This window comes from Homo sapiens, chromosome 11 (genome assembly GCF_000001405.40).
Source record: "Homo sapiens chromosome 11, GRCh38.p14 Primary Assembly".
NCBI lineage: Eukaryota > Metazoa > Chordata > Mammalia > Primates > Hominidae > Homo > Homo sapiens.
Genome location: NC_000011.10, coordinates 18,831,478 through 18,903,566, shown reverse-complemented (window position 1 = coordinate 18,903,566; position 72,089 = coordinate 18,831,478). Strand labels below are relative to the sequence as shown.

General features: G+C 40.3%; 4 pseudogenes, besides 4 other annotated features; 3 read left to right on the top strand and 1 right to left on the bottom strand.

Moving 5' to 3' along the window:
• Positions 2,773-3,278: an enhancer, noted in NCBI's record as "NANOG hESC enhancer chr11:18921836-18922341 (GRCh37/hg19 assembly coordinates)". NCBI's record gives its function as "activates a minimal SCP1, AML or CMV promoter by ChIP-STARR-seq in naive H9 embryonic stem cells {active_cell/tissue: H9 hESC(naive)}" and the evidence as "EXISTENCE:reporter gene assay evidence [ECO:0000049][PMID:30033119]".
• Positions 15,431-16,643, top strand: MRGPRX6P (MAS related GPR family member X6, pseudogene; annotated as a pseudogene).
• Positions 30,102-32,780, top strand: LOC645397 (methylenetetrahydrofolate dehydrogenase (NADP+ dependent) 1 like pseudogene; annotated as a pseudogene).
• Positions 37,171-37,721: an enhancer, noted in NCBI's record as "OCT4-NANOG hESC enhancer chr11:18887393-18887943 (GRCh37/hg19 assembly coordinates)". NCBI's record gives its function as "activates a minimal SCP1, AML or CMV promoter by ChIP-STARR-seq in primed H9 embryonic stem cells {active_cell/tissue: H9 hESC(primed)}" and the evidence as "EXISTENCE:reporter gene assay evidence [ECO:0000049][PMID:30033119]".
• MRGPRX7P (MAS related GPR family member X7, pseudogene) lies at positions 38,843-40,021 on the top strand (annotated as a pseudogene).
• Positions 49,935-49,984: an enhancer, noted in NCBI's record as "active region_4514". NCBI's record gives its function as "activates an Ori minimal core promoter by ATAC-STARR-seq in GM12878 lymphoblastoid cells {active_cell/tissue: GM12878}" and the evidence as "EXISTENCE:reporter gene assay evidence [ECO:0000049][PMID:35858748]".
• Positions 50,205-50,334: an enhancer, noted in NCBI's record as "active region_4513". NCBI's record gives its function as "activates an Ori minimal core promoter by ATAC-STARR-seq in GM12878 lymphoblastoid cells {active_cell/tissue: GM12878}" and the evidence as "EXISTENCE:reporter gene assay evidence [ECO:0000049][PMID:35858748]".
• Positions 66,483-67,362, bottom strand: MRGPRX8P (MAS related GPR family member X8, pseudogene; annotated as a pseudogene).

Below are 72,089 nucleotides of genomic sequence, written 5' to 3'. Positions count from 1 at the left end.
GCAGAACGTACAGGTTTCTTACATAGGTATACATGTGCCATGGTGATTTTCTGCACCTATCAACTCATCATCTATGTTTTAAGCCTCACATGCATTAGGTATTTGTCATAATGCTCTCTTTCCCCTTGCCCCCCACCCCCGACAGGCCCTCATGTGTGATGTTCCTCTCCCTGTTGCATGTTTTCTCATTGTTCAACTCCCACTTATGAGTGAGAACATGCAGTGTTTGGTTTTCTATTCCTGTGTTAGTTTGCTGAGAATGATGGCTTCCAGCTTCATCCATGTCCCTCCAAAGGACTGAACTCGTTCTCTTTTATGGCTGCATAGTATTCCATAGTGTATATGTGTCACATTTTCTTTATCCAGTCTATCATTGATGGGCATTTGGGTTGGTTCCAAGTCTTTGCTATTGTAAATACTGCTGCAATAAACATGTGTGTGCATGTGTCTTTATAGTAGAATGATTTATAATCCTTTGGGTATATACCCAGTAATGGGATTGCTGGGTCAAATGATATTTCCGGTTCTAGATCCTTGAGAAATCTCCACACTGTCTTCCACAATGGTTGAACTAATTTACACTCCCACCAACAGTGTAAAAGCGTTCCCATTTCTCCACAGTCTCACCAGCATCTGTTGGTCCCTGACTTTTTAATAATCTTCACTGTGGCTGGTGTGAGATGGTGTCTCATTGTTTTTATATGTATTTCTAATGATCAGTGATGATGAGCTTTTTTTCATATTTTTTTGCTACAAAAAATGTCTTCTTTTGAGAAGTGTCTGTTTATATATATCCTTTGCCCACTTTTTGATGAGGTTGTTTGTTTTTTTCTTATAAATTTGTTTAACTTTGGCCAGGTGTGTTGGCTCATGCTTGTAATCCCAGTACTTTGGGAGGCCGAGGCGGGTGGATCACCTGAGGTCAGAAGTTTGAGACCAGCCTGGCCAACATGGTGAAACCCCATCTCTACTAAAAATAAAAAAATTAGCCAGGCATGGTGATAGGCGCCTGTAATCCCAGCTACTCAGGAGGCTGAGGCAGGAGAATTGCTTGAACCCAGGAGGCGGAGGTTCAAGTGACCTAAGATTGTGCCACTGCACTCCAGTCTGGGCAAGAGAGTGAGACTCCATCTCAAATTAAAAAAAAAAAAAAAATTTGTTTAACTTCCTTGTAGATTCTGGATATTAGACCTTTGTTAGATGAGATCGCAAAAATTTTCTGCTATCCCGTAGGACATCTGTTCAATCTGATGATAGTTTCCTTTGCTGTGCAGAAGCTCTTTAGTTTAATTAGATCTCATTTGTCAATTTTGGCTTTTGTTGCCATTGCTTTTGCTGTTCCAGTCATGAAGTCATTGCCCATGCCTATGTCCTAAATGGTATTGCCTAGGTTTTCTTCCAGGGTTTTTATCGTTTTCAGTTTTACATTTAAGTCTTTAATCATTCTCGAGTTAATTTTTGTATAAGGTGTGAGGAAGGGGTCCAGTTTCTGTTTTCTGCATTTGGCTAGCCAGTTTCCCAGCACCATTCACTAAATAGGGAATTCTTTCCCCATTGCTTGTTTTTGTCAGGTTTCTCAAAGATCAGATGATTGTACCTGTGTGGTGTTATTTCTGAGGACTCTGTTCTGTTTCATTGGTCTATACCTGGTGCTGTTATTTCTGAGGACTCTGTTCTGTTTCATTGGTCTACATATCACTTTTGTTACCACTACCATGCTGTTTTGGTTACTGTAGCCTCGTAGTATAGTTTGAAGTCAGGCAGGGTGATCCCTCAAGCTTTGTCCTCTTTGCTTAGGATTGCCTTGGCTATATGGGCTCTTTTTGGGTTCTACATGAAATTTAAAGTAGTTTTTTTTTTTTAAATTCTGTGAAGAAAGTCAATGGTAGCTTTATGGGAATAGCATTGAGTCTATAAATTACTTTGGGCAGTATGGCCATTTTCACGATATTGATTCTTCCTATCCATGAGCATGAAACTTTTTTCTTTTGTTTGTGTCGTTTTTTATTTCCTTGATGTTGTATTCCTAGGAATTTTATTCTCTTTGTAGAAATTGTGAACAGTAGTTCATCATGATTCGTCTCTCTGCTTAACTATTATTGATGCATAGGAATGCTGGTGATTATTGCACATTGATTTTCTATGCTGAGACTTTGCTGAAGTTGCTTATCAGCTTAAGGAATTTTGAGACTGAGAGGATGGGATTTTCTAAATATACAATATTGTCATCTGCAAATAGAGACAATTTGACTTCCTCTCTTCCTATTTGAATACTCTTAATTGTTTTGTATTGGCTGATTTCCCTGGCCAGAACTTTCAATACTGTGATGAATAGCAGTGGCAGAAGAGGACATCCTTGTCTTGTGCCACTGTTCAAAGGGAGTGCTTCCAGCTTTCACCCATTCAGTATGATATTGGCTATGGGTTTGTCATGAATAGCTCTTATTATTTTGAGATACGTTCCATCAATATCTAGTTTATTGAGAGTTTTGAAGGGGGCCAGCCCCTCCACACCTGTGGGAGTTTCTCTCAGGTGGGACGAGGGACTGAGAAAAGAAATAAGACACAGAGACAAAGTATAGAGAAAGAACAGTGGGCCCAGGGGACAGGCACTCAGCATACAGAGGACCCGTGCCGGCACTGATCTCTGAGTTCCCTCAGTATTTATTGATCACTATCTCTACTACCTCGGTGAGGGGGATGTGGCAAGACAATAGGGTAATAGTGGGGAGAGGGTCAGCAGGAAAACATGTGAGCAAAGGTCACTGTGTCATAAATAAGTTTAAGGAAAGGTCCTGTGCTTTGCTGTGCACGTACACAAACATCTCGGTGCATTAAAGAGCAGTATTGCCACCAGCATGTCTCACCACCAGCCTTAAGGTGGTTTTCTCCTATCTCAGTAAATAGAACATACAATCAGCTTTTACACTGAGACATTCCATTCCCAGGGACGAGCAGGAGACAGATGCCTTCCTCTTATCTCAATTGCAAAGAGGGCTTTCTCTTTCACTAATCCTCCTCAGCACAGACCCTTTATGGGTGTCGGCTGGGGGATGGTCAGGTCTTTCCCTTCCCACGAGGCCATATCTCAGGCTATCACTTGGGGAGAAACCTTGGACAATACCTGGCTTTCCTGGGCAGAGGTCCTTGCGGACTTCCACAGTGTATTGTGTCCCTGGGTACTTGAGATTAGAGAGTGGCGATGACTTTTACCAAGCATACTGCCTTCAAGCACTTTTTTAACAAAGCACATCCTGCACAGCCCTAAATCCATTAAACCTTGAGTCAACACAGGACATGTCTCTGCAAGCACAGGGTTGGGGCTAGGGTTACAGATTAACAGCATCTCAAGGCAGAAGAATTTCTCTTAGTACAGAACAAAATGGAGTTTCTTATGTCTACTTCTTTCTACATAGACACAGTAACAGTCTGATCTCTCTTTTCCCCACAAGTTTTTAGCATGAAGGGATGTTGAATTTTACCGAAGGCCTTTTCTGGATCTATTGAGATAATCGGGTGGTTTTTGTCATCAGTTCTGTTTATGTGATGGGTTACATTTACTGATTTGCGTATGTTGAGCCAGCCTTGCATCCCAGGGATGAAGCCGACTTGATCGTGGTGGATAAGACTTCCATGTGCTGCTGGATTCAGTTTGCCAGTATTTTATTGAGGATTTTTGCATTGATGTTCATCAGGGATATTGGCCTGAAGTTTTCTTTTTTTGTTTTGTCTCTGCTTGGTTTGGTATCAGAATGATGCTGGCCTCATGAAATGAGTTAGGGAGAAGTCCCTCCTTTTCAGTGGTTTGAAATGGTTTCAGAAGGAATGGTACCAGCTCCTCTTTGTACCTCTGGTAGAATTTGGCTGTGAATCCGTCTGGTCCTGGGCTTTTTTTGGTAGGCTATGAATTACTGCCTCAATTTCAGAACTTGTTATTGGTCTACCCAGGGATTTGACTTCTTCCTGGTTTAGTCTTGGGAATGTATATGTGTTCAGGAATTTATCCATTTCTTCTAGATTTTCTAGTTTATTTGCGTAGAGGTGTTTATAGTATTCTCTGGTGGTAGTTTGCATTTCTGTAGGTTCCCTGGTGATATCCCCTTTATCATTTTTCATTTTATCTATTTGATTCTTCTTCCTTTTTTTCTTTATTAGTCTAGCTAGTGGTCTATCTGTTCTGTTAATCTTTCCAAAAAGCCAGCTCCTGAATTCATTGATTTTCTGAAGAGTTTTTCATGTCTCTATCTTTTTCAGTTCTGTTCTGATCTTAGTTATTTCTTATCTTCTCCTAGATTTTGAACTTGAATTAAAAGACAAAGTCTGTGTCTTTTAATTGGTCTTGCTTCTCTAGTTCTTTAATTGTGATGTCAGGGTGTTGATATTAGATCTTTCCTGCTTTCTCCTGTGGGCATTTAGTACTATACATTTCCCTCTAAACATTGCTTAACTGTGTCCCAGAGATTCTGGTAAATTGTCTGTTTGTTCTCATTGGTTTCAAAGAACTTTTTTATTACTGCCTTAATTTCATTATTTATCCAGTAGTCATTCAGGAGCAGGTTGTTTAGTTTCCTTGTGGTTGTGTAGTTTTGAGTGAGTTTCTTAATCCTGAGTTCTAATTTGATTGCACTGTGGTCTGAGAGACTGCTTGTTATGATTTCCATTATTTTGCATTTGCTGAGGAGTGTTTTACTTCCAATTATGTGGCTGATTTTAGAATAAGTGCTATGTGGCACTAAGAAGAAAGTATATGCTGTTGATTTGGGGTGGAGAGTTCTGTCAGTTTCTATTAGGTCCACTTGGTCCAGAGCTGAGTTCAAATCCTGAATATTCTTGTTAATTTTCTTTCTTGTTGATCTAATATTGACAGTGGGGTGTAAAATTCTCCTGCTATTATTGTGTGGGAGTCTAAGTCTCTTTGTAGGTCTCTAAGAACTTGCTTTATGAATCTGGGTGCTCCTGTATTGGGTGCATATATATTTAGGATAGTTAGCCCCTTCTTGTTTCATTGATCCCTTTACCACTATGTAATGCCCTTCTTTGTCTTTTTTGATCTTTGTTGGTTGAAAGTCTGTTTTATCAGAGACTAGAATTGCAACCCCTGCTTTTTTTTTTCTTTCCATTTGATTGGTAAATCTTCCTTTATCCCTTTATTTTGAGCCTATGTGTGTCTTTGCATATGAGATGGGTCTCCTGAATACAGCACACCTATGGGTCTTGACACTTTATTCAATTTGCCAGTCTGTGTCTTTTAATTGGGGCATTTAGCCCATTCACATTTAAAGTTAATATTGTTATGTGTGAATTTGATCCTGTCCTTATGATGCTAGCTGGTTATTTTGCACATTAGTTGATTCAGTTTCTTCATAGTGTCATAGGTCTTTATATTTTGGTGTGTTTTTGCAGTGGGTGGTACCGGTTTTTTGTTTCCATATTTAGTGCTTCCTTCAGGAGCTCTTGTAAAGCAGGCCTAGTGGTGACAAAATCCCTCAGCATTTGCCTGTCAGGGAATTATTTTATTTCTCCTTTGCTTATGGAGCTTAGTTTGGCTGAATATGAAATTATGGTTGGGGTGGCTGGCAAGATGGACAAATAGGAACAGCTCCAGTCTGCAGTTCCCAGCAAGATCAATGCAGAAGGCAAGCGATTTCTGCCTTTCCAACTGAGGTACCTGGATCATCTCACTGGCACTTGTTAGACAGCGGGTGCAGGTCATGGAGGACAAGCCAAAGCAGGGTGGGGTGTCACCACACCCTGGAAGCACAAGGGGTGAGGGAAATCCCTCCCCTAGCCAAGGGAAGCCGTGAGGGACCATGCCATGAGGAACAGTGCTCTCAGCCCAGATACTATGCTTTTCCCACAGTCTTTGCAACCTGCAGACCAGGAGATTCACTTGGGTGCCTACACCACCGGGTCCCTGGGTTTCGAGCACAAAACTGGGCGGCCATTTAGGCAGAAACTGAGCTAGCTTCAGGAGGTTTTTTTTGTACCCTAGTGGCGTCTGGAATGCTAGTGAGGCAGAAGCATTCACTCCCCTGAGAAGGGGGCTGAAGCCAGGGAGCCAGGTGGTCTAGCTCAGTGGATACCACCCCCATGGAGCCCAGCAAGCTAAGATCCACTAGCATCCACCATTACTGGGTCTTGAGTAGGTGGTTTTCCCTTCACAGTGTAAACAAAGCCACCTGGAAGTTCTGACTGGGTAGAGCCCACCACAGCTCAGCACACCCACTGTAGCAAAACTGCCTCTCTAGATTCCTCCTCTCTCAGAAGGGCATCTCTGAAAGAAAGGCAGCAGCCACAGTCAGGGGCTTATAGATAAAATTCCCATCTCCCTGGGACAGAGCACCTGTGGAAAGGGGTGGCTGTGGGCATTGCTTCAGTAGACTTAAACGCTCCTGCCTGCCGGCTCTGAAGAGATCAGCAGATCTCACTGCACAGCACTCGAGCTCTGCTAAGGGACAGACTGCCTCCTCAAGTGGACCCCTGACTCCTGTGCCTCCTGACTGAGAGACACCTCCCAGCAGCGGTAGACAGACACCTCATAAAGAGAGTTCTGGATGGCATCTAGTGGGTACTTTTTTGGGAAGAAGCTTCCAGAGGAAGGAACAGACAGCAATCTTTTCTATTCTGCAGCCTCCACTGGTGATACCCAGGAAAACAGGCTCTGGAGTGGACCTCCAGCAAACTACAGCAGACCTGCAGTAGAGGGGCCTGACTGTTAGAAGAAAAACTAAACTACAGAAATAAATCACATCAACATCAACAAAAAGGATGTCCACACAGAAACCCCATCTGAAGATCACCAACATCAAAGACCAAAGGTAGATCAATCCATGAAGATGAGGAAAAACCAGTGCAAAAACGCTGAAAATTCCAAAATCCAGAACACGTCTTTGCCTCCAAAGGATCACAACTCCTCGCCAGCAAGGGAACAAAACTGGACAATGAGTTTGACGAATTGGCAGAAGTAGGCTTCAGAAGGTGGGTAATAAACTCCTCTGAGCTAAAGGAGCATGTTCTAACCCAATGCAAGGAAGCTAAGAACTTTGAAAGAAAAAAAAAGTTAGAGGAATTGCTAACTAGAATAACCAGTTTAGAGAAGAACATAAATGAACTGATGGAGCTGAAAAACACAGCAGGAGAACTTCGTGAAGCATACACAAGTATCAATAGCTGAATTGATCAAGCAAAAGAAAGGATATCAGAGATTGAAGATCAATTTTATGAAATAAAGCATGAAGACAAGATTAGAGAAAAAAGGATAAAAAGGAATGAACAAAGCCTCCAAGAAATATAGGACTATGTGAAAAGACCAAACCGACATTTGATTGGTGTACCTGAAAGTGACAGGGAGAATGGAACCAAGTTGGAAAACACTCTTCAGGATATTATCCAGGAGAACTTCCCCAACCTAGCAAGACAGGCCAACATTCAAATTCAGGAAATACAGAGAACACCACAAAGATACTCCTCGAGAAGAGCAACTCCAAGACACATAATTGTCAGATTCACCAAGGTTGAAATGAAGGAAAAAATGTTAAGGGCAGCCAGAGACAAAGGTAGGGTTATCCACAAAGGGAAGTCCATCAGACTAACAGTAGATCTCTCTGCAGAAACCCTACAAGCCAGAAGAGAGTGGGGGCCAATATTCAACATTCTTAAGAAAAGAATTTTCAATCCAGAATTTCATATCCAGCCAAACTAAGCTTCATAAGCGAAAAAGAAATAAAATCCTTTACAGACAAGCAAATGCTTGCTGAGAGATTTTGTTACAACCAGGCCTGCCTTACAAGAGCTCCTAAAGGAAGCACTAAATATGGAAAGGAACGACTGGTACCAGCCACCGCAAAAACATAACAAATTGTAAAGACCATTGACACTATGAAGAAACTGCATCAACTATGGGCAAAATAACCAGCCAGCATCATAATAACAGGATCAAATTCACACATAACAATATTAACCTTAAATGTAAATGGGCTAAATACCCCAACTAAAAGACACAGACTGGCAAGTTAGCTAAAGAACCCAGACCCATAGGTGTACTGTGTTCAGGAGACCCATCTCACGTGCAAAGACACACATAGGCTCAAAATAAAGGGATAAAGAAAGATTTACCAAGCAAATGGAAAAAAAAAAAAAAAAAAAAGCAGGGGTTGCAATTCTAGTCTCTGATAAAACAGACTTTCAACCAACAAAGATCAAAAAAGACAAAGAAGGGCAATACCTAATGGTAAAAGGATGAGTGCAACAAAAAGAGATAACTATCCTAAATATATATGCACCCAACACAGGAGCACCCAGATTCATAAAGCAAGTTCTTAGAGACCTACAAAGAGACTTAGATTTCCACACAATAATAGTGGGAGACTTTAACACCCCACTGTCAATATTAGACAGATCAACGAGAAAGAAAATTAACAAGAATATTCAGGACTTGAACTCACCTCTGTCCCAAGTGGACCTAATAGACATCTGCAGAACTCTCCATTACAAATCAACAGAATATACATTCTTCCCAGCACCAAAACACACTTGTTCTAAAATTAACCAAATAATTGGAAGTAAAACAATCCTTAGCAAATGCAAAAGAACAGAAATAATAACAGTCTCTCAGACCACAGTGCAATCAAATTAGAACTCAGGATTAAAAAACTCACTCAAAACCCCACAACTACATGGAAACTGAACAACCTGCTCCTGAATGACTACTGGGTAAATAACAAAATTAAGGCACATATAAATAAGTTCTTTGAAAACAATGAGAACAAAGACACAATGTACCAGAATCTCTGGGTCACAGCTAAAGCCGTGTTTAGAGGAAAATGTATACCACTAAATGCCCACAGGAGAAAGCAGGAAAGATCTAAAATCAACACCCTAACATCACAGTTAAAAGAACTAGAGAAGCAAGATCAAACAAATTCAAAAGCTGGCAGAAGACAAAAAAAAAAATAAGATCAGAGCAGAACTGAAGGAGATCGAGACACAAAAAACCCTTCAGAAAATCAATGAATCCAGGAGGTGTTTTTTTGAAATGATTACCAAAATAGACAGACCACTAGTTGGACTAATAAAGAAGAAAAAAGAGAAGAATCAAATAGACAAAATAAAAAATGAAAAAGGGGTATTACCACCGATCCCACAGAAATACAAACTACCATCAGATAATACTAAAAACACCACTATGAAAATAGACTAGAAAATCTAAAAGAAATTGATAAATTCTTGGACACATACACCCTCCCAAGACTAAACCAGGAAGAAGTCAAATCTCTGAATAGACCAATGACAAGTTCTGAAATTCAGGCAGTAATTAACAGCCTACCAACCAAAAAAGCTCAGGACCAGACAGATTCACAGCTGAATTCTACCAGAGGTACAAAGAGGAGTTGGTACCATTCCTTCTGAAACTATTCCAAACAAGAGAAAAAGAGGGAATCCTCCCTAACTCATTTCATGAGGCCAGCATCATCCTGATACCAAAACCTGGCAGAGACACAACAAAAAAAGAACATTTCAGGCCAATATCCCAGATGAACATCAGTGCGAAAATCCTCAAGAAAATACTGGCAAATCGAATCCAGCAGCACATGAAAAACCTTATCCACCACAATCAAGTCAGCTTCATCCCTGGGATGCAATGCTGACTCAACATTCCCAAATCAATAAACGTAATCCATCACATAAATATAACCAATGACAAAAACTACATGATTATCTCAACAGATGGAGAGAATGTCTTCGATAAAATTCAACACCCCTTCATGCTAGCAACTCTCAATAAACTAGGTATTGATGGAATGTATCAAAAAATAATAAGAGCTATTTATGACAAACCCACAGCCAATATCATACTGAATGGGCAAAAGATGGAAGCATTCTTTCTGAAAACCAGCACGAGACACAGATGTCCTGTCTCACCTCTCCTATTCAGCATAGCATTGGAAGTTCTGTCCAGGGCAATAAGGCAAAAAGTGTATTCAAATAGGAAGAAGAAAAGTCAAATTGTCTTTGTTTGCAGATGACATGATTGTATACTTAAAAAATCCCATTGTCTTAGCTCAAAATCTCCTTAAGCTGATAAGCAACTTCAGCAAAATCTCAGGATACAAGATCAATGTGCAAAAATCACAAGCATTCCTATACATCAATAATAGACAAACAGAGAGCCAATTCATGAGTGAACTCCCATTCACAATTTCCACAAAGAGAATAAAATATCTAGGAATACAACGTACAAGGGAGAATTTGTACATTCTCCCTTCAAGGAGAACTCTTCAAAGAGAACTGCAAACCACTGCTTAAGGAAATAAGAGAGGACACAAACAAATGGAAAAGCATTCCATGCTCATGGATAGGAAGAATCAATATTGTGAAAATGGCCATACTGCCCAAAGTAATTTACAGATGCAATGCTATCCCCATCAAGCTACCATTGACTTTCTTCACTGAATTAGAAAAAAACTCCTTTAAATTTCATTTGGAAACAAAAAAGAACCTGTATAGCCAAGACAATCCTAAGCAAAAAGAACAAAGCTGGAGACATCACACCACCTGACTTCAAACTATACTATAAGGCTACAGTAACCAAAACAACATGGTACTGGTACCAAAACAGATATATAGACCAATGGAACAGAACAGAGGCCTCAGAAATAATGCCACACATCTACTACCATCTGATCTTTGACAAACCTGACAAAAACAAGCAATGAAGAAAGGATTCCCTATTTAATAAATGATGTTGGGAAAACTGGCTATCCATATGCAGAAAACAGAAACTGGACCCCTTCCTTACATCTTATACAAAAATTAACTCAAGATGGATTAAAGACTTAAACATAAGTCTTTTTACATTAAAACTGTAAAAACCCTGGAAGAAAACCTAGACAATACCATTTAGGACATAGGCATGGGCAAAGACTTCATGACTGAAACACCAAACGCAATGGCAACAAAAGCCAACATTGACAAACGGGATCTAATTACACTAAAGAACTTCTGCACAGTAAAAGAAACTATCATCAGAGTGAACAGTCAACCTACAGAATGGGAGAAAATTTTTGCAATCTATACATCTGAGAAAGGACAAATATCCAGAATCTACAAGGAACTTCAACAAATTTACAAGAAAAAACAAACAACCCCATCAAAAAGTGGGTGAAGGATATGAACAGACACCTCTCAAAAGACATTTATGCAGCCAACAAACATATGAAATAAAGCTCATCATCACTGGTCATTAGAGAAACACAAATCAAAACCACAATGAGATACCATCTCATGCCAGTTAAGATGACAATCATTAAAAAGGAAACAACAAACACTGGAGAGGATGTGGAGAAATAGGTATGCTTTTACACTGTTGGGAGTGTAAATTAGTTCAACCATTGTGGAAGACAGATTCCTCAAGGATCTAGAACCAGAAATACCATTTGACCCATCAATCCCATTACTGGATATATACCCAAAGGATTATAAATCATTCTACTATAAGGACACATGCACACATATGTTTATTGCAGCACTGTTCACAATAGCAAAGACTTGGAACCAACCCAAAAGCCCATCAATGATAGATTGGATAAAGAAAATATCACACATATACACCATGGAATACTATGCAGCCGTAAAAAAGGATGAGTACCTACAATGCCTCGCAGCACAAGTTCACATTGCCTGATATTGATACTTAGGCCTATAATTGATTATAAAGATTCAAAACAACAATTAATTACAAAGAGTTGAACAAGATGGGATGAGATTGGAGTGGCTGAGATGTATTTAAAATGGGACAGAGGCCAAGAAACATCTCAGATAGGGATTTTAGCTCAAACAGCTCTGGCCTCTGATTTGTCTGCATTCTTCATACAGGAAATCACAAGGCTGCCCGGTATCTTCATAAGCCTGGATTGGTCACCAGCTCTCATTCTAGCTCCTCTAGATATCTCCTAAATTACACAACACAAAAGGGTCCTCTGAAGTCACTGAATCCCAGAAAGGCTCTACCTCTTTAGCAAGAGGCAGCACTTCTTCAACTCTGGACAGAAGAAGGAGGAAAGGTAAGGGTATGTACCAAGAACTCTCTTCTTTCCACAGTAAGTTATGTTTTTTGCTATAAGTTCACATCCCTGTGTTTCCACCTTAAGGAGCTACATGCAGGGGGTCATGAGCCTGTTTCAGGAAAAGGCGGGTGACATGAAGCTTCCTTCTGGAAACTGAGTGCTGGCAGCCTAGACTGTGTGAATTCCAAATGGAGCCAGGCAGAACTTTCTCCCTTCTGATCCACCTTTCCACATCACTCCCTTTATTCCACTTATTCAATCTGCTGTCATGGAGACAATATTGTCTCTTACATTCATTTAAGGAGCAAGGGGACTTGCAGGCATGACTTCTAACAGCTGAACTGCTGTAAAAGGAGGTTTACTCTTTTTACTTAGTTTTTAACATTATTCTTTGCCTATCAGGAAAGGTCTAAGGAAGGAATAGGTGGTCTGAAATATAATTGAGGAGTGTTTCATGAGGAGACTATTTACAAAGATGGGCAGCATTAAAGGAAAGTGACAATGCCTGGGGATGCACCCTAAGTAGCAATAGTGGAGCATGACTTTCTTCCCTAGGCTTAAAAGAACAGGAAAGGAGCAGGTACCATTGAAAGCATAACGATAGCTGTAGCTGTAGGGTTGGGAGAGGATGACCAGGCAAGTGGAGAAGCCCTGCATCACAAACACACAGCCACACAGGCAGACAGCCAGCAGGTGGAGATCTCAAATGACTCCCCTCCTGCTTTCCAGTCTCCTGCTGGTGTCTCCCAGTGTCTCAGTTCAACCAGACACCAGAATGAAAAGAATCTCACTGATGAGGTACATAGAAGCCACCCTCTTGGGTTGTCAAACAGGGTAGAGAAGATTGGAAAGCAAATCCTCATAATAAATGGGACTGTCCTTCCACCTTTCTATATCCTCCTCCTTCCTAAGGTTTTCTTTATTTAAACGTCATTAAATCATGTCTCATCTCAGCTCTATTACAGTTATTTTTCTGTTTAAAAATTCTTGTTCAAGTTTCAGTATTATGGAGAAATATATGCATTCATCAAAAATGCCTAGGAAATGAAGTGTAATTTTCAAAAAGAGAAAACATTTCTTTTGGTTAGAGTGTAAGTTTGGTTTCTCTAATAGAGACCCAAAGTAGAAATATCTTAGACAAGAAAACAAAGTTGTCCCTCCATGTCAGTAGGTCCTGAATCTGCAAATTTAACAAACCAGAGATAGAAAACATTCCAAAAGAGCAGCATATGGCAGGAATTGTATAGGTACTGAACAGGTACAGACTTATTTTTTCCTTTTTATTATTTCCTAAATGAGCAGTATAACAATTATTTACATAGCATTTATATTTTATTAGGTATTATAAGTGATCTACTAATGATTTAAAGTATAAAGGAGAAAGTGCATATGTTATATCCAAATACTATGTCATTTTATATAAGAAAATTGAGCATCTGCAGATTTTTGTGTGTGCAGGGGTTCTAGAACCAATCCCCTGTTGATACGCAGGAGTGACTGTATTTAAGACCTGAGTTGGAGGCTCCAAGGCATCAGGCATTAGGACTCCAAAAATTGCTGCTCCCCAATGTCTAGAGAGGTGCCCTCATCCTTGTGGTATTACATGGTTGTCAGTTACATCAGCATTCCAGCCTTATGGAGAAGAACTTAGATTTAGAGGGGAAGGGGAGGCTATGCTCCTTCTATTGATCCTGTGAGCCAGGACTTTCTTACATCACATTGGCTCACCTCCCATTGACCAGAACCTGATCATACGATGTCATCCAGCATCAAAGAAAACTGGGATGTGGGTCCTTGTGCTGCTTTTCGAGTCCAGAATAGTGATATGACTGAAAAGGAGAATAGATATTGGGGCAATCTAGTAGATTCTAAAGCCCCTGATTATCTAGCAGATTCTGTTCTCACCCAAAGATTTTTCAGAAACTCCTCAGAAATAATGAATGATGGGGTAGAGAGCAATAGAGAATGCTCATGCAGGGCTCCAGGGATGAGGGGCTGTGCTGGATCTGCTCTTCGTGGTGCAATCTCAGGAAAATCCTTTGATTCTTTAAGCCTCAGCTACTTGGCGTATTATATGAGGGTATTACAATAGATGGTCTTTGAGGAATACAAGCTGAATGTTGGTGATACTACAGTGAACAAGAACAGGCATGGCTTAGTCTTTATGGGGCTTCAAGTTTCATGAGGAAGACGAACATATTATACCCTAAATTTAGATGGTCAAACTGTTAAGTACCCTGAGTGTGGATAACAGAGGTTCTAGTTTTCCTCCCATTTCCTTTTCAGGCCAACCAACACTGTGGCAGCTTTTCTCTCCAAGAGAGCTCATGATGGATGCATTCACTCCTGATGCTCCTCTGTACTCCCAGTGGAGGATGTGTCTTCTTTCCACTTAGAGGCCTCCAGCTCCTTTGCATCTTAACCAAGATATAAGCTAGCCCCCTTTCACCAGTTGACATCTACATCAACATCTGTCTTTACGCTCCAAGCCCTGAACTCCTATTTCCCCTTGTGGACTCCTCTCAAACATTGTTTCTATCAACAAAAAAACTCTACCAAAAATCTTCTGTGTGACAAAATCGAGTGGGTCTGCATTGTGTATACCCAGCAGAACACTTAGAAGTCCCCCTTCGGTGGCACTCCGATCTCACCCTCACTTATTCTTTCCTCTTCTATATTGCTGAGAAATTCAGTTCAGATCCACACCCTACCCCGACACTGCATACAAAAATTTTCTAGATGCTCAGCAAAGCCACATTGAGCCTCATTTCAAAGGCACATTAGTGGTCAACCTCAGGTACTTGGTCACATATCAGTAATTCCTTTTGACAGAGCTGTCCACAAAATTCTGATGAATGAGATTTTCATTATCTCATTATATGTGTGTGTTCTAATGTCTTGAATTGTGTTTTCATTTTTATTCTCCATTTTACTTAAAGCTAAACTACCATTCGGCTGTTCATTCATGCATTCATTCACTGAATGAATATTTCTGAAGAACACAGTGTGCTGCACAGGGAGCCAGGCACTGGGGATATAAAAAGGTTTCTATCGTCAATGACTGACACACTGCGCCATTTCTAGCTCACCAGGCCCAGCCATCATCACACTTGTACTAGCAAGATGTCACATTTTCCTCATGTCCACAATGCATGATCTTCATTTTCATCCATGGAGGACCACTCTAAATCATGAGGGTGTCACAGCCACCTCTTTGTCTATCCGAATTCCTGCACCTTAGAGAAAGTTTCCGGCCCAGGACAGAGTAATGCTTCAGTCCACAGTCCACGCTGGTTGAATGGAGGTGTTTCAATCATAATGTTATTCCCATGTCAGTAGAAAACTGTTTTGCAATAGACAGAGCCCAGGCTTTAAAGCCAGCAAGAACTGGGTTTAAATCTGGAGTTGAGGACTCCTCAACTTTTAATAGGTTACTTATTCTCTGTGAGCTTGTTTCTCTCCTCTGTAAAATGGGGACAGTACTTCCCAAGTAGCAGGGTGGTGGTGAGAATCAGAGATCATACAGCTGCTGATCACATCTTGTTTGTGTTCCCAGGGGCACCAGACTAGGGTTTCTGAGCATGAATCCAACCATCCCAGCCTTGGATACAGAAATTGCACCAATTAGTGATACAGAGGAGACCCATCCTCATCGTTGTGGCATGGAGGTCCTGGTCCTCATAGTGCTGATCCTCATCATTGACCTGGTCGGGCTGGCAGGAAATGCAGTCATGCTCTGGCTCCTGGGCTTCTGCATGCACAGTAACACCTTCTCTCTCTACATCCTCAACCTGGCCAGGGCTGACTTCCTCTGCACCTGCTTCCAGATTATAACATTCATTAATTTCTTCAGTGACTTTGTTAGTTCTCTCTCCATCCATTTCTCTAGATTTGTCACCACGGTGTTGTTCTCCGCCTGTATTACAGGCCTGAGCATGCTGAGCACCATCAGCACCGAGCACCGCCTGTCCGTCCTGTGGCCCATCTGGTACTGCTGCCACTGCCCCACACACCTGTCAGCGGTCATGTGTGTCCTGCTCTGGGCCCTGTCCCTGTTGCAGAGCATCCTGGAGTGGATGTTCTGTAGCTTCCTGTTTAGTGATGTTGACTCTGATAATTGGTGTCAAATATTAGATTTCCTCACTGCTGTGTGGCTGATTTTTTTAATCTGTGGTTCTCTGTGGGTTCACCCTGGTCCTGCTTGTCAGGATCATATGTGGATCCCAGAAGATGCCGCTGACCAGGCTGTATGTGACCATCCTGCTCACAGGGCTGGTCTTCCTCTTCTGCAGCCTGCCCCTCAGCATTCAGTGATTCCTATTATACTGGATCGAGAAGGATTTGGATGACTTACCTTGTGTTGTTCGTTTAATTTCCATTTTCCTGTCTGCTCTTAACAGCAGTGCCAACCCCATCATTTACTTCTTCATGGGCTCCTTTAGGCAGCTTCAAAACAGGAAGACCCTCAAGCTGGTTCTCCAGAGGGCTCTGCAGGACATGCTTGAGGTGGATGAAGGTGGAGGGCAGCTTCCTGAGGAAACCCTGAAGCTGTCGGGAAGCAGATTGGGGCCATGAGGAAGAGCCTCTGCCCTGTTAGTCAGATGGGACTTTGAGAGCAACACTACCCTGCCACTCTTGACAATTATATGCGTTTTTCTCATCTTTGTGCCTCTGAAATGCCCCAGTGACACCCCAGTATCTTCAAATAGTTTTATTTTTAATCTCACATTTCTAGTTTTACTCAGAGAAAGCATTAATTTTAAGGTACAATGTTTAAATTCTTCTTCACATTAGCAATCAATTTATCCTGTTTTCTTCCACTGAATTTTTTTTACTGAAAACATTTTTTTTTGCAATTTTCATTAGAATGGAAAGAATTCCTGCACAAAACTGCAAAATTCTGCTTCATAATTTTTATTTACCTAACAGTGTCAAAAAGGAAGATTCCTTATTTATCTCTCAGACTATGTTCCGTGGAAAATCATGTTCCCTTCCATGATTGGAGGCATTGCTGCAGGTAGGAAGCTCAACTCTTGATAAGTAAGTTCTGTTGCCTCTAAATTTCATTGAATTCTCAGATATAAGGGAAAATAATGTCAAGAGACAAACTCTCTGTCTTCATAAAAACAGTCCAGGAAACTGGTTTTATGAAAAGTCCTGCGCTGTCATTTGTCCACAGCATGGTGACAGGTTGGCCTAGGTTTCCAGTGAAGATAACCATGGCCCCTTCCCCTTGAGAACTAGTATGTGCTTATTTAGCTATCCCTGGACCAAGGAACAAGTGTAGAGTATATAAATATGCCCTATCAGTTCTAATTTGGCCATTTGCAACCTCAGTATTGGTTTCAATGTGAAAATTATCTTGAAATCATTTATTATTTGCTGACAGATTCCTTCAGTTGTAGAGGAATTCTGGGTACTTCCCGTTTTTGTATAAGTTGTTCTGGTTGTAACTTTTAGTTAGCTTCATGGCTAGTCACCATGAGAAGCAAGATTGAAGATATCTGACCTTTCCATGATAATGTCAATTACAGTATCTTGATAATAGCTTAGCATTGTTAGAGAATTCTAATACATGCTGTGACACAGATGAACATTGAGAACACTGTGCTAAGTGAAATAAGCCAGACACTAAAGAACAATATTGTAAGTTCAAATTTTTGAAGTATCCAAACTAGGAAAACTGATGAACACAGAAAATAGATTAGGAACCTGATGGTGAGGAATGGGGAGAATGTGTAAACAGGATTTAATCAGCATAAAATTTTTGTTTGTGATAATGAAAAGTTCTTAAAAGAGGGAGTGGTAATAGTTATAGCTCATTGTCAACGTACTCAATGCCACTGGATTGTACACTGAAAATGGTTAAATTAGTAAAATGTATGTTATATAAACTTTACCACAAATAAAAACATTTAATTATGAGAACTTAGGATCAGTACAAATCAGGACTAGTCTCTGCCAGTGGTTAACCCTTCCACAGGTAACTCAAGCAGACAGAAGAGACCACCAAGAGAAGATGGGACATCACAGTGGGCTCTGAGCTGCTCACAGCAGTGAGGATGTCCCTCAGATTGACCCTCACACAGGAGAGCTGACAAATGCAATTTGAGTACTCAGGAGACAGTATAAAGTAGCTTAAAAAGTGGCAAAAAAGCCCATTATTTTCCACTTTTCAAAAAAAATATTTTTGATGGCTCTTACAACACTGTTCAACCTATAGAACTCAGGCCTCTTGAATCCAGATCCATTCCTCTTCCAGGCCTCGCTCTTTGCTGATTCTGTATCCTATATGTCCATGCTTGATTTACAAATACCATAGTAGGACTTGGCTATATGTGAGGGTTCCTATAGGTACAAGGAGGCAGGAAGACAGTGTTTACAGTCAATTCTCCAGGCATGGGGTTTTGATGTGATGTCATTAGTTCAGACTGGGGGTTATCAGGAGAGTCCACCTTGAGTCTGTGGTATCATCAATTGTATAGCTTCAGCTAACAATTTTGTCCATAATGAGGAGCCATGGAGAGAAATTTCACCTAACAATTGAACCAAAGACTGTTGGCCCTCTCTGGGAAACTGGTTATTTTGTTGACAGTGACATTCCTTTTTCTTTTAACTATAAGAATACTTTAAGCTCCTGAAAGCTTATATTCAGCCCCTGAAGGCCATTCTGGACTCATTTGGCCCCACACATTGCTCTACTATAGCACTTATAAGAGTGTACTTGAATGATTTGTCCTCATGTCTTGCTCTTCAACCACACTGTAAGGTCTTTAAGAGCAGAAAACACTTCCTTGAATTTCTAGCGCAACAGACTAGGCGTGGAATTTACAAGATGCTCGGCAACTATTTTTCTCAAGCAGCTCCCACCTGAAAATCACAGGGTTGTCTAGCATCTTGCAAAGGATGTGTTAGTCACCAGGTCTCACTGGAGCTCCTACAGGAACCTTCCACTCAAGAGAAGAGAGTGTCCTCTGGAGTTGGTTGTTTTGAGAACAGCTCTTCCCTTTCATTGCAGGTCTGCTCACTGACTCCGGAGAGAAGAAAGTGGGGACAGGAGATGCAGGAGTCTGCTCAGGAGCTGCCTTCTTTCCAAGGCCAATGATATCATTTCCTCTAATTTACGTGTTGAAGAAGAGCATGCAGGACATCCAAGAGTTTCCTCCAAGAAGAGAGAAATGATATGAAAGTCCCTCATGGCACATTTTGGGAGCTGCCATTCATGATTATTTTTTATGTATGCATTCAACAAACATTTAAACCTAATTCATCAGGCACTGTGTTAATTCTACATACATGTAAAAACCTTTCCAATACATCTCTGGCTAACAGACTCTATCTGTATAACCAATCCTATCCATTCCATCTAGAAAATGTATTGGTTGATGCGGAGTAAATACTGAGCCCTCATGGTCATTCACTGATGCTCCTGTACACCTGGGCTCAAGAGCACTGAGACATCAGCTTCACAAGAACCAATTGGATCTGTTTCCTGTCCTGCTTATGCCAATTAGACTTGCCAATGTAATTACCTAATTTATCTAAACACAACATATCAATGAAATATGAGTATTAAAGAACAATTGTGGTTTCAATAAAAAGTAATGTGGATGCTTAAAGGAAGAGAAAAGCAAGTCCCAAAATTACTGTTAGTGCATTAGTTGTAAGCCTCCCTACTAAACAAGACTGAACATAGATGAACACAATTGAAACATATTCTCAGACAGAATGCAATATATCTGATATTAAGATCTACACTTAATTTGCATTTCTCTGATGATCAGTGATGTTGAGCTTTTTTTCATATGTTTATTGGCCATGTAAATGTCTTCTTTTGAGAAGTGTCTGTTCATATCCTTCACCCACTTTTTGATGGGGTTGTTTTTCTCCTGTAAATATGTTCAAGTTCCTTGTAAATTCTGGATATTAGCCCTTTGTCAGATGGATAGATTGCAAAAATGTTCTCCCATTCTGTAGGCTGACTGTTCACTCTGATGATAGTTTCTTTTGCTGTGCAGAAGCTCTTTAGTTTAATTAGATCCCATTTATCAATTTTGGCTTTTGCTGCCATTGCTTTTTGTGTTTTAGTCATGAAGTCTTTGCCTGTGCCTATGTCCTGAATGGTATCGACTAGGTTTTCTTCTAGAGTTTTTATGGTTTTGGATTTTACATTTAAGTCTTAATCCATCTTGAGTTAATCTTTTGTGTAAGGTGTAAGGAAGGAGTCCAGTTTCAGTTTTCTGCATAAGGCTAGCCAGTTTTCCCAGCACCACTTACTGAATAGGAGAACATTTCCCCATTGCTTGTTTTTGTCAGGTTTGTAGAAGATCAGATGGCTGTGGATGTGTGGTATTATTTCTGAGGTCTCTGTTCTGCTCCATTGGTCTATATGTCTGTTTTGGTACCAGTACCATGCTGTTTTGGTTACTATAGCCTTGTAGTATTGAAGTCAGATAGTGTGATGCCTCCAGCTTTGTTCTTTTTGCTTAGGATTGTCTTGGCTATACAGGGTCTTCTTCGATTTCATATGAAATTTAAAATAGTTTTTTCTAATTCTGTGAAGAATGTGAATGGTAGTTTGATGGGAATAGCATTGAATATATAAGTTACTTTGGACAGTATGGCCATTTTCATGAGATATCATCTCATGCCAGTCAGAATGGTGATTATTAAAAAGTCAGGAAACAATAGATGCTGGTAAGGCTGTGGAGAAATAGGAACACTTCTACACTGTTGTTGGAAATGTAAATTAGTTCGACCATTGTGGAGGACAGTGTGGTGATTCCTCAAGAATCTAGAACCAGAAATACCATTTGACCCAGCAATCCCATTACTGGGCATATACCTAAAGGAATATAAATCATTCTACTATAAAGACACATGTACATGTATATTTATTGCAGCACTATTCACAATAGCAAAGACACAGAACCAACCCAAATGCCCATCAATGATAGCTTGGATAAAGAAAATGTGGTACATATACACCATGGAATACTATGCAGCCATAAAAAGGAATGAGATCATGTCCTTTGCAGGATGTGAAGCTGGAAGCCATCATCCTCAGAAAACTAACACAGGAAAAGAAACGCAAACACCGCATGTTCTCACTCGTAAGTGGGAACTGAACAATGAGAATGCATGGACACAGGCAGGGGAAAAACACATTACCAGGGCCTGTTGGGGGATGTGGGTTAGGAGAGGGAACTTAGAGAATGGGTAAATAGGTGCAGCAAACCACCATGGCACCTGTGTACCTATGTAACAAACCTGCACATTCTACACATTATCCCCCTTTTTCTAGAATAAAGAAAAATAAATAAATAGAAGTTTCAAAGATAAAAAATCTACACTTACACAAATTTAAACTGGAAATCCTAAAAAGTGATTGATAGCTATGCCTTCTGTAAGACAGACAGAGTGGAATTCTATTTGCTGAAACCTGCAGAATGGAAAGCCCTTCAGTCTAGTCCTTTTCTAGTGAATTAATTCTAGGTAAAAATGAAATTTTTTTCTTACAAATGTAATCTTTTTATAATTGCTGGTTAACAGATATTTTTAATTAACCTATCCACCTTAACAGTCCTCAATGTATCATTAAGTAAACTTTTTATAGCAATATCACTCACTCACTCACTCACTCATTCTCTGTTCACTGTATAAAAACATACTGAGCATGTATTTGTGGAACCTGGAATTCAAAGAGATTGCTGTGATGCTCCTTCTTTATGATTGTGTGGAATGGACTGGACAGAAATATTGTCAATGCACAAATGCTGGCTATAGATGCAGAAGGGATTTGCTTGTTGTTATCTAGCAGTAACAACAGAGTACAGAAGAAGAGATCTCCATACTCATGCCCATAATATTGGTACAATTGTCCTGAATCCTTGCAGGATGCAAACACAGGGATGGACAGAAGACAGCAGAAGAGTCCCTGCAGGTGCTTAGGGCATGGATGGGTGTTGCAAGACTAACTATTCCCACTACCACGTGTCCAGCATATAAAGCCCTTGCCTACAGCCAAGCCCAGCTCAGCATCAAGAAATCCTAGCATTTGAAGGGATGCAGAATCTTCAAGTGCTAGAATGAAAAGAACACTGTGAACCTGAATTCGTGGAACTGGGATTCTCAAGCCGACTGCATGATCAACATGGGGCACATGCTCATTCCAGGCAATCCAAGCAGATAGTGAGGTTATGAGATTGCCCCAGACTGACATTATGCCATTTGTGCTCAAGTCTCTGCTTTAAAAATACAGTGGTAAGGTTTGACATTATCAGATCTGTGAACTGAAAATAACTACTCTTGTGATCCAGGCATCCTGAACAGTTCATGTCTCTATATAGTGACTGTGATCATAATAAGCACATGTTCTTCTCACCTACATGGCAGTTACCCAGAATTCGAAGAGATTGCTGGGATGCTCCTCCTTTATGATTGTGTGGAATGGACTGGGCAGGGATATTGCCAATGCACCAATGCTGGCCATAGATACAGATGGGATTTGCTTGTTATTTAGCAGTGACATAGAGTATAGAAGAGAGCCCCATACTCATGCCCAACATATTGGTAAAACTATCCTGAATCCTTGCAGGATGCAAACACAAAGGAGGGAGAGAAGAGATGGAGAAGATATCATTAGTAAGTGTGTGTGCGATCAGGGAGGGCTTCTTGAAATATTTAGAATTTGAACTGATGACTCTACAATTTACCCAGTATGTATCCTCTGTCACTTCTGCCAGTCACATAAATTTTTCTGTTGGTCAAGGAGACGTGAGTAAGATTTGGTCAGATGGAAATGAAAGAAGAGGACATTTATGATGGCACTGTTAATAAAAGCATGGAGTTTTTTAAGGAATGGTGATTAGTATGTCATGCGTTTTATTCTTTGCGCCACCCCAAGTGTTTGGTTGTGCTTACAAGATCCCGTGTAAGAAGGATCATAAGGCAGAGTACTCTGAACATTGAGTAATGTCTGTTGTGGACTTCATGTGACAGGGCTTGGAATTAGTTTTACTATATTACCTTGAGAGAACTCTACAATGTTGTAAATTCCAGAGAGGGCCAGCCAGGTCAGCCCAGCAAGACAAGCCAAAAAGGCAATGTCCTGCTCTCCTGACCCTCCTCACAGGGATACAGCCAACACTTAAGGGTCAGAAGGCAATGATAAAAAACTACAAGTGTGGAAGTTAAGGTAGGAGTGAGAAACACTGAAATGTACACACTCCTCTTATATAATATTTTTGCCGCAAAAGGTCCAAATTGACAGTGTGGAAGATAGGTCACCTTTAAATTAAGTTCAATATTTTATTTGTCACATAAAAATTCAACTCTAAACTTTTTCATAGCCTTGATATGGATGATTGCTTACAAGTTGGTAACCTATTATCAGAAAATTTGTACCGAAATTCAACATGTCACATTGCACCTCCATTATAATACATATTTATTGTATCTTGATATTTCAATTAAAATTCCTGTTTTAACATGTTATTACACGTGAGAGAATAATGCATATTAGCTTCAGAAGTTTCGAAAAGATCAGTGAGAGATGCAGGTTTGAGCCTTTAGTTGTATCAGTACATTTTTATGTATTCATTTTTAGGAGAGATTGGAAGCAAATATGACAAAATGTTGATATATACATCATTTTAGTGGTGGGTGTGTGAATGTTTATTATATTATCTTATGGCTTGTGTGTCTAGTTTACAAGTTTCTCTCGAGCATAACTCTGGTCCTCATTCTTGATGACTTCAATATCCACGTAGTCAACCCAACTAACTGAACTTTTAGTTCTTTATCTTCCCATTCTGAATTATTTGTAATCTAACAAAAAGTTACAAAAATAGTACTGAGAGTTCCTGTGTACCCATCACCTAATATATACCAATGGTGACGTGCTACATAGATAGAGTTTATTATCAAAACCAGGAAATTGATGTTGGTACAAAACAATTTTCTATAATATACATCTTATGGGATTTCACCAGTGATTGCATGCACTCATTTTTTTACGAGTGGGATATGTCTTTGCAAGTAATTCTATAACATTTTGTCACACATATAGATTCATTTAACCACCACCACATTGAAGATATGGGAGTGTTTCTTCACCACAAAAGAATTCCCTTGGGTGACCCATATTATCACACCCACCCCATGTCTCTTCCCAAACCCTTCTAACCACTAATCTATTCTTCACCTCTATAATTTTGTCATTTCAAAACTGTTACAAACATGAAATCATACAACAATTAATCTTTTGAGTCTGGCTTTTTCACTCAGCATAATGTCCTCAACCGACCCAAGTTGGTGCAGGTATTAGTAATTTGTTGTTGATTTTTTTCATGGTTGAGTAGTATTTCTTTGTTCTGATGCTTTGTTTCACTATTCATAAGTGGAAGGCCATTGCATTTTTGTCTAATATGTCTTTTATATATAAAGCTGCTATAAACATATGTGTATAGATTTTTTAATGAATATAGTTTTCTAGTCTCTAGGATAAATTTCATAATTGAATTGCTGAGTTGTATGTCAAATATTCTATGTTTAATTTTTTTTAATGCAAGAGTTTTTCAGAGTAGCTCTACCATTTTACTCTCTCACTGGCAGGGTATAAAACATCCAATTTCTCCAAATCGTGACCAATATTTGAAACTATCAATATTTTGTATTTTAGCCATATTAAAAGGTGTGTAGTAGTATCTCTTTGTGTTATTAATTTGTATTTTCCTAAAGGTTACTGATGTTGAACATCATTTTATGCCTTTATTTGCCATGCATATATCTCCTTGGTGAAGCATCTGTCTTTTGCCTTCGTTGAATCCAGCTCTCCTATTAACTCCATATCTCTTCTCACAGATCTGAGTGTGGCTGGAGAACAACACACTACCATGCCTAATGGTTTCACTTCACATTTATGACCTTGAGCCTCAAATATTCACTTGTATCTCCTGAACAATCATGTAACATTTCCATAATTGCTTCCCACTCTCCAAGGAAACTCTTCACACCACCTCCTCTCTCCTGAAACCACCTCCTCACTCTTTTATCGCTCTCTTGTGATGCTCTGCCGAGAATTACCCCATCTCCCCCACAACAAACCTACCTGTCAGTTCGCCTCTGAGCTCATTTCTCTGAGCTCATTTCTCTGTCTTCCCTCCCAAGTCAGGCAATGGGCTCTGCACGCTCCTGTCCTTAACCGTCCTTTCCCCTTGTGTGCTGGTTCCCCTTCCTGCCCTGAAACACTGTGTATAATGACCACCTCTCCCTCCAGCTTCTTCAATGCTTCCTCTTCTATTGGGTCATTCAGCACAGTATAAATAAGCTATCCTATCTCCTTAAAACACCACTCAAGTCAACATTTCCCTCCATCCACAATCTGATTTCTCTTTTTTCCTTTAGAGAAAATCACTTCAGAAGAGTTTTCTACACTCCTTATCTTCATTTTCTCACCTCCAATTAACTCTCTCTCTCCCCCTCCCTTTCCCACCTAATTAACCTTTTCATTATCTCTTTATGTGTGTTCTTCTCATATTCCTATTTCACTTTCTTAGCTAAATCATTGCATTTATCACTGTACATTTATTTCCTTTATTTTAAAATTTATTTTTAAAATAAAATTTGAAATATTTTTTTAAAAATTTCTTTTTAAAATAGTAATATAGTCACAGGTTTCAAAAAATTTTTTCACGCATACGTTGAAAATGGTCATTCTCATTCCAAGTACTCGGGCTTCTTTACCGTATTATCAAAGACATATACATTTTTATAGTTTTTAATTTTTAATCTATCTAAAGACACTTAATGCTAAAACAACTATATACTTGTTTATATATTTATATGTATATATATTATATATATATATATATATATATATATATATATATATATAGTCTATCTCATACAAAATACACATTGGCCTGCATTCTTTTTTCTTTATTTGATGTATCATGAAGCCCCTTTCATATCAGGTTTCTTGTTTTTTTATTTTATTTCATTTACTCAGACAGCATCTCACTCTGTCACCCTAGCTAGAGTGCAGTAGCCCAATAACGGCTCACTGCAGCCTCAAACTCCTGGGCTTAAGCAATCCTCCTGCGTCAGCCTATCAAGTAGCTGAAACTACAGGTGCAAGCCACCATGCCTAGCTAATATTTTCATTTTTGTAGAGAAGGGTTCTCTCTATGATGCCCAGGCTAGTCTCGAACTCCTGGGTGCAAATGATCCTCCCACCTCGGCCTCCCAAAGTGCTGGAATTACAGGTGTGAAACAACATGCCCAGCCTGTTGTTCTTTTGATACTGTCGCAGAGTATTCTACTATACGAATAGACCATAATTTATACAGTATTGATGGCCATTTTGGCTGTTACCATTTTTTATTGCAAAAATGCTGCATTTATTAACTTTGTGTGTGTATATATACACACAAAGTTATATAAATATATATATATATATATATATCTTCAACATGCACAAGTATATCTCTAGGATAAATTCCTAGATGAAGAATTATAGGGAGAAAAATATGATACTTTATATATATTTCTATATGTTGAAAATCATCTTCCCTGGAGGTTATTTTATCCATTTGCACCCCCGGCAGAAATGAGGGAGAGTGCCTGGTCTCATAACATCCACATGCTATACACTATCCAAACATTTGGCTTTTTACATTTTGGTAAGTAAAATAAAACTCTGTATCAATTCAGTTTGCATATCTTTTATTAAGAGTTGGTATTCTCATCTTTCCATGTCTTTAAGACCCCTTTTTACTTTCTAGAAATTGTAAATCATGACCTATAGTCATTTTCTTATTAGCTTTTTGGATATTGAACTGACATTTTACAGAAACATTTTATAAATTGGGAAATTTAGCAGTTAAGCTATGATATACATTATCAATATTTTCCCAGCTTAATTTTCATTATGATGATTCATGCCATGCCAATGAAGTCTTTGTTTTTGTCTTTATTAATATTTTCTTTAATGTCTTCTAAAGTTTGTCCTGTAATTTGAAAGTTATTCCCCACTGGGAGCTTAAAAAAAACATCTTCCTATGTTTCTTTAGGTTCTTATATTTTCATTATAAAAGTATTTCATGTATCTGTATTTATCCCAAAATCATACGTAAAGTATATTTTCAACTTAATTTTATTTTAGATGACCACTCAGTATCCCAGTCCCATTCATTGAATAGTCCATGTTTTACACAGTTATTCAGTATATCGCCTTTATTATACTAAATTTCAATGCGTATTCATGTCTAATCTTGTGATGTTTTTATTGATCTACTTTTCCATATATGAATCAATATTGGAATGTTGTTCTTATTCAAAACTTACACTAGATTTTAAGCATTCTCATTACCCTTCTTTTTCAGAAGATGTAATTGAGGTTCATTTTCTTTTATTTCTTCCTACTGCCTGTTTTGTATATAGAAACGCTGCTGGTTGTTTATACAGTAACATGGCATGCAGCTACCTGCCTTCACTGTCTCCTTCTCTACAGTGTTTCAGCTGGAGTCTGTGGTGTCCAGGAGTCCCATCACACCACCTGCCATTCTCTTGTACACCTTCTCCAGTTAGTGTTTGGGCCATTCTTCCTCTGCAACCACATTGACATCAGCAATGACTCCCATGCTTCTCACCAAGGGTCAATTTTATAACTGCTCAGCCGCTACTGACACTATTACCAACCAATAACTCCATGGCTTAAAATTATCAAACACTGTACTTCCTAGCTTTCTTCCCTCCCCCACAATTGCTTCTTTACATGTTTTCCTCAAAATTTTGACATGCAACCTTTATCATATACCACATTCTCATATGTATTTCTGTCTAATTCTAAGACTTTTTCTCCATTGGTAAGTTTCTCTATGGATGGTTTGCTGGATCCAGCTTCTCCAGATGTTTCATGGATGAAGACACTTCAGACCTCTTCTCTTTTCAGTCTGTATTTACTTTCTGAGGGCATTCATTCAGCCCTTTGGAAATAAACTCCAGAAGCCCATGGTATAGTTTTATTCACAACTGCAACTCAAGTGCCTGAAAAAAATCCTAAGACATGGTACATCTCTATTAGTTTTCTATGACTGCCACAACAAGGTACCACAAACTGGGTGGCTTAAACCACACAACTTCATTTTCTCACAACTTTGGAGGCTAGAAGTCTGAGATTAAGGTGTGGGCAGGGTTGGATGGCATCTTCTCTTCCCTGTCTCTTCACATGGTCTTACCTCTGTGTGTCTGTGTCCTAATCTCCTATTATAGGACCACCAGTTCTGTTGAATTAAGGCCCAAGCTAACAGCCTCTTTTTAACTTACTTACATCCTTGAAGTGCCTGTTTTCAAATATTATACAGCAGCATTCTGACTTAGGTGTTAGAACATTAGCATATGAACATTGTAGAGACAAAATACTGCCTGTAACAAAGTCCTTATTACATATTTGCTGAAATAATCCATTAAGGAACTTTTCTCAGTTTTTGAAATAGAATCTAATTCAAATTGTATTATTTAAAATGCAAGTGGCTTGATTTGGCTGTAGCATGAGGCAGAAGAATGCAAGCATAAGAGGAAAGACATAAAATTATGAAAATTCACAACTAACAAATATAAAGAACAAATGACATTAAATAGACAGAGAAAGAAAATAAGAGTGCTGAACTCTTTACATTGTGTAAAAGAAATCAATTGGTCCACTTGTTCATACTGACAAATTAAAATGAAATATAAGTGTATTATTCAGAGCTGATAATAATAAAAAAAAAGTAAACTATGGCAAGTGGTGGCCTCTGGAGAATAGGATTCAAGGACACTTTGACCTTGAATTCACTTCTCTGCCATTTGTAAAGAAAATATACACCTGAATGCATTATTACCTTGATAAAGAAAACACCAGCTGCTAAAATACCACCACTTTGATAAAGAAAACACCCCTCTCTGCACTGAAACACTGTGCATAATGACCACGTCTCCCTTTGCTTCTTTCTATTGGATCATTCCGGTGCAGCACAAACAGGCTATCCCATCCCCTGGCTTAAATCACCACCTTAGTCCACATTCTCCTCCATCCATGCATCCATGACCTGGTTTCTCTTATTTCCTTTACAGAAAATCTCTTCAGAAGAGTTTTCTATACTCATTTTCTTAAGTTTCTCACCACCAATTAACTTTCTCTTTCTGTCATATCTTTTCAAATTTTTACCTTTCTTTTAGCTACATCATTAAATTTATTTTTTGTGTTTGAAAATTTATTTTGAAAATAGTACACTCACACATATCAAACAAATTCTTTTCCTGCATATATTGAAAGTTGACATCCTATTCCAGATCCTCAAAATTCCATGCACTCTCCTCAAAGACAAATATATTGAAGAAGTTTTCTGAATATCTGAAATAGTTTCTAATTAAAATAACTTAAATGAAGGGAAGTCATATGAAATAAGACTAGAAAATTTTAATATTTATACTAAATAAAAATAAACAACAAATATCATGAAGTAGAGAAAGATATTCTATGTGTGCTACTTACATCTTATAAGAAAAGTAAGTTGATCCACTTGATAATACTAATAAATGCAAAACACAAATATAAGCTGACTATTCACAGCTAATAATCATCATCAAATAAGAATGGAAAGTGTAGCAAGTAGTGGCTTTTCGAGAAAGAGACTCGGGAGACTTTCACTTTTTATGCACTTCTCTGTTGTTGGAATGAAAGTATACATATGAATGCAATAACCACTGTGATTTAAAAATATATGAAAGAAAAAAGTCAATTGTGGTCAGGCCATGGTGAGCCTTGGATGACATTCTGATATACCTTTTTCTTCATTTATAAAGCCCCACAATACACTCTCACATTGCTTGACATTGAACCTAGGCTCACAGTGGACATTTAAAGGTCCACAACAACAATTGATTACAGGGAGGTGGGCCATATGGGATGGGATGGGAGAGGCTGGCAGTCCAGACTGCAGGAGTTCCAAATGGAGTCAAGCAGACCTTTCTACTGATCCATTTACCCATAATGAGTTGGGATTGCTTGCAGATGAAATTAAAATCAATGGCAAAAGTAAAGACAAAGTTTTTGTCTGTGCTAGAAAGGATAAAGGATCAAGCAGATGGAAAATACATCTTAGTCACTGGGATCACGCCCACTCCTCTAGGAGAAGGGAAGAGCACAGTTATGACTGGGCTGTGCAGGCTCTGACCATGCATCTGCATGTCACCTCTTTTGCCTGTATGAGGCAACCTTCCCAAGGACCGACTTTTGGAGTGGAAAGAAGGAGTCATGGGTAGTGGATATGCCCTGGTCATCCCATGGAAGAGTTCAACCTTCACTTGACTGGAGATATCCATGCCATCACAGTTGCCAATAATTCACCAGCTGCTGTCATCGACCCAAGGATTCTGCATGAAAATGCACAGACAAGGCTCTGTATAATCAGCTGATTCATTTAATGAATGGTGTCACAGAATTTTCAGAAATTCTCTGATTACTTGACTAAAAAAAAACTGGGAATAAATAAGACAGATCCAAGCACACTGACAGAAGAGGAAATGAGTAAATTTGCCTGCCTCGACGCCGACCCTTCCACCATCGCATGGCAGAGAGTATTGAATAAAAATGACCGATTTCTACAAAAAAAATAGATGTTGGCATGGATACAGTGATCTACACTGCCGGTGGGAATGTAAACAAGTACAACTACTATGGAAAACACTGTGGAGATTCCTTAAAGAACTAAAAGTAGAACTACCATTTGATCTGGCAATCCCACTACTGGGTATCTACCCAGAGGAAAAGAGGTCATTTTACAAAAAAGATACTTGCACACACATGTTTATAGCAGCACAATTCACAATTGCAAAAATGTGGAACCAACCAAAAGCCCATCAATCAACAAGTGGGTAAAGAAACTAATATATATATGATGGAATACTACTCGGCCATAAAAAGGAATGAATTAATGGCATTCTCAGCAACCTGGATGAGATTGGAGACTATTATTCAAAGTGAAGTAACTCAGGAATGGAAAACCAAACATCATACGTTCTCACTGATATGTGGAAACTAAGCTATGAGGATGCAAAGGCATAAGAATGACACAATGGACTTTGGGGACTCAGGGAGAAAGGGTGGGAAGGGGATGAGGGATAAAAGACTACAAATTGGGTGCAGAGTATACTGCTCGGGTGATGGGTGCACCAAAATCTCACAGATTTGATTTCATTGCATCTTTCATCAAAACTGTCAAAGCACCAGTCACCCCCAAATCATCAGTGCCACAGGCTGCCCCGTTTTGTCACAGATCACCACTAAAGAACTTACTCATGTAACCAAACACCACTTGTTCCCCAATAACCTATGGAAATAAAAAAATTTAATTAAAAAAATACAAACAACTGATTTCTACAAAAAATAACCATCAGGCAGGCAAACACAGAGAAAGGCTCCTCTTGGCAAACGCTGTTTGATATCGTGGTGGCCAGCGAGATCATGGTGGTGCTGGCCCTTATGAACAGCCTCTCAGACATGAAGACATGGCTGGGAAGGATGGTGGTGGCCATCTGATGCAGACCCTGGAATGGACACCTGTATTCATGCACGTGGGCCCTTTTGCTAACATCACCCATGGCAATTCTTCAGTGTTGGCTGACAAAATTGCCCTGAAACTGGTTGGTGAAGAAGGATTTGTAGTGACTGAAGCTGGCTTTGGTGCTGACATTGAAATGGAGAAATTTTTCAACAAGTGTCAAGCTTCCAGCTTGGTGCCCAGTGTGGTTGTGTTGGTGGCAACGGTGCAAGCTCTGAAGATGCACAGTGGCGGGCCAAGTGTAACTGCTGGTGTTCCTCTGAAGAAAGAACATAAAGAAAAGAACATCCAGTTGGTGGCAGATGGCTGCCGTAACCTCTAGCAGCAAATTCAGATTGCTCAGCTCTTTGGGGTTCCCATTATGGTGACTCTGAAGGTCTTCAAGATCCACACCGGTGCTGAGATTGACTTGGTGTGTGAGCTCACAAAACGGGCTGGTGCCTTTGATGCAGTCCCTTGCTATCACTGGTCAGTTGGTAGAAAACGGTTGCGGACTTGGCTTGGGCTTTGAGAGAAGCTGCAAGTAAAAGAAGTTGATTCCATTTCCCGTATGATGTTCAGCTTCCAATTGTGGAAAAGATAAGAACCATGGCCCTGGCTGTCTATGGAGCCAACGATATCCAGCTCTCTCCTGAGGCACAAACCAAAATAGATTGTTAACACTCAACAGGGTTTCAGAAATTTGCCCATCTGCATGGCAAGGACCCACCTTTCTCTGTCTCACCAACCTGCCAAAAAATTGTGCCAAGGGACTTCATTGTACCTCTCAGTGATGTCAAGGCCAGCATAGGTGCTGGGTTCATTGGCCCTTTGGTTAGAACAATGAGCATCGTGCCAGGACTGCCACTTGGCCCTGCTTTCATGACATAGACCTTGATATGGAAACAGAACAAATTAAAGCCTTGTTCTAAGTGAACAAGGCTTTCATAGGAATTGATTCAGGTTCCTGAAACAGACTCCTCCTTGCCTTTTTGCTGCAGTTAGAGAAGAAACTGAATTTTAAAAATGTCCTTTATGCAATGTTGGAGAAATGGTGAAATAGGTCAAGGATTTCTTCCTCATTGAAGGTGTATCCTATTCACAACAGAGTATAGTGTTCAGCAAAAGGACCTCCACCAAGTCTGAAAAAAAATAATTTACTTAAGTTTCAATAGAGTTTACATTATTTCTACTGCTTACACTTTAGAATGTTAATTTTATGGGACTAAGGGATTAAAAGAGTGTGAACTACAAGGTAACATTTTCCACTCTTGAGTTTTCTTTTTTTTTTTCCTTTTTTTTAAATTATACTTTAAGTTTTAGGGTACATGTGCACAATGTGCAGGTTAGTTACATATGTATACATGCGCCACGTTGGTGTGCTGCACCCAGTAACTCACCATTTAACAGTAGGTATATCTCCGAACGCTATCCCACCCCCCTTCCCCCACCCCACAACAGTCCCCAGAGTGTGATGTTCCCCTTCCTGTGCCCATGTGTTCTCATTGTTCAATTCCCACCTATGAGTGAGAACATGCTGTGTTTGGTTTTTGGTCCTTGCAATCGTTTGCTGAGAATGATGGTTTCCAGCTTCATCCATGTCCCTACAAAGGACATGAACTCATCATTTTTTATGGCTGCATAGTATTCCATGGTGTACATGTGCCACATTTTCTTAATCCATTCTATTATTGTTGGACATTTGGGTTGGTTCCAAGTCTTTGCTATTGTGAATAGTGCTACAATAAACGTACGTGTGCATGTGTCTTTATAGCAGCATGATTTATAATCCTTTGGGTATATACCCAGTAATGGGATGGCTGGGTCAAATGGTATTTCTAGTTCTAGATCCCTGAGGAATCGCCACACTGACTTCCACAATGGTTGAACTAGTTTACAGTCCCACCAACAGTGTAAAAGTGTTCCTATTTCTCCACATCCTCTCCAGCACCTGTTGTTTCCTGACTTTTTAATGATCGCCATTCTAACTGGTGTGAGATGGTATCTCATTGTGGTTTTGATTTGCATTTCTCTGATGGCCAGTGATGATGAGCATTTTTTCATGTGTCTTTTGGCTGCATAAATGTCTTCTTTTGAGAAGTGTCTGTTCATATCCTTCACCTCCTTTTTGACGGGGTTGTTTTTTTCTTGTAAATTTGTTGGAGTTCATTGTAGATTCTGGATATTAGCCCTTTGTCAGATGAGTAGATTGCAAAAATTTTCTCCCATTCTGTAGGTTGCCTGCTCACTCTGATGGTAGTCTCTTTTGCTGTGCAGAAGCTCTTTAGTTTAATTAGAACCCATTTGTCAATTTTGGCTTTTGTTGCCATTGCTTTTGGTGTTTTAGACATGAAGTCCTTGCCCATGCCTATGTCCTGAATGGTATTGCCTAGGTTTTCTTCTAGGGTTTTTATGGTTTTAGGTCTAACATTTAAGTCTTTAATCCATCTTGAATTAATTTTTGTGTAAGGTGTAAGGAAGGGATTCAGTTTCAGCTTTCTACATATGGCTAGCCAGTTTTCCCAGCACCATTTATTTAAAAGGGAATCATTTCCCCATTTCTTGTTTTTGTCATGTTTGTCAAAGATCAGACAGTTGTAGATATGTGGCATTATTTCTGAGGGCTCTGCTCTGTTCCATTGGTCTATATCTCTGTTTTGGTAGTAGTACCATGCTGTTTTGGTTACTGTAGCCTTGTAGTATACTTTAAAGTCAGGTAGCGTGATGCCTCCAGCTTTGTTCTTTTGGCTTAGGATTGACTTGGCAATGCAGGCTCTTTTTTGGTTCCACATGAACTTTAAACTCTTGAGTTTTCTACTTTGTCTTTGAACAGAAAATAATCATGGACTTAGAAAACCAAACCCACACACAGAGTGGGATCAAGCCATTGCAAGCCCTGAAAGACCCTATGATCTACTTTAGTTTTTAGTTATAAAGCCTCACAAAACAAGCTCACGTTGCTTGACATTGATACCTAGGCCCATAATAAATTGTAAAAGTTCAAAACAGCAATTACTTACAGGAAGTTGAATGAGATGGGATATGATGAGAGAGGCAGATATGTATTAATAATGGGACAGAGGCCAAGAAACATCTCAGTTAGGGATCGTGGCTCAAACAGCTCTGGCTTCTGATTTGCCTGCAATCCTCATACAGGAAATCACATGCTGTCTGTATCTTCATAAACCTGGGTTGGTTGCCAGTTCTCATTCCAGCTCTTGTAGGCATCTCCTAAATGACACAACACAGAATAGTGCTCTGAAGTCACGGAATCCCAGAAAGGCTCTACCCCTTTAGCAAGGGGCAGCTCTTTATCTTTGGACTTGAAGAAGGAGGAAAGGTAAGGGTATGTACCAAGAACTCTCTTCTTTCCACAGCAAGTTATTGTTTCTGCTATAAGTTCACAAACCTGTGTTTCCACCTTGGGGTTCTGCATACAGAAGTTCATAAGTTTCCTTCAAGAAAAGGCAGGAGACATGAAGCTTCCTTCTAGAAACTGAGTGCTGGCAGCCCAGACTGCGGGAGTTTCAAATGGGGTCAGCAGAGCTTTCTCCCTCTGATCCATCTCTCCATATCACCCCCTTTATTCCAACTATTCAATCTGCTTTCATGGAGATAATGATGCTTTTTAAATTCATTTAAGGAGCAAGGGGATATGCAGGCATTCCTTCCTACAGCTGAGCTGTGGTTAAGGGGTCTTATTATTTTACTTACTTTTCAAAGTTATTCTTCTTTGCCTATCTGGAAAGGTCTAAGGAAGAAACAGATGGTCCAAAATGAAATAAATGAGGAGTGTTTCATGAGGGGACTATGTACAAAGATGGACAGGGTTAAGGGGAAAAGACAATGCCTAGGGAAGCACCCTAAATGGCAATGGTGTAGCACTACTTCCTCCCCTAAGCTTAAAGGGACAGGGAAGGAGCAGTTACCATTGAGAGCACAGCCATAGCCATAGCTGTAGCTGTAGGGTTGGGAGAGGATGAGCAGGCAGGTGGAGAAGCCCTGCATCACCAACACACAGTCACAAAGGCAGAGGCCCAGGAGGTGAAAATTCCAAATCACTCCCCTCCTGCCTTCCAGTCTCCTACCAGTGTCTCTCAGTGTCTCAGTTCAACCAGAAACCAAAAGGAAAAGAATATCACTGATGAGGTACAGAGAAGCCACCCTCTTGGGATGTCAAACAGGGTAGAGAAGATTGGGAAGCAAATCCTCAAGGCAAATGAAACTATCCCACTCACCTTTTTATATCTTCCTCCTACCTCCTGGGGTTTTCTCTCTCTAAATCTCATTGAATCATGTCTCATTTAATCTCTATCAGAGTTTTTTTTATGTTTGGAAATTCTTTCTCTATTGTCGATTTTATGGAGAAATACCTGCATTTATCAAAAATGCCTAGGAAGTGAAATGTAATTTTAAAAAGAGAAAACATATTCCTTTTTGTTAGAATGTAAGTTTGGCTGCTCTAAAAGAAACACGAAGTAGGAATATCTTAAACAAGAAAGTACAGTTGTCCCTCCATGTCAGTTGGTTCTGAATCCCTAGATTCAACAAACCACAGGTAGAATATATTCCAAAAAAAGGAGGACAGGAGTAGCTCTATAGGTACTGAACAGGTACAGACTTTTCTTTCTTGTCATTATTTCCTAAACAATACCATATAACAATTATTTACATAGCACTTACATTTTAATAGGTATTATAAGTGATCTAGAAATAATTTAAAGTATAAAGGAGAAAGTTCATAAGTTATATTCAAATACTACATCATTTTCTATAAGGAAATTGAGCATGGGCAGATTTTGGTGTGTGCAGGGGTTCTAGAACCAATCCCCTGTGGATACTCAGGAGTGACTGTATTTAAGACCTGAGCTGGAGGCTCCAAGGCATCAGACATTAGGACTCCAAAAATTGCTGCTCCCTAATGTCTAGAGAGTTGCCCTCATTCTTGTGGTCCTACTGCCTGCCAACCACCTCAGCATTCCAGCCTGATGGAGAAGGAAGAGGGGAAGGGAAGGCTGTGCTCCTTCTATTGATCCCATGAGCCAGGACTTGCTTACATCACATCTTCTTACTTCCCATTGACCAGAACCTGGTCATACAATGTCATCCAGCATCCAGGAAAACTGGAATGTGTGTCCTTGTGCTGCTTTTAAATGCTCAGAATTGTTGTTTGACTGAAAAGGAAAATGGATATGGGGCAATGGAGTAGGCTCTAAAGCTCCTGATTATCTCAGATTCTATGCTCACATCAAGATTTTTCAGGAGGTCCTCAAAAATAATGATTGATGAAGCAGAAAACAGTAGAGAAGTCTCATGCAGGGCTCCATGGACCAGGAGCTTATACTGGATCTGCTCTTCATAGTGTGATCTCAGGAAGATCCTTTGATTCTTTAAGCCTCAGCAGCTTCTTGTGTCATAGGAGGATATTACAATAGATGGTCTTTGAGGAACACAGGCTAAATGCTGGCAATACTACAGTGAACCAGAACAGGCATAGCTTAGTTTTTATGGAGCTTCAGGTTTTGTAAGGAAGACAAATATATCATATCCTAAAAATAAGCGGACAAACTCTTAATCTTAAGTGTCCTCAATGTGGTTAACAGAGGTTCTGGTTTTCCGTTAATTTCCTTTTCAGGACAACGAAGGCTGTGGCAGCTTGTATCTCTAAGAGAGCTCAGGATGGATGCATCCACTCCTGATGCTCCTTTGTACTCCCAGAGGAGGGTGTGTCTTCTTTCCACCTGGAGGCCTCCAGCCCCTGTGCATCCTTGGCATTCCAGAACAAAGGCAGCCTTTGTGATGCAGAAAGGAGCTCCTCAATTTGTTCCTAATTGGTTTTCACTCAACTCTATTTGGTTCCCTATTTGATTTGCTTCTCATTCTCTATCTGGAGTTTGTTTAGGTTAGCTTTTTTTTTTTCAGTCCAAACTTTTGACTGCCAACTTGGGTTAAATTTGAGAGTCATTCCTCTGCCTTCCCCCTCTATCATGTATAATAGACATAGAGTGGTGCTGGGTCCAAAGGGCTGGTGAAAAGGGTAGACCTTGAGGCAGCTCTGCTGGGTCCAAATCCGCACTGTGTAAGACCAGGGACAAATAACTCACTCTTTTTGTGCTCTAATTGCATTCTCTGCCATATAGGAATAATACTAACTCTTACCTCCTAGGCTCTTGAGAGCATTAAGACAATCCCTAATAAACTCTCAATCAGCTGCTGTTTTTCAGCCAGATATGAGCTAGTCCTGTTTCACCAGTTGAAATCTACATGAACATCTCTTTTTTCATTCCAAGCGCTGAACTCCTATTTCCTCTCATGGACTCCTCTCATACAAATGTTTGCATCAACAGAGAAAGTCTACCAAAGATCTCCTGTGAGACAGAATCAAGTTGTTTTGCACTGTGTACACCCAGCAGAACACTTAGGAGTCCTCCAAAGATATTGCTACATTTCAATTACCTCTTTCAGCGGCACTCAGACCTCACCCACGCTTACTCTTTCTTTTTCTATATTGCTGAGCAGTTCAGCTCAGACCACACCCTACCCCAACACTGTGTACAAAAGAGATTCTAGGGGCTCAGCAAAGCCACACTGAGTCCTCATTTCAAAGGCACATCAGTAGTCAACTTCAGGTATTTGGGCACATATCAGTAATGCCTTTTAACACAGACGGAACAAATAAAATTCTGATGAATGAAATTTTTACATCTCATTATATGTGGGTGTTCCAACACCTTTAATTGTGTTTTTATTTTTATTTTCCTTTTAATCCAAAGCTATCACTACCATTAGGCTCTTCATTCATGCATTTATTCACTGAATGAATATTTACACAAAACACAGTGTGTTCCACATGGAGCTAGGCACTGGGGATATAAAAGTGCTCCTCTCTGTAATGACGGACACACACTGAGCCATTCCTAGCTCACCAGGCCCAGTCATCATCACACTTGTCCTAGCAAGACGTCACATTTTCCTCATGTAAATAATGCCTAACCTTCATTTTCATCCATGATGACCACTTTTATCATGAAGGTGTCCACCTCTTTATCCAAACTCCTACACTCGAGAGAAAATTTCTGACCAGGACCGAGTAATGCTTGGATCCACAGCCCTGGCCAGTTGAGTGGGGATGTTTTCATCATAATGTTATTCCCATGTCAGTAGAGAAATTGTGTTGCAATAGAGAGAGCCCAGGCTTTAGAGTCACCAAGAACTGGATTTGAAACTGGAGTTCAGCACTCCTCACCTTTTGACAGGTGGCTTATTCTCTGCAAGCCTGTTTCTCTCCTCTGTAAAATGGGGACAATAATTCTCATATAATAGAATGTATGTGAAATCAGAGATCACACAGCTGCTGATCACATCTTTTTTGTGTTCCCAGGGGCACCAGACTAGGGTTTCTGTGCATGGATCCAACCATCCCAGCCTTGGGTACAGAACTGACATCAATCAATAGGACCGAGGAGACCCATCTTCAACATTGTGGCATGGAGATCATGATCCTCATGTTGCTGCTCCTCATCGTTGACCTGGTCCAGCTGGCAGGAAATGCAGTCATTTCCTCTGGCTCCTGGGATTCCGCCTGCACAGGAACACCTTCTCCCTCTACACCCTCAACCTGGCCGGGGCCGACTTCTTCCTCTGCTCCCAGATTTTAGAAATTGTGAATTTCTACCATGACTTCTTCCTTTCCATCTCCACCTATTTCACCACTGTGATGACCTTTCTCTACTTTACAGGCCTGAGCATGCTGGGCTCCATCAGCACCAAGCACTGCCTGTCCATCCTGTGGCCCATCTAGTACCGCTGCCACCACCCCACACACCTGTCAGCAGTCGTGTGTCCTGCTCTGGGCCCTGTCCCTGCTGCAGAGCATCCTGGAATGGATGTTCTGTGGCTTCCTGTCTAGTGGTGCTGATTCTGTTTGGTGTGAAACATCAGATTTCATCACAGTCACATGGCTGATTTTTTTATGTGTGGTTCTCTGCGGGTCCAGCCCGGTCCTGCTGGTCAGGATCCTTTGTGGATCCCGGAAGATGCCCTTGACCAGGCTGTACATGACCATCCTGCTCAGAGTGCTGGTCTTCCTCCTCTGTGACCTGCCCTTTGGCATTCAGTGATTCCTATTTTTCTGGATCCACGTGGATTTGTCACGTTCGTCTAGTTTCCATTTTCCTGTCCACTCTTAACAGCAGTGCCAACCCCATTATTTACTTCTTCATGGGCTCCTTTAGGCAGCTTCAAAACAGGAAGACTCTCTAGCTGGTTCTCCAGAGGGCTCTGCAGGACACGCCTGAGGTGGAAGAAGGCAGATGGCGGCTTTCTGAGGAAACCCTGGAGCTGTCATGAAGCAGATTGGGGCCATGAGGAAGAGCCTCTGCCCTGTCAGTCAGACGGCACTTTGAGAGAAACACTGCCCTGCCACCTTGACAATTATATGTGTTTTTCTCATCTTTCTGCCTCAGAAATGCCTGTGATTCCCTCAATATCTTCAAATAGTTTTATTTTTAATCTCACATTTCTAGTTTTACTCAGAGAAATCATTAATTTGAAAGTACACTGTTTAGATCCTTCTTCCTATTACCAACAAATTTCCCCTGTTATCTTCCATTAAATTTTTCTTACTGAAAACTTTCACGTTCAACTTTTATGGGAATGGAAAGAATTCCTGTCTAAAACTGGAAAACCTTTTTTTTATAACTATTTCCTACCGGACAGTATCCAAGGGAAAATTCCTTATCTTTCTCTCGGACTATGTTCACCTAAAAACCATGTTCCCTTCTATGATTAGGGGTATTGCTGCAGGGAGGAAGCTCATTCTGGATAAGTGAGTTCTGCTGCCTCTGAATTTCATTGAATTCTCAGATACAGGGGAAAATAATGTCCTTAGAGACAGATTCTCTGTATTCATAAAAACAGTCTAGGAAATTGGTTTTATGGAAAGTCCTGTGCTGTCATTTGTCCATGGCACAGTGACATGTTGGCCTTGGTTTCAAGTTAAGATAACCACAGCTCCTTCCCCTTCAGAACTAGTAAGTGCTTATTTAGCTTTCCTGGACAAAGGGACGAGTGTAGAGTCTACAAATATGCCCCATGAGTTCTAATTTGGCCATTTGCAACCTCAGTATTGGTTTCAATGTAGAAATTATCTTAAAACCATTTATTATTTGCTGACAGATTCCTTCAATTATACAGGAATTCTGGATACTTCCCATTTTTGTACAAGTTGTTCTGGCTGTAACTTTCAGTTAGTTTCATGGCCAGTCACTATCAGAAGCAAGATTGAAGGTATTTGACATTTCCATGATAATGTCAATTACAGTATCTAGATAATAGCTTAGCATTGCAACATAATTCTGATACATGCTGCAATACAGATGAACCTTGAGAACATTGTGCCAGACACAAAAGAACAATATTGTAAGTTCAAATTTTTCCAGTATCTAATCTAGGAAAATTGATGAACACAAAAAATAGATTAGGAGGAACCTGATGGTGATGGATGGGGAGAATATGAAATCATTATTTAATGAGCACAAAAATTTTTGTTTGGTAACAGTTACATCTCATTGGCAATGTACTTAATGCTACTGAGTTATACACTAAAAAATCGTTAACGTAGTAAAATGTATGTTACATAAATTTTACCACAATTAAAACCATTTCATTATGAAAACTTAGGATCAGTACAAACTCAGGACTCTTCTCTGCCATTGGTTATTCTTTCCACAGGTAACTCAAGCAGACAGAAGAGACCACCAAGAGAAGACGGGACATCACAGTGGGCTCTGTGCTGCTCACAGGCAGTGAGGATGCCCCTCAGATTGACCCTCACAGAAGGGAGCTGACAAATGCAATTTGAGTACTCAGGAGACAGTATAAAGTAGCTATGAAAGTGGTAAAGAAGTCTATTGTTTTCCATTTTTCCAAAAAAAAAAATGCATCAATGGCTCTTATAACACTGTTCAGCATATAGAACTCAGGCCTTCTGAATCCAGATTGATTGCTCTTCCAGGCCGAGCTCTTTGCTGATTCTGTATCCTATATGTGCACGCTTGATTTATAAACACCATAGTAGGACTTGGCTGTATGTGAGGGTTCTTGCAGGTCAGAGGAAGCAGGAAGACAGTGCTTGCAGCCAATGCTCCAGGCATGGGGTTTAGATGTGATGTCATCAGTTCAGAATGGGGGTTACTAGGAGAGTCCACCCTGAGAGTTTGTGGTATCATCAATTGCACAGCTTCAGCTAACAATTTTGTCCATAATGAGGAGCCCTGGAGCGAAATTTCACCTGAAAATTGAACCAAAGACTGTTGGCTCTCTCTGGGCAACTGGTTATTTTGATTTCAGTAATATTCCTTTTCCTATTCACTGTAAGAATACTTTAAGTTCATATAAGATATCATATTATCTTCTAACCTATATGCCAAATTTACAAACTTCTTTCAGGCATACCCCATGTTCTCATTCTTGGTGACTTCAGTATCCATGGAGGTAGTTCATACAATGAACTGACCTTTTGGTTGTTTTTTAACTTTTCATTCTCAATGAATTGTAGACTAACAAGAAGTTACAAAAAAATGGAGAGTTCCTGTATACCCATCAACCAACCTACAGCAGTAATGACATGTTACATAAATGTATTATCAAAACAATGAAATTAATATTGGTACAATACAGTTATCTACAATACAAATCTTATCAGATTTCACCAGTATTTACATGCACTCATTTTTTTAGGAGTGAGATACACCTTTGCGTATAATTCTATAACATTTTGATCCCTCTCTCCACCTCCACAGGAGGAAGGGTCCTCTGTACACTTGGAGGCCTCCTGCACCTGTGAGTTCTCTGGATTCCAGAGCAATGGCTGCCTTTCAGGCAGAAGAGGGCCCTTAGATTCTGCTATCTATTCCTAATTGGCTTCGACCCAGTTCTCTCTTGTTCCTTATTTAATTGGCTTCTTTTCTCTGTTCCTGGAATTTGCTCATGCTTTTTTTTCATGCACAATTTTGACTGTCGTCTCGGATTTAACTGGGAATTACTTTGCTACCCACTCCAATTCATGTGTAAGTGATACACAGTGGTGCTGGGTCCAAAGCACTCGTCAAAAACATGGACCCTGAGGCAGTCTTGCTGGGTTCAAATCCATACTATGTAAGACTAGGAACAAATAACTCATCTGTTTTGTACTCCAATTCCATTCTCTCCAAAATGAGAACAACACTGATTCTTACCTCACAGGCCTCTGAAAGGATTAAAAAACAGTACCCAGTAAAATCTCAATCTGCTGCTGTTATTCACCCGGATGGGAGTTATATCCTCTCTCTAGTGGAAAGCTGTAGGAGTACCTCTCTCTGCATTCCAAGCCCTGCACTTTTTCAACTTCCCCTTATAGACTCCTCTCACAGAAAAGCTTTCATCAGCAAAGAAAACTCTGCTCAAGATCTCCTGGGAGAAGGAATGGAGTAGGTTTATATTATACACACCACAGCACATCACTTAGTAGTCCTTCATAGATTCTCCCATAACTCAAATACCTCTTTTCAGTGGCACTCAGATCTCACCCTCATCCTCTTCCTCCTCTATTTTGCTGTGCTGCCATATTAAAGGTTCCCTGGTAAAATTCTTCATCTCCTTCCATTCCAATTCCATTTTCATTTCCACTGTAAGGATCTTTTCCTGCATCACAGGCCAATATGCCCAGTGCCATTAGCACCAAGTGTTGCCTGTCCATCCTGTGGCCTACCATCTGGTATTACTGCAGCCATGCAGGATCCCTGTCAATGATCATGTGTGCTCTTCTCTGGGCCCTATCCCTGCTGCTGAAATTCCTGGAGGGTTACTACTGTGCTGTATGTGTGCCACATTTTCTTTATCCAATTAACTATGGATAGGCACATTGATTTCATGTCTTTGCTATTGTGAATAGAATTGCAATGAACATACAAGTGCAGGTGTCCTTTTAGTAGAACGATTTATTTTCTTTTGGATATATACCCAGTAGTGAGATTACTGAATCAAATAGTAGTTCTAAGTTATTTGGGAAATCTCCGAACTGCTTTCCACAGTGGTTGAACTAATTTACATATCCTCCAACGACTTATAAGCATTCTCTTTTCTCTGCAGCCTCACCAGCATCTGTTGTTTTTTGCTGGAGGGCAGCAGCATGATCTCGGCTCACTGCAATCTCCGCCTCCCAAGTTCAAGCGATTCTCTACCTCAGCTTCCTGAGTAGCTAGGATTACAGGCACCCGCCACCATGCCCGGCTAATTTTTGTATTTTTAGTAGAGACGGGGTTTCATCATCTTGGCCAGGCTGGTCTTGAACTCCTGATCTCATAATCCACCCACCTCGACCTCCCAAAGTGTTGGGATTACAGGCGTGAGCTACCGCACCCTGCCAGTTTTTTGACTTTTTAATAACAGCCATTCTGACTGGTGTGAGATGGTATCTCATTGTGGGTTTGATTTATAATTCCGATGATTAGTGATGTGGAGCATTGTTTTATACTTTTGTTGGCTGCTTGTACGTCTTCTTATGAGAAGTGTCTGTTCATGTCTTTTGCCCATTTTTTCACACAGCTATTTGGTTTTTGCTTGTTGAATTGCTTAAGTTCCTTATAGATTCTGGATATTAAACCTTTGTCAGATGTGCAGTTTGTGAATATTTTCTCCCATTCTGTAGGTTGGCTGTTTAATCTGTTGCTAGTTTCTTTTGCTGTGCAGAAGCTCTTTAGTTTAATTAGGTTCCACTTGTCCATTTTTGTTTTTGTTGCAATTGCTTTTGACAACTTACTAATCAATTATTTCCCAAGGCTGATGTCCAGAATTATGTGTTTCTTAGGTTTTCTTCTATGATTATTACAGTCTGAGGTTTTACATTTAAATATTTAATCCATCTTGAGTTAATTTCTGTATGTGGTAACAGGTAAGGATCCAGTTTCATTCCTCTGCGTATGGCTAGCCAGCTATCTCAGCACCATTTATTGAATAAGGAGTCCTTTTTCCATTGCTTATTTCTGACAATACTGTGGAAGATCTGAGGGTGATAGGTGTGCAGCTTTGTTTCTGCATTCTATATTCTGTTCCATTGGTCTGTGTGTCTGTTTTTATACCAGTTCCATGCTGTTTTGGTTACTCTAGGCTTATAGTATAGTTTTTAGTCAGGTAATGTAATGCATGCAGCTTTGTTCTTTTTGCTTAGGATTTCTTTGGCCATTTGGACTCTTTTTTGATTCTTTATGAATTTTAGAATAGCTTTTTATAAATTCTTTTTATTTTCTGTGAAAAATAATGTTGGTAGTTTGATAAGAATAGTGTTAAACTTGTAGATTATTTTGGCAGTATTGTCATTTTAACACTATTGATTCTTCCAATCCGTGAGAATGAAAGTACTTTCCACTTGTTTGTGTCACCTATGATTTCTTTTAGCAGTGTTTTGTAGATCTCCTCATAGATAGCTCTCATATCTTTGATTAGATGTATTCCTAGGTTTAATTTAATTTTTCATGGCTATTGTAAAGGGGACTGCATTCTTGATTTAGCTCTCAGCTTGAACATTGTTGATGTATAGAAATGCTACTAATTTTTGTAAATTGATTATGTGTCTTGAAACTTTACTGAAGTCATTTATCAGTTCTAGGAGCCTTTTGGCAGAGTTTTTAGGGTCATCTAGATATAGAATTATATCATCTTCAAAGAGAGATCGTTTGACTTCTTCTTTTCCTATTTGGATGCTCTTTATTTCTTTCTTCTGCCTAATTGCTCTGGCTAGCACTTCCATTACTATGTTGTCTTGTTCTTGTCTTGTTCTGGTTCTCAAGGGGAATGCAACCAGTTTTTGCCCATTCAGTATGATGTTGGCTGTGGGTTTGTAATACATGGTTCTTATTATTTTGAGGTATATTCCCTCAATGCCTAGTTTCTTGAGGGTTTTTATCATGAAGGGATGTTGAATTTTATCAAAACCTTACCCACATCTATTGAAATGATCATATAGTTTTTGTTTTGAATTATGCTTATGTGGTGAATCACATGTGTTGATTTCTGTATATTGAAACAACCCTGCATCCCAGGAATGAAGCCTACTTGATCATGGTAAATTAACTTTTGATGTGCTGCTGGATTTAGTTTGCTAGTATTTTGTTGAGGATTTTTGTTTGCTAGTATTTCGTTGAGGATTTTTGTGTCTATGTTCTTCAGGATGTTGGCATGTAGTTTTCCTTTTTCATTTTGTCTCTGCCAGGTTTGAGTATTGGTTTGATACTGACCTCATAGAATAAGTTGAGGAGGAGTCTCCTCAATGTTTTTGGAATAGTTTCAGTACTATTCGTACCCACTCTTTTTGTACATCTAGTATAATTCAGCTGTAAATCATTAGACAGATGATCAAGGCAGAAAACTAACAAAGAAATTCTGGACTTAAACTGGACACTTGACCAAGTGGACCTAATAGAGATCTACAGAATACCCCCCCATCAACCATGGCATATACATTCTTCTTGTCCACACATAGAACATACTTTAGGATTAACCACATGCTTGGCCATAAAGAAAGTCTCCAGGGCTTTTTTGGTTGGTAGGCTTTTTTATTACCACTTCAGTTGTGGAACTCAAATTGGTCTGTTCAGGATTTCAATTTCTTCACGATTCAATCTTTGGAAAGAGTGTGTTTCCAGGAATTTACTCATTTCCTCTAGATTTTCTAGTTGTTGTGCATAGAGGTATTCATAATAATCTCTGTGGATATTTTGTTTTTCTGTGGGATCAGTTGTACTGTCACTGTTGTAGTTTCCAATTATGAACATTTGGATCTTCTCTCTTTTCTTTGTTAATCAAGCTTGTGGTCTATTGATCTTGTTAGTCCTTTCAAACAACAAACTTTTTTTATTACACTTTAAGTTTTAGGGTACATGTGCACAACGTGCAGGTTTGTTACATATGTATACACGTGCCATGTTGGTGTGCTGCACCCATTAACTCATCATTTAACATTAGGTATATCTCCTAATGCTATCCCTCCCCCCTCCCCCCACCCCACAACAGGCCCCAGTGTGTGACGTTCCCCTTCCTGTGTCCATGTGTTCTCATTGTTCAATTCCCACCTATGAGTGAGAACATGCGGTGTTTGGTTTTCTGTCCTTGCAATAGTTTGCTGAGAATGATGGTTTCCAGCTTCATCCATGTCCCTGCAAAGGACATGAACTCATCGTTTTTTATGGCTGCATAGTGTATATGCCATGGTGTATATGTGCCACATTTTCTTAATCCAGTCTATCGTTGTTGGACATTTGGGTTGGTTCCAAGTCTTTGCTATTGTGAATAGTGCCGCAATAAACATACATGTGCATGTGTCTTTATAGCAGCATGATTTATAATCCTTTGGGTATATACCCAGTAATGGGATGGCTGGGTCAAATGGTATTTCTAGTTCTAGATCCCTGAGGAATCGCCACACTGACTTCCACAATGGTTGAACTAGTTTACAGTCCCACCAACAGTGTAAAAGTGTTCCTATTTCTCCACATCCTCTCCAGCACCTGTTGTTTCCTGACTTTTTAATGATCACCATTCTAACTGGTGTGAGATGGTATCTCATTGCGGTTTTGATTTGCATTTCTCTGATGGCCAGTGATGATGAGCATTTTTTCATGTGTCTTTTGGCTGCATAAATGTCTTCTTTTGAGAAGCGTCTGTTCATATCCTTCGCTCGTGTTTTGATGGGGTTGTTTGTTTTTTCTTGTAAATTTGTCAAACAACGAACTTTCTTTTTGTTGTTGATGCTTTGTATGGATTTTTGGGTCTCAATTTTGTTCAGTTCTGCTTTTATTTTAGATATTTCTTTTCTTCTACTGGCTTTAGGATTAGTTTGTTCTGGTTTTCCTAGGTCTTTTAGGTGTGATATTGGATTGTTAATTTTAGATCTTTCTAACTTTCAAGGTAGGGGTTTAGCACTACACTTTCCTCTTAATGCTGCTTTTTTTCCATCCCAAAGATTTTGGTATGTTGTGTCTCTGTTTTCATTTATTTCAAAGAAATTTTTGATATCTGCCTTAATTTCATTGTTTACCCAAAGGTCATTCGAGAGCAAGTTGTTTAATTTCCATGTAATCATGTAGTTTTGAGAGATCTTCTAGGTATTAATTTCTATTTTTATTCCACTGTGGTCTGAGAGTATCGCTGGTATTTCAATTTGTTTGAATTTATGGAAACTTTCTTTATGGCCAAGCATGTGGTTAATCCTAAAGTATGTTCTATGTGTAGATTAGAAGAATGTATATTCCATGGTTGATAGGTGGAGTGTTCTGTAGATCTCGATTAGGTTCAATTGGTCAAATGTCCAGTTTAAATCCGTAATTTCTTTGTTAGTTTTCTGACTCAGTGATCTGTCTAATGATGACAGTGGAGTGTTGAAGTTCCCCACTGTTATTGTGTGGCTGTCTAAATCTTTTTGTAGATCCAGAAGTACTTGTTTTATGAATCTGGATATTCCAATGTTGGGTACACACATATTTAGGATAGTTAAGTCCTCTTATTGAATTGAACCCTTCGTTATTTTGTAATGCCCTTCTTTGTCCTTTCTTACTGTTGGTGATTTAAAGTCTGTTTTATCTGATACTAGAGTAGTTACCACTGTTGTTTTTTGTTTTTCATCTACATGGTAGACCTTTCTCAAACCCTTTACTTTGAGGATATGGGTGTCATTATGTGTGAGATGGCTCACTTGAAGACAGCAAATGAATGGGTCTTTTTTAATCTAACTTGCCACTCTGTTTCTTTAAAGTGGGACACTTAGACCATTGTTAATTTAAGACCTTTCTAACTTTTGAGGTAGTTGTTCAGCACTATAAATTTTCCTCTTAATGCTGCTTTTGCTGCATCCCAGAGATTTTGGTATGTTGTGTCTTTGTGTTCATTTATTTCAAATAATTTTTTGATATCTGCCTTAATTTCATTGTTTACCCAAAGGTCATTCAGGAGCAAGTTGTGGGCATTTCGATCATTTGCATACAAGTGTACTGGGGGCATTTAGACCATTTACATATAAGGTTAGTATTGATGTGTGATATTTTGATCTTGTCATTAAGTTGTTAGCTGGTTGCTTTGTAGTTTCTATTGCGTGGTTGCTTTACACAGTCTGTGGGCTATGTGCTTAAGCGCGTTTTTGGTGGTAACATGTATCATTTTTTTGTTTCCATATTTAGAACTCCCTTAAGGATCTCTTGTAAGGCTAGTCTAATGGCAAAAAAATTCCCCTAGCACTTGCCTATATGGAAATTATTTTCTTTCTCCCTTGCTTATGAAGCTTAGCTTGGTGGGATATGAAATTCTTGGTTGAAATTTCTTTTCTTTAAGAATGTTGAAAAAAGACCCCCAATCTCTCCTAGCTTATAATATTTCTGCTGAGAAGGCCACAGTTATCCTGATTGGGTTCCCTTTGCATGTGACCTGACCTTTTCTTTTTGCTGCCTTTAAGATTTTTTTCTTTGGCATTGATATTTGGACAATCTGGTGACTATATGCCTTGATGATGTTTGTTTTATATAGTATCTTGCAAGTGTTCTCTGGATTTCTTATATCTGGCTGTCTACCTCTCTAGCCAGATTAGGGAAATTTTCTTAAATTATTTTCTCAAATATTTTTCCAGGTTCTTTACTTTTTCTCCTTCTCTGTCAGGAAGGCCTATAATTTATAGGTTTGGTCACTTTCCATAATCTCACATTTCTTGAAGACTTTGTTCACTTTATAAAATTCTTTTTTCTTTATTTTTGTCTAACAGGTTAGTTGAAAAGAGCAGTCTTCAAGCTCTGAAATCCTTTTATCTGCTTAGTCTAGTCTATAGATAAAGCTTTCAATTATATTTTGAAAATCCTTAAGTGAGATTTTCAATTCCAGAAGTTCTGATTGATTTATTCTTAGGATGTTTATCTCTTCCTTCATTTTCTGGATTGCTTTAGAAGTATCTTTGTGTTGATTTTCAACCTTGTCTTGGATCTCACTGAGCTTCCCTGTGATCAATGCTTTGAATTCTTTATCTGTCATTTCTGAGTTTCCATTTTGGTTAGAGACCATTGCTAGAGATCTAGTGTGATCCTTTGGTAGTGTCACAGCATTCAGATTTTTCATGGTGCCAGAATTCTTATGCAGCCTCCTTCTTATCTGGGGTTGCTGGCATTTCTAATTTTGGTAATTATTTTGATTTTTTTCCGTCTTCATATGTAATATTATTGGGGTTTTTTTTTTTCTTTCCCTTTCCCTTTCCCTTTCCTCTCTCACTAGGGGATGGGACTGCAGAGAATGCTGAGTAGGATTTTTGGCTTTGCTTCTATAGCACTATGCACATCTGTTGGCAGGTTTTATATTAGGTTGTGCAGTTCAACCTACAAGCCAGTAGATGGCACTTACAGGTAAGAGATGGCTGTGGCCAACAATGCTAGGTATGTACTTGATTCTTTCTTACTGAGAGAAATTCCCTATCGCCTCACGCTGTGGGCTGCTTCCTAAAGTGCACAGTGGTTTGAGCTCCCTGTTCAGCCCCAGGAAGGCAGAGACTAAGATGGGTGGGAGCCGAGATGGATGGAGACCAAGATGGGCAGAGCCCAATCATGCAGTTCCACCTACGGGTCACCCAGTAGGAGACACACACACCAGCATCCAGTGGGCAGCCACCAAGTGCCCTGAGGTGTGCCTAGGTGTGGAGCTGGGAAACCTCCTTGGCCCCAAGTTCTCTGCATAGGGATGGGGGTGGCCTAAACTGCTAATCCAGAAGAGTAGGTGTCCCAGATGCCTGGAGGTCTACCTGGGCATAAAGTAGAGAGGGCCTCACTGTATCATAATCTATGTCCAGGAAGGGTGGGATAGCTCAGCCTGCTGAAACAGAAGAGCAAGTGCTCCAGATGCCTGGAGGTATACCTGGATGTGATGCAGTGAGGGCCTCCACGAACCAGGATCTCTGCACAGGAAGGGTGGGGCTGCTCAGGTTGCTAATCCAGATGAGCGGGTGCTCTGAATCCCTGGAGATCTACCTGGGCATGGAGCAAAGAGGGCCTTGCTGTACCTTGATCTATGCCCATGAAGGGTAGGGTAGCTCAGGCTGCTGGTCCAGGAAAATGGGTATTCTAAATACCTGGATTTCTGCCTGGATATTGGGCAGAGTGGGCCCTGCTACACCACAGTCTCAGGGGAGCAGGCTGGAGTACCCAGAAATGACACATGCAGACTGGTTCCAGATCACCAAGCTGGCGCTGGCCCTAGTCTCACCACCTAGGAGAAACTGCAGCTGTATCAGCTCTCTTGCCACCCCAGGCTTGTGATGGGGGAAAGCACAATTCTAGCACCTACTGCTGAGGCATTTTCCACAGTTCTGGCCATAGAGGCTCCTAACCTGCTCCAGAGTAAGGACTCCAATCTCTGGCCTGAGACTAAAATGCCTGTGTGGCCCCACTGCCAGATCGCTGAAGAATGGCCTTCAACATAGTACCTGGGTATTGTTGATGGTTATTCAGGGCCCAAGGGCTCTTCAGTTAGCAGGTGATGAATGGTGCCAGGACTAGGTTTTTCCCTTCAAGGCAATGGGTTTCCTCCTGGCCCCAGGGCATATCTAGAAAAATCACCCAGTAGCCAGGGCCTGGTAAGAGGGCCTGATGACTCTGACCAGTACCCTATCCTGCTGTTGGCTGAGCTGGTTTTCAAGATGCAAGACAAAGTCCTCCCCAGTCTTCCCTCTCCTCTCTTCAAGTGGAAGGAGGAGTTCTCTTTTGGAGCTATGGACCGTACAGCCTGGAGTTAGGGGAGGAGTGATACTAGCACTCCCTTTGCTGCCCTTGCTGGTGTCTCAGTAGGTCGCATGCTCCCCTAGTCTACTTGTTCTGGGCCCAGTTCAGCACTAGTACTTGCCTAGAAGTTGCAGTCCTTATGGCCTAGACTGCCTTTCAAGTTTATTTACAGCCCCAGAGCACTTTAGGCCATGGTAGTAAGGTTTGCAGAAACTCAAATTCCAACAGCTGGGATCAGTGATTCCCCTCTGGCTAGGGCTGGTTTAAATGCTCCCTCCATGGGCAAGTGTCAGCTGAGTTTGGTCCGGTTTTCTTTTCTGCTCTAACAAGACAGCAATGACTTTGATGCCTCATAATTGCTGTACTCTCCCTCTGCTAGCACACACCCCACAGTGGGAGGGGAGGGGTGACCTCAGCAATTCAAGACAGATTTTTCTACCTCTTCAGTGATACAAAGTTAAAACCAGGTGCTGTGCTCACCTGATTTTTGGTTCTTATGAAGGTGCTTTTTTGTGTAGATAGTTGTTAAAATGGTGTCCTTCATGGGGAGATGATCGGTGGAGGCTTCTAGTCCACCATCTTGCTCTACCTCCCCAGTTACTGATTTTCAACCTTTCTCTTTTTTAATATAAGCATTAAAGGCTATAAATTTCACCATAAGTAATGTGTTAGCTGCCTGCTACAATTTTGATGTTTAGTAGTATTATTTCTTATAAATATTTAATTTATTCTATAATGAATAGAGTGTGCTGAATCATTTTTCAAACATCTCAAAGGCTTCTATTTACCTTTCTATTATTGAATAGAATGAAGTTTGCATCTATTGTGGTCAGGGAAGCTACTTATAATGATTTCAATCCTTTAAAATGTTTTGAGAATTGCTTTGTGGCCATAATATGGTCTACAAGAGAAATAATCCACATTCACTTGAAAATAATGTATATTTTGAATATATTGTTCCATATATATCATTAAGTCATATAGCTAATTATGTTGTTCAAGTCTCCTATATCTTTACAGAATTTTTTTGTCTTCTTTTTCTCTTTTATTAGAAGTGTTGAGTTCAAATCACCAACTATGATTCTGGGTTTGTATGTTATTTTTAGTTGTGTCAACTCTTACTTTGCATGTTTTAACTCTGCTGGTGAATACATGTTTAAGTTTGTAATGTATTCTTGATGAATTGACATTTTTGCTATTATGAAATATTTCTTCTTTTCACTAGTAATACTCGTTACCTTAAATTATAATTTATATTATATCATCTTAACCATGCCAGCTTTATTTTATTTAAGATTTTCATAGTTTATCTCTTTTGTTTTTGTTTTTTGTTTTTTTTGAGATGGAGTCTCACTCTGTCACCCAGGCTGGAGTGCAGTGGCGCTATCTTGGCTCACTGCAACTTCCACCTCCCAGGTTTAAGCAATTCTCCCTGCCTCAGCCTCCTGAGTAGCTTGGATTACAGGCAACCACCACCACGCCTGGCTAATTTTGGTATTATTTAGTAGAGACAGGGTTTTGCCATGTTGGCCAGGCTGGTCTAGAACTCCTGACCTCAGGTGATCTGCCTGCCTCAGCCTCCCAAGGTGCTGGGATTATAGGCATGAGCCACCGCGCCCGGCCTAGTTTATCTCTTTCTATCCTTTTTTTATCCAAACTATGTGGGTCCTTATATTTGAAGTGTGTATCTTGTAAATATAACACAATTGGGTCTTCTTCAAGATTTAGTCTGGCAATCTTGTACTTTTAACTGAATCGTTTGGTCCATTTGTCTGCAATTTAATTACAGTTAGTTTTAAGTCTACCATCTTGCTATTTGTTTTCTATATGTCCTATCTATTATATTATCTTTAATCCATTTTATTTTTATGAATTGTTTGTTTAATCTTTTCTCTTGTATTAGCTTTTTAATGATACATTTTTTAAATTTTTGTAGTTACTCTAAAATAGCACTAACAGAAATAAAATGTGAGCCACCTTGTAATTTTATATTTTATAGGCTATATCCAGAATATTATCATTTTGTTATGTGACCAATATAAAAAATTAATGAGATATTTTATATTCTATTTTTTGTATTAAGTCTTTATAATCTAGTATATATTTTACACTTAACAGCACCAGGAAACAACAACTGCAGAAAGCATGAGCTTACAAGGCAAGACACCTAAGGACTTGGGCCCCTTAGGAATAAAGATCTGGATGCCAGGCAGGCACTTGAATGCTGGTAGATCCAGGGAGCCAGAGAACAAGGGCATAGCTGGCATCTGGGCTAGTAATAACAGCTAACAATGATTGAACACCTAATATGTGCCAGGAAATAGGTACATTTTTCTCATTTAATGTTCACAATAACCCAAAGAGGTGGGTGCTAACATTATTTCCTCATTTTAGACAAATAACTGAGGTACACTGCACCCTGGTGCCACCTGTGCAGTGACCGGAAGCTTCCATTTGCCTAACACTAGGTTCCAGTATCAGGAATCTCCCTGATGATATGTCTCAGTCATGTTATTCAATAACTCTATGAGCAATTGAGATAACAATTTGCCCTCCCACTAACTTGCCACTTGTCAACTTCATAACTGGTTCAGAGGTTAAGTGGAGAAAGAAAGGGCTATTTACTAACTCTCTAAAACCCCAGCATCCTAGACTCTGTCCAGGCTCTTCTCATCTTCCTACACTGCCCTCTCTCACTTTACTTGTAAACAGTGCTCAAAAAAGCTGTTCACAGGACAGAGTCTGAGAGAGAAGGAAACCATCTCCCCATCTATCACACATTCCATTTCCATATATTCACCCTTGGACAAGAAGAAAGTATCAGAGAAAAACTTGGAGGGACTTCAGAGAAGGGGATAATTTGGAGGTTAAAAAAAAAGAGAGAGAGAGAGAAGAAAGTTTGTGAGGACTGGCTGAGAATCCTCTTTAAATTATTATGTGGGCATGAAGGATGTGATGGGGCAAAAATGGAGCAGAGAGAGAACAGAAGAAACAGTGAGAGGAACAGAGACAAACACACCCAGAGAGACACAGCTATAGAAAGAAAGAAAATCAGAGAGAGAGACAGGTACAGAAAGGCAAAGACATAGACTCATGGCTGGTGCAGAAGCAGCAAGGCAGAAAGAGGTGGTTCTGCCTGTGTTTCCCTGATTGTTCTTTTGTCCATTTTCCAGACATCTCAGCAAAATGAGTCAGTTTGGACAGTTCTACCACTTCCCGCAGACCTGCCTCAATGTCAGACATGCCCCTAGAATTATTTTCCATTGCATTTTCTATTTCTGGAAGGGCGAATTATCCATGTTGGTCCTACCCCAGTAATATCACCCAAATAGAGAAAGAGGCCAAGAGAGGTGTAGGGTCCCCCAATGCCTTGACCACTCTATGACCCAGCCAGCTACAGGTTTTTCCTAGCATGTTTGCACCCAAACTGGGGCCTTATAAACATTCTCAGGCACTGATAAAGGTATCTAGGTTGTTGCCCAAAACACTGAAAGAAGCTGTCCCTGGCATCTTAGCAAAATTCCTTAAACCCTCATAAAATCTCCACACCCTGACCCCTTCACTGTGGTTATACTGGTTATACCTAGGTACAACACCTCTTTCCTCTAGTGTTTAGTACTTCTTGGAAGTACTAAATGAGATGGAATCCCCCATCTCAGGATTGTTTGGGGCATTCCCTTGTGGCCCTGCTGCCACTTTGGGGGCAATTCCAGCCACGAGTTAAGTGAAATGAAACAAGAGGTAATGACAGAGGGGAAGAACCAGAGGAAAAAGTAAGGCAGGAAGAGCCTAAAATCTCAGACTGAGATCCTGAGGCCCAAACTCTCTGTGTGGCCTTGGAGAAGTCACTTCCACCCTCTGGGACTCAGTTCCTTCATCTGTAAAGATACGAATCTAAAGAGACCCTGGGGTCCTTCCCAGTTCTGTGAGTTTGACGGACTCAGAGAGGAGCTGTCTGAGTGAAAGAGAAATGAAGATCAAGCAAGTTACTAATAGGAGCTCCAGTGAAAATCAAACAGAGAAATGGCCTAGAAATTTGTTTCACAGAAGAGACAATCATGGAACAGAAGTCATTGAACAGGAGAGAATATTCAGAGCTACATCAAATCCAATGAACAAATAGTGGGTATCAGGTACATGCAACACTTACAAGCACTGAAGAGTTTGCAAACAAACTCCATCCTCCAGAGCTCTCAGGCTCCTAAAAAGAATGCCAGGTGCCCTAATAATCATGTGCTTTTAGATTAGAATAAGAATAAGAGGGGTTGTTCTAATCTGGGTGGTCTGGAAGTTCAAGTAAAGGAACAGCTAACTGCTTGAAAAACTGTACCAGGAAACTTGATATTTGCATGACCCTGAACCCTGGATGGAAGTAAAGAACCTCTTCAAATCATACAGACCATCCTGACCCTCCCTCCTCATCATATGGTATGGTCCATCTTAGATTTTTTTAATGAGAACAAATTAAATACATGGACAAGTGCCTTTTATACACTCATACTTTTAATAACATAGATGCCTCAAGTATAATAATGTATGACTCAGATTGGTTACTCCCTTTCAATTTCTGAAAGAGTGTGTTAGTCTGTTCTCACACTGCTATGAAGAACTGCCTGAGACTGTATAATTTATAAAGGATAGAGGTTTAATTGATTCACAGTTCAGCATGGCCGGGGAGGCCTCAGGAAACTTACAATCATGGCAGAAGGTGAAGGAAAAGCAAGGCACCTTCTTCACAAAGCAGCAGGGAGAAGAGTGGCAGAGTGAAGGGGGAAGAGCCCCCTATAAAACTATCAGATCTTGTGAGACTCACTCACTATCATGAGAACAGCATGGGGGAAACTGCCCCCATGATTCAATTACCCCCACCTGGTCTCTCCCTTGACATGTGGGGATTATGGGGATTACAATTCAAGATGAGATTTTGGGTGGGGACACAGCCAAACCATAACAAGGAGTATTTCAGTTATTTTTCTGCACCTCATGTAGTGGTATCAGGCCTTTCTTCCCTGTCTCCTCTTTCATTTAAGTACTGACCACAGGTGGACTTCCTCTCTTTACAGGGTCTCTCCTCAGTCAGTTCCACCACATGCTGCCCAACAGGGTGTGCATTGCACAAATCCAGGGGCAGGACTCACATAGGCCACAATGTAGGTGACATCCCCTGGAGTTGTACAACACTAGGACTTAGCTTGCTTTCCCCACACAGGGATCTTATGGAGACTGCAAGTTCGACGGCCTAGGGCAAATGCCCCTCAAGCACTGGCCAGTTTTGTTGGCACAACCCAAATTCCAAAAGGACCACCATCTTCTCCCCTTTATTCTACCCCCATGCATCTTTGGAGTGCATCTTCAGCAACCTCAACCATCAGGTGTCACGTTCCAAAAACATGAGCAGAAAACTGTCAGGTTTTAACCACCCTGCCTTCTACCTTGAAGGATTTCTGGAAGCTTAAACATATTCATTAAATGTGGCAAGGATAGTAACTACTTAAAGAAGAAAGCGAAGCCCTGGAGACATAGATGTCAAGAAGAACCCAAACTAGATAGTTTGGTGGTTCCATCCAAGTTCAGTGATGGATGGACTCCAAAGATGGATGAGGGTAGAATAAAGGGGAGAAAATGCAAATAATTAGGTTTTGCTTCTGAAAAAAGAGAAAGAAGAGAGAATAAGGGAAGAGACACAAAAGAACCTGGTAGGATGATGTTAGGCTGGAAGCTACATGGAGCAAAATCAGGTTGCCAGAATCAGGATGGTTGGCAGAAAAAAAAAAAAAAGAACATCTAACAGGCGATGCTAGTTTGCCACCTTGGACAAGTTTCTTAACCTCTATGTATTTCTGTGTCTTTATTTGTTAAATGGACTCTATTCCATGCTTACCCCTTCTGATATTTGCAGCATATTAAACCAAATGTGAAATTAAAGTCCATCAAATCTCACACACAAACAAGCACTCAAATGCACTACACAAAACCTTGGTGAATGTGATAAACTTTAACAAAGATTTGAAATTCATGGGATAAGTAGGGTCAATTACTAGCAGCAAAAAAAAAAGAAAGAAAAGAAAAAGAGCTGTAGTAAAAATTGTCCCCTGAAAGAATCATTCTGTGCTAGAGATCCATGCCAACTTGCATCTACCACAACATGATTTTATTCAGCCCTATCCTACACTACCTCTCTGTTATTCAGAGTCCACTGTGACTTTAGTCAACATTACATTGAAAATTCCAGAGGATGCACAGCCCCTTTCTCTCCAGTAACCAGTTAATTGAGAATGTAGCAGGTAGCAGTATAGGCAAAACACACTTGCCCAGGCTCTGACATTGGGGAAATAAAGAAGTTGACAAGATATAGCTCTGCCCTCCACCAGCCTACAGCAGTAGGGAAAGAGAGGATGTCTGTGATCAATATCTACTACCTCAGAGCTAGCTGAGAAGAGGAAGAGAAGTTTAGTGATGGATGGAAAAACTTAAAGAAAAGGTTGGAATTTGAGGAGGACAGCCCCTGTCTTAACATAGCATGTCATCTCACTAATGAGGCCATTTCCTGGTAACTATCTTTTTTGATTATTTGATCATCCTAACAATCCCTCAAGGTGGGTAAGTTTAAGACAAGAAGATTTTTAACTAAAAGAGGTGGAAAGAAGAAAATGCAATCGAGTCTCATGGTAATTGTTGGCACAGATGCAGAAACTATTTAGGAAACATTAGACCATGTGGAGATTTCATCTCTTGTGCCAGCCGCATCTGATTGCAAAGTCTACAAAATGCTGCTTTCAGAAGAATTTTATTTTTAAGCCCAAGATAGGCTCAATGAGACAACATCCTGGGATCTATTAACCATGTCTGCCATGGGTGGAGTTTTGGAGGATGATCCCAGAAAATAGGAGAATTGGAATAGTAATAAATGAAGATGGAAAGGTAACTAGGAGCCAGAACGTTAAATGTCAGAGGGTCTGAAAAGGTGACTAGATTTTGTTTTCTCCAGTTGCCAGAGGTGAAAAAAAAACATTTTTATTAATATGGGTTAAGCCAAACTATATGACATGTTGATCCAGGTGGGTGTGACCCCTGAATCTCTAACAATTGAAAATGAAATCTCAGGACCAATTTCATAACCACATTACTGCTTCTTGTGAACCTATGGATTTATTCTCTCAGCTCCCCCTTCTGGACAATCTGAGGTTCAGCATCACAGCAAATGGTATGTGTGAAGAGTGATAGGACTTAGCCCACAATTGGATAAGGGCTGTAGTCACACCATTGGGAGGCCTCTTTCTGTCCCCTGCAGCTCTCTGTAGGTCTCCATAAGCAGAGAGTAAAACAAATCAGAATCTCATCCTCACTAAATTCCCACCAACACAACCCCACTACCTAGTTATGTTCATTTGTGTCAATCATGCTCCCCAGGGAGAAAAACCTCAAAGTTTTTCCAAATTTAGGAACACAACAGTCCTCACAACAGTGCTGATGTGTGTACATTCATCCTAAACTGAAGAACATCTGTGACTGAGTAGCCACCAGCATCCCAGTCCCCGGCAGGGCAAACTTTCATCATTTTATAAATGCAGGTCCAAACTCCTAATGGAAACCCTTACATCCAAATATCATCTATAAATTATCATATGTGCTTCCATTGAATGTTATTTAACCCCCTAGTGGAATCTGAGGCAGCACTGCATAATCAAACACATTAGTATTTCTGCAAAGAAACTTATGAATGTGCCCAATAAGGGAGATTTTAAAAGATAACTTTCTGCCTCTTAGCATTTCAGATCAGTTAGTTTTGGTTCCAAATTTACAAAACAACTTTTAGTTTTTGGAGTTTCAAGGATTTGGAATTTGCAGATAGAAGAATATGGACATGTATCTATGGGCATATTGAATCGGTTCAATGACTGGGGTGGAGAACCCTTTCTACTGTTTCCCTAGGAGTAAATGGGCGGAAATTGTTGTGGTTAATCTTCAGGGAAGGGCCTCTCACCACTCAGTTTCTTTCAGGAAATTTTTTCCACCATGTAGACTGACATCTTTATTATTGTCATCATTATCAATATCATTAGCATCATCACTAACATTTGTTGAGCATTTCTTACGGACATGCTCTGTGTTTCTTTAATTTTATTTTAAGTTCTGGGATACATGTGCTAAACATGCAGGATTGTTACATATGTAAACATGTGTCATGGTGGTTTGCTGCACCTATCAACTCATTACCTAGGTATTAAGCCCCACATGCATTAGCTATTTATCCTGATGCTCCCTCTCCCCCGTCCCACCTACAGGTCCCAATGTGTGTTATTTCCCTCCCTCTGTCCATGTGTTCTCATTGTTCAGCTCCCGTTTATGAGCGAGAACATGCAGTGTTTGGTTTTCTATTCCTGTGTTAGTTTGCTGAGGATGATAGCTTCCAGCTTCATCCATGTCCCTGCAAAGGACATGATCTCATTCATTTTTATGGCTGCATAGTATTCCATGGTGTATATGTACCATATTTTCTTTAACCAGTCTATCATTGATGGGCATTTGGGTTGATTCCATGTCTTTGCTATTGTGAATAGTGCTTCAATAAACATACATGTGCATGTGTTTTTATAGTAGCATGTATCTTTAAAATAGAATGATTTATATTCCTTTGGGCATATACCCAGTAATGGGATTGCTGGGTCAAATGGTATTTCTGGTTCTAGATCCTTGAGGAATTGACACACTGTCTGCCACAATGGTTGAACTAATTTACATTCCCACCAACAGTGTAAAAGCGTTCCTGTTTCTCAACATCCTCGCCAGCATCTGTTGTTTCTTGACTTTTTAATAATCGCCATTCTGACTGGCATGAGATGGTATCTTATTGTGGTTTTCATTTGCATTTATCTAATGATCAATGATGTTGAGCTGTTTTTCATATGTTCGTTGGCCACATGAGTGTCTTCTTTTGAGAAGTGTCTGTTCATGTCCTTTGCCCACTTTTCACTGGGGTTGTTTGTTTTTTCTTGTAAATTTGTTTAAGTTCCTAGTAAATCCTGGATATTAGACCTTTGTCAGATGGGCAGGTTTTAAAAATTTTCTCTCATTTTATAGGTTGCCTGTTCACTCTGATGATAATTTCTTTTGCTATGCAGAAGCTCTTTAATTTAATTAGATCCCATTTGTCAATTTTTGCTTTTGTTGCAATTGCTTTTGGCAATTTCATTATAAAATCGTTGTCTATGCCTATGTCCTGAATGGTATTGCCTAGGTTTTCTTCTAGGGTTTCTATGGTTTTAGGTATTACATCTAAGTCTTTAATCCATCTTGAGTTAATTTTTGTATAACGTGTAAGGAAGGGGCCCAGTTTCAATTTTCTGCATATGGCTAGCCAGTTTTCCAAGCACCATTTATTAAATAGGGAATCCTTTCCCTGTTCTTGTTTTTGTCACGTTTGTTGAAGATCAGATGGTTGTAGATCTGGTTTTTTTTCTGAGATCTCTATTATGTTCCATTTGTCTATGTGTCTGTTTTGGCACCAGTATCACGCTGTTTTGGTTACTGTAGCATTGTAGTATAGTTTGCAGTCAGGTAGCGTGATGCCTTCAGCTTTGTTCTTTTTGCTTAGGATGGTCTTGGCTATATAGGCTCTTTTTTGATTCCATATGAATTTCAAAGTAGTTTTTTATAATTCTGTGAAGAATGTCAATGGTAGTTTGATGGGAATAGCATTAAATCTGTAAATTACTTTGGGCAGTATGGCCATTTTCACAATATTGATTTTTCCTATCTATAAGGATGGAATGTTTTCCCATTTGTTTGTGTCCTCTCTTATTTCCTTGAGCAGTGGTTTGTAGTTCTCCTTGAAGAGGTCTTTCACATCCCTTGTTAGCTGTATTTCTAGGTATTTTATTCTCTTTGTAGCAACTGTGAATGGGTGTTCATTCATGACTTGGCTCTCTGCTTGTCTATTTTTGGTGTATAGGAATGCTTATGACATTTGCACATTGATTTTGTATCCTGAGACTTTCCTGAAGTTGCTTATTAGCTTAAGGAGCTTTTGGGCTGAGATGATGGGGTTTTCTAGATGTAGGATCATGTCGCCCGCAAAGAGAGACAATTTGACTTCCTCCCTTCCTATTTACATACCCTTCTTTCTCTTGCCTAATTGCCCTGGCCATAACTTCCAATACTATGTTGAATAGGAGTGGTGAGAAAAGGCATTCTTCTCTTGTGCTGGTTTTCGAAGGGAATGCTTCCAGTTTTTGCCCATTCCATATGATATTGGATGTGGGTTTATCATAAATGACTCTTATTATTTTGAGATATTTTCCATCAATACCTAGTTGATTGAGAGTTTTTAACATGAAGAGATGTTGAATTTTATCAAAGGTCTTTTCTGCGTCTATTGAGATCATCATGTGGTTTTTTACATTAGTTCTGTTTATGTGATGGCTTACATTTATTGATTTGTGTATGTTGAAGCAGCCCTGCATCCCAGGGGTGAAGCCAACTGGGTCATGGTGCTTAAGCTTTTTAATGTGTTGCTGGATTCAATTTGCCTGTATTTTATTGAGAATTTTTGCATTGATGTTCATCAGGGATATCGGCCTGAAGTTTTCTTTTTTCGTTGTGTCTCTCCCCAGTTTGAGTGTCAGGATGATGCTGGCCTCATAAAATGAATTAAGGAGAAGTCTCTCCTATTCAGTTGTTTAGGATAGTTTCAGAAGGAATGGTACTAACTCCTCTTTGTACCTCTGGTAGACTTTGGCTTTGAATCCATCTGGTCCTGGGCTTTTTTTGGTTGGTAGGCTATTTATTACTGCCTTAATTTCAGAACTTGTTATTGGTCTATTCAAGGATTCAACTTCTTCCTGGTTTAGTCTTGAGAGGGTGTATATGTCCAGGAATTCATTACTCCTAGATTTTCTAGTTTTTTTTACATAGAGGTGTTTATAGTATTCTGTGATTGTTGTTGGTATTTCTGTGGGGTCAGTGGTGATATCCCCTTTATCATTTTTATTGTGTCTCTTTGATTCTTCTCCTTTTCTTCTTCATTAGTCTAGCTAGTGGCCTATTTTATTAATTTTTTCAAAAAACTAGCTACTGGATTCATTGATTTTTTTAAAGGATTTTTCATGTCTCTATCTCCTACAGTTCCACTTTGATCTTAGTTATTTATTGTCTTCTGCTATTTTTTGGATGTGTTTGCTCTTGCTCCTCAGTTCTTTTAGTTGTGATGTTAGCCCACATGTGGGCTGCCTGTATTCCTCAGCGATAGCAGGGGGAAAGACTAAGTCTGCTGGTCTGCAGAGACCACAGCCACCCTTCCCCCTAGGGCCCAACGAGATCAGAGTTCTGTCCCTAAGGCCCTGGCTGGAGTTGCTGGCTTTCCTGCAGAAAGGCCCCTCCCAGTGAGGAGGGATGGGTTAGGGTCTGGCCTAAAGAGTCAGTCTTCCACAGTCTGCCACAGCCAGTGTGCTGCGCTGTGTCAATTTGAGATCTTTCTAACTTTCTGATGTGTGCACTTAGTGCTATAAATTTCCCTCTTAATACTGCTTTAGCTGCATCCCAGAGATTCTGGTACATTGCCTTTTTGTTCTCATTGGTTTCAAAGAACTTCTTGATTTCTGCCTTAATTGTATTATTTACCCAAGAGTCATTCAGGAACAGGTTGTTCAATTTCCATGTAGTTGTGCAGTTTTGAGTGAGCTTCTTAATCTTGAGTTATAATTGTGCTGTGATCTGAGAGACTGTTATGATTTCAGTTCTTTTGCATTTGCTGAGGAGTGATTTACTTCCAGTTGTGATCAATTTTAGTGTAAGTACCATGTGACACTGAGAAGAATGTATATTCTGTTGTTTTTGGGTGGAGAGTCCTATAAATAACTATCAGGCTGACTTGATCCAGAGCTGAGTTCAAGTTCTGAATATTCTTGTTAATTTTCTCACTCAATGACCTGTCTAATATTGACAGTGGGGTATTAAAGTCTCCCATTATTATTGTGCGGGAGTCTAAATCTCTTTGTAGATCTCTAAGAATTTGTTTTATGAATCTGGGTGCTCCTGTATTTGGGGCATATATATTTAGTATAGTTAGCTCTTCTTGTTGAATTGATCCTTTTACCATTATGTAATACCCTTCTTTGTCTTTTTTGATCTTTGTTGGTTTAAAGTTTGTTTTGTCATAAACTAGGTTTGTGACCCCTGCTTTTTTTCTGCTTTCTATTTGCTTGGTAAATTTCCCTCCATCCCTTTATTTTTGGCCTATGTCTGTCTTTGCATGTGAGATGGGTCTCTTGAGTACAGCACACCAACGGGTCTTGACTCTTTTTCCAATTTTCCAGTCTGTGTCTTTTAATTGGGGTATTTAGCCTATTTACATTTAGGATTAATATTATTCTGCATGAATTTGATCCTGTCATCATGATGCTAGCTGGTTATTTTGCACACTAGTTGATGCAGTTTCTTCATAGTGTCATTGGTTTTTGTATTTCAGTGTGTTTTTGCAGTGGCTGGTACTGGTTTTTCCTTTCCATATTTAGTGCTTCCTTCAGGAGCTCTTGCAAGGTAGGCCTGGTTGTGACTGATTTCCTCAGCATTTGTTTCTCTGAAAAAGATTTTATTTCTCCTTCACTTATGAAGCTTTGTTTAGCCGAATATGAAATTCTGGGCTGAAAATTCTTTTCTTTAAGAATGTTGAATATTGGCCCCCACTCTCTTCTGGCTTGTAGGGTTTCTGCTGAAAGGTCTGCTGTTAGTTGATTCACTTCCCTTTGTAGTGACTGGCCTTTCTCTCTGGCTACCCTTAACATTTTTTCCTTCATTTTGACCTTGGAGAATCTGAGAATTATGTGTCTTGGGGTTGATCTTCTTGTGGAGTATCTTACTAGGGTTCTCTGTATTGCCTGAATTTGAATGTTGGCCTGTCTTGCTAGGTTGGGGAAGTTCTTCTGGATGATATCCTAACATGTGCTTTCCAACTTGGTTCCATTCTCCCCGTGTCTTTTAGGTACTCATTTGTACATTTGGTCTTTTTACATAGTCCCATAGTTCTTGGAGGTTTTGTTCTTTCCTTTTCATTCTTTTTTCTCTAAATCTTGTCTGCCTGCCTTATTTCAGCAAGATAGTCTTCCAGCTCTAATATTCTTTCTTCTGCTTGACCAATGTGGCTATTGATACTTGTGTTTGCAACACAAAGTTCTCCTGCTATGTTTTGCAGCTTCATGAGGTCATTTATATTCCTCTCTAAACTGGATATTCTAGTTAGCAGCTCCTGTAACCTTTTATCATAGTTCTTAGCTCCTTTGAATTGGGTTAGAACATGCTCCTTTACCTCAGCAAAGCTTGTTATTACCCACATTCTGAAGCTTATTACTGTCAATTCGTCCATCTCATCCTCTGTCCAGTTCTGTGCCCTTGCTGGAGAGGTGTTGCAATCGTTTGGAGGAGAAGAGGCACTCTGGCCTTTAGAGTTTTCAGCATTTTTTTAATTGATTCTTTCTCATCTTCATGAGTTTGTCTAGTTTTGATTTTTGAGGTTACTGACCTTTGCATGAGGTTTTTGTGGAGACTTTTTCATTGATGCTGTTGTTGTTGCTTTCTGTTTGTTTGTTTTTCCTTCAATGGTCATGTTCCTTTCCTGTAGGGCTGCTGTGGTTTGCTGGAGGTTCATTTCAGGCCCTATTCATCAGGAGCGCTCCTGCACTTGGAGATGTCACTCAAGGAGGCTGGAGAACAGCAAAGGTGGGTACCTGCTCCTTCCTCTGGGATCTCTGACCTCAAGGGGCAACAACCTGACGCCAGTAGAAATGGTCCTATATAGGGTATCTTGGTAACCCCTGTTGGGGGGTTTCACCCAGCTGGGGGGCATGGGAACCAGGATCCATTTAATGAAGCACTTTAGCTATCCCTTGGTGGAGGGGGTGTGCTGTGCTGGGGGGAAACCCATTCATGTGGGCTGCCTGTATTCCTCAGGGCTAGCAGGGGGAAAGACTAAGTCTGCTGGTCTGCAGAGACCACAGCCACCCCTCCCCCTAGGGCCTCAGGCACAAGGAGATCAGAGTTCTGTCCCTAAGCCCCTGGCTGAAGTTCCTGGCTTTCCTGCAGAAAGGCCCCTCCCATTGAGGAGGGATGGGTTAGGGTCTGGCCTAAAGAGTCAGTCTCCCACAGTCTACCACAGCCGGTGTTCTGCATTGTGGAGAATACCTCTTGGAACCAAGCTGTCCAATCTCCCTGGCTCTAGCAAGGGAAAAATGCAGCCTGGAGTTATAGTGATGTCTACTGCCCTTCCTCCCTGGGAGTTCAGTGTCTTAGGCAGCTGGCAACCACAATGATAGCTGCTGTCCCTCCCTCAGGGAGCTCAGTTTTCTTAGGTATCTGGCAGCTGCAGTGATGATGGCCACCCCTCTCCCTGGGAACTCTGTAATCTTAGGCAGATTCCAGCCAAGTGGCTGTTGAGAATCTGTGTAGCCCTGTGACTGGGACCAAGGGCCCTGGTGGCGTGGGCTCAAGAATGGGATCTTCTGATCTGTGAGTTGCACAGATCTGTGGAAAAAGCACAGTTTCCCAGGTTGGGTAGTATGCTCACGCATCACCTTCCTTGGTGGAAGGGTGGTGGCTCCCCTTGTCCCATTTGGCTCTCAGGTGCGCCAACACATGACCCTGCTTTTCCTTGTTCTCTGTGGGTCACACCAACTGCCTAATCAGTCCTGATGGTAGAACCTGGATACCTTGGTTGCCAGTGCAGCACTCACATGTTGTTTTGGTTCTTCTCAGTGGAAGCCCCTGACTGCTGCTGCTTCTAGTCGGCCATCTTGGCCCCGCCCCACTCCCTGTGTTTGTTTCTTTACAAGGATCATCTCATGTGATTATCACCCTTGCCCTATGATATACATAGATCATTATCATCCCAACATTATAAATGAAGACATTAATACTTAGAATTTAAAACTCTACACAGCTAGTAAGTCACAGAGCATGATCTCAAACCCATGTCTTTCTGACTCTGAAATCTACTCTTCACCACTGATTGCACCACCTACTGACACCTTTGTTTCCAAGGGAAGGCTGGCTTCCCTCTGCTTTATCTCTTGCTCATCACACAGGGCCCTCTGGAAAATCAGCTTGAGGGTCTTCACATATCAATGCTGTCTAAAGAAACCAACAAAGAGTAAATGATGGGGTTGGTGTAGCTCTTCAGACAGGACAGAGTTAAACTAATCAGGTAGGGCTTAATGTTCTTGGGATAGACCACTGCCCAGCAAAATAGGAACCAGTGGATACTAATGGGCAGATCATAGAAAAGAAGGCCAGAACCATGAGCAGGATGATCACATAGAGCCTGGGCAGCTGTGTCTGCTGGGAAACACACTGGACACTGACCAGCAGAGTCAGACTGGCCCTAGTGAGAACCACAAACAGAAAGACCACTCAGATGGCAGAGATGAAATCAAAAGCCTGATATAGTCTGTCTTTAAAGACCCTAAACTGTAAGCCACAGGGTTGTCCTTCCAGGATGCTCAGCACCAGGGACAGGGCCCATGACAGCTTACATGTGTCTCAGACATGGCAGCAGTGCCTGCCTGGGGCACAGGACTGGACAGCAGCAGTCAGTGCTAATGGCACTGCGTATACTCAGGCCCACTGCGTAGGAGAAGTACTTCACAATTGATCTGAAGAATGGAGTGCATACAGCAACAATGTGTAAGATAAAAACAAGATCCTCTACAGATTGCACCACTTTGCAGGAGAAGAGGAGCATGTCAGTCCCAGCCAGGTTGGGGATGTAGATGGAGAAGGTGTTCCTGCACATGAGGAAGTCCAGGAGCTAAAGAACAATTACACTCCCCACCAGCCAACTCAGGGCTGTCATGAGGGCAAACAGATCCAGGATCATGAATCTGAATAAGTAATTGACATAAAGCCCACACAATGTAAATTCATCAAAAGTTGCTTATTACCATGTCCTAGAATCCTCTAGTGATGTCCCCAGGAACATAAATATGGGTTGATACCTACTCTGTGATCTGTAATTCCCACAACCAAAAAACGGTAGTTTTTGTAGCAGGATGAAAGTTCAAGACAGGTAATTTGATCCTCTTCTTCACCTCCACCATAATTTACTCTGTTACCTTCTCCTCAAAGATATATGTCTCAGAAAGATTTATTTTTATCAAAAGAGCACAAAGGGGCACAGCAAATAATTAATTTTTGTCTTCCAAAATGGACTACTAAAAACAATTATTTGTTTTTCTTTCCTTAACATGGTGAATTAGAGGCTTTTTCTGTGCCTCGGCCACTCAGCTATTTGGAAATAGTAAGATAGTGCATAAAGATCAATTATGTGGCCAGGCATGCTGGCTCACACCTGTAATCCCAGCACTTTGGGAGGCTGAGGCAGGCAGATCACTTGAGGTCAGGAGTTCGAGACCAGCTTGACCAACATGGTGAAACCCCATCTCTACTAAAAATACATAAATTAACCAGGCGTGGTGGCACACATCTGTAGTCCCAACTACTCAGGAGGCTTAGGTGGGATGGTCGCTTGAGCCCAGGAGGCGGAGGTTGCAGTGAGCCGAGATCACACCACTGCACTCCAGCCTGAGTGATAGAGCGAGACTGTCTCCAAAAAAAAAAAAAAGAATTCTGTGAGCTTTAATTCGAAAAGGAAATGGGGTCCAACAGAATCATGAGGGATCTCCTTATAATCCCAGGGAGGAGAGTGCCAGCCAACTGCCTCTGCAATGGTGTCCAGCTGATAAAAGTAGTGAAGTTCTGATACATAAGAGAGGCAAAAAGCCTCCCTCTGTGACTCAGCTTTCCACTAGGGATCCAAGCAACCCAGAGTGAGGGAGAACACTTTGTTTCTGCCAAGTCCTGGAGTTAACCTAAGGAGAGGCTTGGAGGGGCTGAGAGGAAAAGACACCTGGAAAAGCTGCAGGTGTTTTCCCAGACCTGGGACCAAGAGCAGGACACCATTTTTAATCCAGTCACATATAGTCAATCATTCTTCAGCAACCTGGCAGCGTGGCCACACAGGCTGCTGGAGGCCAGAGGCTGGAGTGCCTTCTCTGGAGCAGGGTAGGAACCTCTACTGCCAGAATTGTGGAAAGCACCTCAGCAGTAGGTGCTGGAATTGTGCTCTTCCCCTATCACAGGTCAGGGGTAGGAGGAGAGCTGCGACAGCTGCAGTTTCTCCTGCGTGATAAGACTTGCAGCCAAGGCCAGCACGGTGACCTGGAACTGGTCAGTGTGTGTCACTGCTAGTTGCCCAAGCCTGCTCCCCTGAGATCATGGTGTAGCAAGGCCCTCTCCACTCCACAGCTAGGCAGAACTCCGGGCATTTGGAGCATACACTCACTGGTTCTGCAGCCTGTGCCATCCCATTCTTCCTGTACAGAGATCTTGGTGCAGGGGGGTCCTTTCTGCTTCATACCCAGGCAGATCTCCAGGCATTCAGAGCACCTGCTCTCCTGGATCAGCAGCCTGAGTCACCTCATCCCTCCTGTGCAGAGGTCCTGCTGTGGGGTAGCAGGGAGGGCTCTCCACTCCATATCCAGGCACATCTCCAGGCATTTGGAGTACCCACTCACCTTAAATAGCAGCCTGAGCCATCCAACCCTTCCCGTGCAGAGATCCTGGTGAAGGGGGGCCCTTACTGCTTTATGCTCAGGCAGTAAGAGCACCCACTCACCTGGACCAGCAGCCTGAGCTGCCTGACACTTCCTGTGCAGAGATTGTGGTAAAGCAGCACCCTCTCTACTCCACACTCAGTCAGATCTCCAGGAATCTAGAGCACCCACACTCCTGGAATATGCAGAGAACTTGGGGCCAAGGAGGTTTCCCAGCTCCACACTTAGGCATACCTCTGAGCACTTGCCAGATGGCCATTGGATTCTCCCTCAGCGCTGTTGCTTGTGCCTTCCACACCGGGACCTGTGGTGGGCCTGCCTGGTCTGGCCCCACCCATTTTGCCCACTGCACCCCCCAAGTCTGGGACTGAGCAGGGAGGTTAGATGACTGTATGCTCCATGAACCAGCTGATCACCTAAGACAACAGAGAGCTTTTCCCAGAAAATGAGAATCAAGCATATGCCCACCCATGTTGGCCACAGCCAGCTCTTACCTATAAGCTTCATCTACTGGCTTGTAGGTTAAACAGCACAACCCAATATAAAACCTGCCAACAGAAGTGCATAGGGCTATAGAAGCAAAGCCAAAAGACCCTACCCAACATTCTGTACAGTCACATCCTTTAAGGAGAGCGGGGGAAAGGAAAGAAAAAAACCAGTATTATATGGAAAGGAAGAAAAAGCAAAAATCTTATCTGCATAAAAATAATTATAAAAATTAAAAGTGCCAGCATCTCCAGATAAGAAAGAACCAGTACAAGAATTCTGGCATTATGAAAAATCTGAATGTAGTGATACCATCAAAAGATCACACTAGCTCTCCAGCAATGAGCCCTACCAAAATAGTGACCCAGAAATGACAGATAAATAATTCAAAGCATGGATTGCAAGGAAGCTCAATGAGACCCAAGATAAGGTGGAAGATCACAATGAAACTTCTAAATTGATCCAAGAAATGAAGGAAGAGATAAACATCATAAAAAGAAACCAATCAGAGCTTCCAGAATTGAAAATCTCACATAAGGATTTTCAAAGTACAATCAAAATCTTTATAAATAGACTGAACCAAACAGAAGAGATAACATCAAGGTTTTGGTACCTGGGTGACAGGATCATTGGTACCCCAAACCTCAGCATCACAAAATATACCAAAGTAATAAACCTGAACATGTACATCTGGAATCTAAAAATAGAATTTAAAAAAGAAAAAGAATTTTAGAGCTTGAAGCCTCATCTTTCTAACTAACCCAGTCAGATAAAAGTAAAAAAAAAAAAAAAAAAAAAAAAAAAAGATTTTTAAATAATTAACAAAACCTTTGAGGAAAAAAAATGGGATTATATAGAAATTACTGGCATTCCTGAAGGATAAGGAGAAAAAAAATAAATGACCTGGAAAACATATTTAAGGGAATAATTCAAGAAAATTTTCCTAATCTTGCTAGAGAGGTAGACATCCAGATACAAGAAATCCAAGGAACAAACTGTGAGATACTGTGCAAAACAAATATCACCAAGGCATATAGTCACCAGACTATACAAGGTTAGTGCTAAAGAAAAACTCTTGAAAGCACCTAAAGGAAAAGATCAGCTCATGTACAAAGGGAGTCCCATAAGATTAACTGTGTACTTCCCAGCAGAAATATTACAACCCAGGAGAGATTGGGGGCCCATTTTCAGCATTCTTAAAGAAAAGAAATTCCAACCAAGAATTTCATATCCTGCAAAACTAAGCTTCATAAGCAAAGGAGAAATAAAAACTTTTCTAGACAAACAAGCACTAGAGAATTCCTTATCACTAGACCAGCCTAATGAGAGATTCTTAAGGGAGTTCTAAACACAGAAACAAAATAACAATACTGCTACCACAAAAGCACACTTAAGTACATAACCCATAGACCCCATAAAGCAACTACACAATAAAAACTGCAAAGCAACCAGCTAACAACTTAATAAGATCAATATCTTACATATAAATATTAACCTTGAATGTAAATAATCTAAATGCCCCCACTTAAAAGGAACAGAGTGGCAAGTTGGACAAAAAAAAAAAAAAGACCCATCTGTCTGTTGTCTTCAAGAAACCCATCTCACATGAAACAACATCCACAAATTCAAAGTAACAAGTTGGAGAAAGATCTATCACAAAAATGGAAAACAAAAAACAGGAGTCACTATTCTTATATCAATAAAACAGACTTTAATCCAACAACAGTAAAAAAGTGGGGGAATGGATACACAATGATAAAGGGTTCAATTCAACAAGAACACTTAACTATCCTAAATATATACATACCCAAAACTTGAGCACCCAGATTTACAAAATAAGTACTTCTAGACCTGCAAACAGATTTGGACAGCCATACAATAATACTGAGAAACTTCAACATCTCCCTGACAGCATTAGGCAGGTACTGAGGCAGAAAACTAACAAAGATATCTGGGACCTGAACTCAACACTTAACCAAATTAACCTAATAGACACCTGCAGAATACACCACCCATCAAACACAAAATATACATTTTTCTGTTTTGCACAATGAACATACTTCATGATCAATCACATGTAATACTTTTTTTATTATTTCAATAGATTTAGGGGGAACAGGTGGTGTTTGGTTACATGAATAAGTTTTTAATGGTGATTTATGAGATTTTGGTGCACCCATCACCTGAGCAGTGTACCCAATACCCAATGTGTAGTCTTTTGTCCCTCACCCGCTCCCACTTTCCCCGAAGTCCCTAAAGTCCGTTGCATCATTCTTATGCCTTTTGATCCTCATAGCTTAGCTCCCACTTATGAGTGAAAACATACAACGTTTCGTTTTCCATTCCTGAGTGTGTGTGTGTGTGTGTGTGTGTGTATTCCATACGTGTATATATATACTTATGTGTGTGTGTTTGTGTGTGTGTGTGTGTGTATATATATATATATATATTTATTTATAAAACATTTTCTTTATCCACTCATTGATTAATTGGCATTTGGGCTGGTTCTATACTTTTGCAATCACAAATTGTGCTGCTATAAACATGCATGCGCAAGTACCTTTTTCATATAAT